Source organism: Anoplopoma fimbria, chromosome 10, assembly GCF_027596085.1.
Source record: "Anoplopoma fimbria isolate UVic2021 breed Golden Eagle Sablefish chromosome 10, Afim_UVic_2022, whole genome shotgun sequence".
NCBI classification, from domain to species: domain Eukaryota; kingdom Metazoa; phylum Chordata; class Actinopteri; order Perciformes; family Anoplopomatidae; genus Anoplopoma; species Anoplopoma fimbria.
In genome coordinates this window covers 16918618-16990706 of record NC_072458.1, presented here as the reverse complement: position 1 = coordinate 16990706, position 72089 = coordinate 16918618, and the positions used below count along the sequence as shown (strand labels likewise).

Sequence of the window (72089 nt, the reverse complement as noted above, 5' to 3'; positions counted from 1 at the left end):
TCCAGTTTCATTGCCATCTATATTTTTAAGGTTTTTAAAGAGGGGTTTGTTCACATTCATAACCTGATTAATAGAACATTTTATTTTTAAAAAGACAACCAATATAGATTTGCATTGCTGTTGACGTTACTATGTCAACAAAATAAAACAAGAACTTTATACCTAGCTTTATTCAATGTTCAGGATTTTGTTGCACAAAATTAGCCCATATTTAAATAGATAATGCCTCATTTCCATATTTAAACATAACTTTTCAGAAAACTTATAGCATAAAAAAGATCCTCAATTTTTACCCCATTGACCTGCTGTGTGTCGCCTTAAATTCCAAAGTGAATGACTATTTTATTTTCTATATGATTCACTTATTGTTTCATGATAAATCATTCTTTCTACAGCCCTCTACAAACAACTGTGCCAGTGTCTCCACAGCTACAGGAACAACAACGGCCAAAGACTCCCTTGAAATAGTGTGTCATTGTCACAATGATATGATTAAAGCCAATTATTAACTCAACACTATGCAATTGCCAAAGGGGGAGTGCTTTGATAAGGTTCACTGGAAGAGGAGATGCCGACAATATCATAATCATGAGCGTAAACACAGAGGGATTTCTTCATCATGCTTTTTGCCTTGCTTCTCAACTCTCCTGTCATTAAAGATCCCACCAATCACCTCATTCCCCTCACCTGAGCTTCCCTCCACATGTTCACACCAGGATCTCATTGTCCTCATCAGCACCTCATTCTTATACCAAACCAAATTCACTTACCCTCGGCCAGATTGGCTAGAGTCATGCCCAGATATCCAGAGACTCTCTACCTGTTTAACTTTCTCTAACTAATACTGGTTTGAAGACTTTGCTTATCCCCCCTTTGTTTTATTACTCCTGCTTTGTGTTTTTTTTTTTTTTACTTTGATTTAAGGATTTAGACAGCTTCTGCCTCTGAATTTGTGCTTTTGGGTTCTGTGATTTCTAAATAGTTACAGCTGTCAACATTGTTCCTAATTGGGTTGGGCATGCAGGAATCGGATGAGGCTGGAGGCGGCAGAGGAAGAGATGAGCAGCGGCAGTTGGAACAGACAGAGGGCTTGCATGAGCCACAACTCCCCTTGAGTTGTGCAATGACAACAAATGGTCCTTGAACCATATTGTCTTCTTGATAGTAAAATAAATACAGTATTTAAGGACATAAGCTCAAAGATGACATTTTATTTAAAATAACTAATATATTACACTAAAAAGAAGAAAAACACTAGAGACCATCTTGTGATTGATCCCCCATTTCCTACCTCTGGACTTCTAGTGAAATTGCTCATACCACACTCATTTTCGAACTTGACTTTCATTTTGATCTTAACTACACAGCTGTTAAGCTTTGTGACTGTGTCTGTGGCCATTCCCGCTACAGTCGGTGTCTCCAGGAGCGCTTTTTGCCATGATGACTCACTCACACACATTGACTTCCAAAGTAAAAACCACCGGTAGATAAAGAGGATAATCATAAACATGATTTCCATAAGTGGAGATCATAAACAAACTCTACTTTGAAAACAACTGGGTCAGTTTCAATTTCTCCACTTATTTTCCCCTGACATGTTTTGAAGTAAGCATGACTACAGTAAATTATACAGTAAAAGATCAAGTTACATTTGCAATAATGATATTAAGTCCCAAGCAGACATTTGAACATTATGTGAGTCAGCTGGAGTTCATGGAAATAGTAAAGCTGTTACAGTGATATTTTGAAATAGAGGCTGATGTCTCCTAGAGGTTTGTCTTGATTTGTTCAATTAATGTTCTTTTTGAATATTATTTATTAAGGTTCTTTTTTTATTTTATTTTACTGAAAAAGTAAGTATTTTCTGTTAAAGACACATCGATGTCTGTAAATATGGCAATTCAAAATTGTCGGGGTCTACAAATATGGAAATATCTGACTAGATATATGAAATTTTAATACCTTTAGCTCCAAAATGTCCTCTTGTAAAATTCATAAGTACTTAACTTATTACTTAAATTGTTCTGCTGATAAAATATTGAAGGCCAGTAAAAGTATTAAATTATCTTGATTCTTAAATTAGTTTTTTTTGTCAACACCACTGGTTATATAGAGAAGTAAGAGATTATATTGTCTCATGTTGTTAAGTGTATGAAATATTATACAATAAACTTTTTCCTGAGCTTATGACTGTTACCATAGTCTTCAATCAGTGGATGGAACCCGCACAGTGGTCATCACAACACTGAAACTCCACATTTAGGTCACATGGTGGTCATATATGAAGGAGGTCATAACCCCCGACACATGAGTTAGCTCCATCCATCGAAGAAGGCCATGGAAATGAACTGAAAGCTAGTAAATGGACCTTTTAATTTAGAATATTTTATCACGGATATTGTTCCAAAGGTAAAAAATATGCTCATCTACAATGTCTCATTCAACCTGAGGATGTCACTGCTAGTTGGATTATTATAGAACGTGAATGGTACAATTATTAGTCAGCTCTTTGAAGAAACATGTCACATGACTCAACGATTCAGTCGGCTATGTTCGTCTTTTAATTGGTCTCACTGGTATCAGTGAGACTGGTTGTTGCAGACAGGTGTTGCAGACACCCTCATGTCACTTACACTGAAAGCTCCTCATTGTGGTTTAGATACGTTTTGTAGTTTCAGTCTTTATAAGGGATCTGCTATCAAAGCCCTCCATCTACTCATATATGGGTACATATTCTTCACCTCACTCATATCAGGGCTGTGTCTCTGTGTGTGTGTGTGTGTGTGTGTGTGTGTGTGTGTGTGTGTGTGTGTGTGTGTGTGTGTGTGTGTGTGTGTGTGTGTGTGTGTGTGTGTGTGAGTCACTGCTCCCTGCTCTTCTTTTACCTCAGACGCCATCCACAGTTGCCTAATTGCTTCCTGTCTTTTTACACAGTTTTTTTAAGAAGGGGGGGTGACATGTCTGCGTTCTTCTCTCATGTGGTGTCACATTCCTGATGGTAGTAGTGATTTGAATTAGAGCCAAGACGAGGAGTGAACTCTGCCGATGTCATATAGAAAGTGTGTTGAAAGTTAAATCAGCCATTCAATCCGCCGTTTTATGTTAGAAGGCTACCTTTTATTACCGGTATTGATCTTTGCATCTCAAGTTGCATCCGTTACAAAGCCCTGATAAACTCTATGACGAGTTATTTAATCATCAGCTGCAGCAGAGGGGAAGCTGCTGGTGTGTGAACGTCAACAACCCCTGTGTTGCCAAGCAACGTAGCATTGAGTTTCACCCTATATGGTGTGCAAAAACTGTGCCGGTTCTCCTTTTGCTTTTATATTTGGTGCTGTAGATGTTGTGGATTTATATTGTTTAAAATAAAAGTTTTTTCCGTCTTTGTATTGTTTTATTCTACACTTGATGGTGTCTATAGAATTCTTTTTGGTTATTTTGTTTAATTGAGTTTTGTCTCTTTTCTGGTTAATTCACCTGAAGCTAAACTGAGGCCGCTGAATATTTCTTTTTTTTTTTTTTTTACTTGGTTGTTATGGCGGTCTAAGCTTTATAACATGAATATGGTATTATTTTGTCTTAGCACACATTTCAAGCTTTTCTTTCTTGCACAACACATAGCCAGTTTAGACCAACAATAGTGTCACATTTGCTTCTCAAAAGTCTTTGTAATTTTGGGCCCCCATTTTTATATCTGGGTGGAAAACAGCAGGCTTCTCAATCTAGTCTGTAACCAGTGGGTTTGGAGGCCGAAATGATGAATGAAGCTGTCAGATATTAGCTGTAGCTAGCTAACCAAGCACATTTTGTATAATAAGCACATAAAGTGTAAACTAACCCACAAATGTAGCCTAGCTATCTAATGATATGTTAACTCTTAGCCTTTGAAGTAATGCTGGGTGGCAGTAGGCTGGTTAGCTAGACATGCTAAGCAGCTAACATAAGAACACATAAACAAAATGCTCTTTACTGGAATTAAGAGCTGATATCATGCTGTTTTCTGCCCTCGTTTCTGCTCAATGGCCTCAGATGTGTTATTGTGTCACAGCCCACACGTTTAACCTCATACTGTAGGAATTTTGAAGCATTCAGCAATCCCGATCCCGCTATTTGTTTATCATCGCGCCGCCTCACATTCCTCAGCAGCAGCCGGAAGTTGGAAACAGATAAGGGCACATTTTTTTAACACTGTGACTGCATTGGTGACATTTTCCTTTGCTGCCTTGTCTGGTGAAAGCAGCAGGGGAACGGGACCAGGGGGTTCCTTTCAGATTGTGCCCAGTCCTCCAGTCTGCACCGCTGGACAAATATTTGCTCTAGATCAGTATTGTTCTTCTTCACTGTAACAAATAGTTGGCCAAATGCCAGTCCTTCTGTGTTGTGACATCCTTTTGCCATTTCCCCCGACCACTTAACCCCTATAAACTATGACCACACACAAATATCTAGGTTTCAGCATGTGTTTTTTCCTGTTTCTGTAGGTGTATCTTTCTATCTTCCACATTCCTGCTGGAGATATGATGTAAAATCCTTTTGCAAGATTTTCCATCTTTGAGATGACTGACCGAAACAATTGGGTTCCTTCCTGTTTCTTATTGCCTTTTTTGGGTCTACTTTGGTTGGACTTTAAACCATGTATGGTAAAGAGTGTGTGAAACATATCTATTCTTGTATATACCTGAAAAATGACCAATAGAAAACTTCCAGAATCTCCTGGACTGCCTGAGAAATTAATGAATTGACTTTGACTTGCATGAAACTGATTGCTCTTTCTTCTTTTATTTCCCAATTTTTTTTTTTTATGAATGAATACAATTAAAACTCAAACTGTGCATGCTTTTGTGTTTATTTATAGTAGTAGAAGTGAAATATTTGAGAAAGATACATTTCATCAAAAATATATTTAAGAAAGATGCATTTGTGTTAATAAAATTAAATTTGTCAGTGGCCAAAAAATATGTGGTGTAAACTGACAGAGAATGTGTGTGTGTGTGTGTGTGTGTGTGTGTGTGTGTGTGTGTGTGTGTGTGTGTGTGTGTGTGTGTGTGTGTGTGTGTGTGTGTGTGTGTGTGTGTGTGTGTGTGTGTTTGTTTGTGTACTATATCCATTGTGGTATGTGTGTGGGTTACAGAAAGCTGATGTGGCAGGCGGTCACGTATCTCTTTACGAAGGTCAAAGCATGTTACACGCTTTGATATTGTTTGTGTGATAGTAAAAGGGCGAGTGGGACGATTGTGCCAGCCATGACCTCAACTTCATTTCCTGCGTGGGGATGCCAACAGCTCTCCTTGACTTCATCATCCTCATATCAGGCTGTGTGGCTCATGCAAGCCCTCTGTCTGTTCCAACTGCCGCTGCTCATCTCTTCCTCTGCCGCCTCCAGCCTCATCCGATTCCTTCATGCCCAACGCCTCTGGAAAAAATAAAGGAAAGCCTGAAATCTTGATAAAAGTATTCTTATTATTCTCCATGACAGACTCCAGCCTGCTGCTACAACAAACATTAGTATTAATCAAGAGAGGTTTACTGATTTCTTCATTTACCATTTAGAATTCACAAGCTGTCTATTGCTGTTTTTATTACAGTATCATGTAGTTGCAAGCAGATACTTTAAGGACATTTTCTTGTATTAAATGTTAATTTAGTTTCTTGAAGCTTCCATTGCTGGTGGACAGACAACTCAGTACAGCACAGTTGTAAGCATATGAAATATGTCTTCATATTTTCTTTGAATATGAAATAAAAAAAGAAATTGCACAATTGCTCAAGAACGATACGATCAAGCTCAACATGTCATCTCAAGGTTCAAACACATTTATAAAAAAGATGCCTGAGCTTGCAACTAAATCAAAAATAATGTATTTTGGCAAATTTGTCCGCTTATTAGCAAAACATCTGGTTGGTCATTAAAGACACACTGCCAGGAAGGGTGTCTGTGTGAGAAATTTAAACTTTGGGGTTTTTTTTTTTACTTAGCAGTCTGAATCTCGAACAACTTGTCACACCAGAGTGACACAAAAAAAGTGTTTTCAAACTACTTCCAAAGTGTCAGTTAGCAATCTATTTTTAGCTCGGTCGCTATGACAATACGTTCTCATTAAATTAATTGATTTTGCTGTTAAATGTTGTTGTTTTTAAATGCCGGTGTTACCAGACTTCTAGTCTTCGCCCTCTTAATTTCTATCCTCTTTTTTTCATATAACCTCTTTTGTTTTTTTCCTTCCCACATTTAGTCTCACATTCTTTTGTTTGCCTCTCTTCACCCTCACACGTATCTACATACTGTCCGTTTGAAACTCACACTGACACTAAACCCAACTTTGACATCATACTTACGTAACTAATGTTTTTACTGCACTCAAATTCAGCAGTTAATTGTCTTGGATTTTGTTTTAGTTTGTCATCTTATCCTCTATGTACAAATCAATGGTGCAATGCAACTAAGCACATTTATCCAAGTACTCCTGAATATTTCCATTTTTGTGCTAGTTTATACTTCTAATTTACAACGCTTTGGAAGCCAATATTGTATTTTTTCACTCAACACTTATTTGAATTAAAATCAATTCATAAATTAAGATATACTGTAGCAGCGGTATTCTTGACTTGTTGAAATTAGCTCCACCTTTATATGATGAAACATTATAGATCCTTACACATGAATGCTTTTCTAACTGTGATATTGGCAGAAATGGAATATAATATATACTTTTTTTTAAAGCAAAACACTCAATACTACAATTAAATTGAAAAATACTGAACACTAGCATACAACAAAGTCTTCTGGCTCTTTAGTCTACAATCACCTGTTAATCCAACATGTTCTCATTGCCCTCTTTGGCCTGGTGGGGGCGCTGACAGGACTGTTTGTTGAGGTCACTTCTGGAATGTGAAGGGCAGGTGGAGTGTGTGTGTTGTGTAACAACATTGCTCTAAGTGACACAGAGGTAGGAGGGGCCATCATGATATCGGCCAAAGGGGGGTGGGGGGTATGTATAAGTAGATGCACTGGCAAGCAAGTGAACACAAAGCACCTGTTGCAGCTCCTCAGCCTCAACACACTCATCTGCAAAGACTTGTCTGCACCTCTTGAAGTGTGACAACTTACTGCTGCTGCATTAACATCTCAGAACATCAGACACAGGATGAGGACGATGGCTTCTTTCATGTGCAAGACGCTGACTTTATTCATCATCTGCATGGCTCTGCAAGAGAGTAAGTACCTTTTATTTGGTTTCTTGGAATTCTAGATTTTTTTTTGTTAACTACTATTGTAGATTTTAAATTGTAATGTATACATTTTATTTCATTATAAATCCTATTCAGGCCGCATGCAATTAATTAATTATCAGTTCTTTCTTGGCTGGTTTAGATGAAGGTTTCAGGGTTTGAGGATTACTAAAATAAGATATTTTACAAAAATAGTAAAAAAAAAAAAGCACAGATTAGTTGAGCAAAACAAGACGATGCTGTTATGACATTAACTACAGCCTTTGCAAGTAAACACAGGAAGTACAATACAAGAGCTGTGTTCCAGGGAACATTTACCTTCGATTATACACCCACCTTTCATTAATAAATCATCACATTGCTGCCACAGGATTATTGATACCACCACTGCATGCAGGAATGTTTGACTTGGCATAAGTTCCTTGTTTTTATAATACAATACATATGTTCCACCATTAATCACAAGCTTATTTGTGGGTGTTAACCTGCCGAGTGGATTTCTTTGTGTTTACATGCGATTGTCACAAACTGCCCAGTCACACTGCAAAGGATTAGTCTGCGCTTTTTTAATCTCGGGATCCTTTGTGCTTTCTTCTAGGTTGTGGACTCCCCTTATCAGACCAGGCAGAGCTGCCACCTCAGGCTCCACGCCAACACAGAGTCAGGACCAAACGCTGCTCCTGTAACAGCTGGGATGATAAAGAATGCATCTACTTCTGCCACCTGGATATTATCTGGGTCAACACGCCAAGGTGAGGCATCAGACCACTTCAGACTCAGGGAGCTACATTTGTTACTAGACTGGGAGATGAAGTAAACCCTTCTACCCCAACAGCCCTAAATTACGATTTTGAAACTCATTCCAGATACCAAATGCTTTCTCCAACACTGTCCTAACATGTTTCGTTTTCCTTCACAGTAAGCTCATTCCTTATGGCCTTGGAAGTCCCCTGTCTCGCCGCCGCCGCCGTTCAGCTGAGCGATGCGAATGCCACAACACAGCCGATAAAACCTGCTCCGGCTTCTGCCATGAAAGGTAACCGCCCTCTCCCTACATTCTTTGAATCTACCTAGACCTACAACAAAACAAGAATGTCCGATCATGTGTCCTCTCCTTTGGATGCTCGATAGTATCAAAGATGACTCTGTGTCTTCCATTGTCAGCCATGTGTGAAAAACCGTGAAGTATGTTGATGTAGAAAATGAATCAGAGCGGAGGCAAAATGATTAAGCGTGTGATAATGTTACCACAGTCTATGGGTAGTAGTCATACTGCAAATAATGGAATATTTGAGGCCTTGAAATAAGCCACAAATGTTTATAAGAAATGCTGCAATTTTAGAAAGTTTAGATTCCTGCTTTTGCTCAAGGAAATGTTTGTGGCCTCTTTCAGTTATTGCGTTCATGAAACCACCAGTATAGATTAGTCACCGTCTCTAGACGTTATTCTAGGTGGTTATGGACGGCGCGCCCTGCATTCCTGGCCATAAGGCATCTAGAGATATATTAGTTCAGAATTCCAAGGAAATTGCTTACTAGACCTTGAACTTCTTTTGCTTCAATTAAGCTAATAATGCCAGACAAAAATCCTCAGTTTGTAGAGGTTTAATTCCCAAAAGCATTGGGAGGGTTACATGTCCTCATATTAATGCTGTTGTTGTATTTCTCAACAGCTCAAAGAATCCAAGGACGGATGTCGTGGGCCCATTGGTGGAGTCTGCAGGCACAAGCAGCAACAAATTGCTGGAATCTTTTAGGTACGTGAACAAGAACTTAAGGATCAACCTTTAGATCCATACTGTGCCGTGGTAGATGGTCCTTTCAAAGACATATGAAGCTCACCTGTTGTATCTTGTTCTTCCCTACAGATCTGTGGTCAAGTCTAACGTTGCGATCGTAAACAGAGTAAACAGACTGAGCAGCAGAACAAGGACGTAGTGGACTGTGCAAACACCAGAAGCAGTTCAACCTCCATGGATTCAAACCTCCATGGGCTGGAGTCTCGTCCAGCTACCTTCAATGCCAGCATCAGGGTTTTGGAAGGTGTTAAGAGTCTTACCAACTCTGGGGATGTGGAGCTGGAAGGATAAAAGAAGCAGTGGATCCACCATTTGATCAACATGGCAGAGCTTCGAAGGACTGGCAGCCCACAGAGACAGAAGCCCCACAGCAGGAACAATGCTGGGTGGAGACGTCTAGAGTTATTTATTCAACTCTCTTTGAACATTTCTTGAAACATGGAAGCCTGGTAGCTGTCCTTTTTGGGAACCACATCAAGAAAGTTTACACCGACAGATCAGTCACTTATCCAGGGTTTTTGGTTTTAAGAGCACTCCTGCGACTCGTCTGAATGGACAGTTTATAATCCACAACTCACCTGCACTGAAGAGTATAGCTTCATTACATATTCCAGAGTCATATCAGCTCTGTATGTAGTTGGGAATTGTTTGTCAATGTTTACTCTAGTGTTCTTCATATTAATCTTTTATATTCCTCTGTATCAGAGCTGGAATCTGCTGCTCTACCTAGTCTTTAGGGCAAATAAGCAAATTGCTTTTTAATTATCAGGCAGTACTTGAACGTGGCAACTTGTTCACTCTTGGCACATTTGGCCTCAGAGAAATGAAGGTCATCTCTTTGGGATTTATCTCACACACAATTAGCTTTTATACAAGGTCTATTGTCAGCTCCTCTACACACACACACATATTCAGTTAACTTTCTGCTAGCATAACAACAACATTAGGTCTATTGTGTTGGACCAAGTGTTTATTACATAGCTCCAGTTTAATGTTTTGATTTTAAGATAAGCGAGAAGGTTTCAATGGCATGCAGTTTGCCAAAAAATGCAACAATTGTTATTCTCCCCTGACAAATGTTCACTTAATTCCTCTGTAATTAGCCACTGGGGAACAATGACTCTCGACTTGTGTTATGCACTTCAAAAGCTATTTGTCCTGCACTTTTTCCTGTTCCATGAATCAATTCGCTCCATTTGATTGTAGTCAACTCACAGACACATGGAAATATAAACCTTCGTTGTACATGAAAATATTCATCCAGTTTACCGCCTTAAACATGTACTGTTAAATGCTGAATTGTATATAGAATTTATTTATTCTCTAACTTATTCAGAGATGTATTTATATTTGTATGAATGATGCACTGAATTTTTGTATATGAAAATAAAAATGCAAGAAAGAAATCTGTACGAGAATGTTGATTTTATTATTTGACTCTGATAATGAATTGTTCTGTCACTCACTTGATCTTCAGCTACAAACTGCATGTTGCAGAAAACACAGAAAACAAATATTTGAACTATCGTTTGCACAAATTCAATACTGCAACTACAGTTTGAACTAACACTGATTCATGTTTACTTTTCTTTTCTTTTTGGAGGTAATACTTTTCTTCTTCTAGGAACACTGACACCTTAGACTGAATATTATGTCAATTTATTTACATCTGTTCGATGAACTTTGACCCTTATTGTTAAGAACTTAATTCTTGCTGGACTTAAACACAAGTCTCTGGGTGTAACACCATTGCACATTAAGTGTATAGTCCAAAAGGAAACTGATTGGATTTTAAAAAAGGCCCAATATTGTCATGACCTGCAGCAGAAGATTTCAGTATAGAAATTATGTCCAAACCTTTTCCTCTTCTTTCATCCAGTAGGAAATTGAAATTGAAAGAAATTAGCTTTTCAGTTCATTGAAGAACAGTTGTTTAAAAATACCAAAGAATATTTCAGCAAGGCCAGCTAATCCTATCATCTAGTTGCATCAAGAGCCAGTTAAAAGCTGTCTACCTTTATTTAACGTTGGTTGAGTTTATTTTCCTGATGGACACCAAATAGCCCCACGCTATAAAAGATTCACATCTAATGTGTTTGGTTCACTTAAAACACACTCTAGAGCGGACTACACAACCGCACCAAGACCTCTTGAAAACTAGCGTCTAGGACTTGGTGTGGTGCGTTTGTGGTCTGAAAGTATTAAATCCATATTAAATCCATGAGTGTGGGTATTGTCCCCGATCAATCAGAAAGTGAACATCAGCTCAAACGGCAGTGTGTTGTATCCTACTTTCACAGTGCATTTAAAATAATTTTCCCTTAAAGGATTACGATTACGGTTGAAACATTATGAATAACACTGACATTTCAGTGTCATTGAAAATGTTTCAACTTGAGCAAATTTACTATTACTATTGCACGTATCAGGGAGCTTTCTGAATCTGTTTCATAATTATACAGATATGAGAGGGAAAAGGAGATAATGGAGGAAAAAACAGAAAGAACTGGAGTTTCTGGTGAGCTTTGATTTCAGAGGCTGAGCTGTCACAAAAACTCGCTGCCAGCTAGCTTTCAGCTAATGTACATTTGGTAAATCGGCATTTTGGGGTGAATTAACACAAATGGTCCAGCTGTCAAATTCTCCCAAATGACCAGAGATGAATATGTGCTTCTCTATCTGTGTGAATGCACCTTCAAAGGCTGTCACCAAAATTCGATGTCCCCCCATGTGGGTCCTGATGATGCAGGGTGACAGTAGTCCAAGTCCAATCACTCTGCATGGCTTCATGTTTACAGTTTGACCAAATGAGCCAACTATAGGTGTGACAGCACCTTATCCTACAGTGTTGCTTCATTGAAGTAGTTATGTCGTCAAATAGCACTGGGAACTGACTAACGGCATATATATTTTTTGATTGAATGGAACAGGCTGAAACAGAAACATGTCATTGTTCGACCGAATTAATGGAGTGCTAAAAAAAGCGAGATAGGGCAGCTCAACTTTGATTTGTAGCGTGTCAGCGGCAGCTGTCTGCCGTCAGTTTGTAGCTTTGTGTAAAATGACTTGTAGCCTGTTAATGTGTTGCTCATAGTGTGAACCCAGCACTAGGCTATTCATCTGTTTTTCCTCCACTTTCTTTGTCATTGCTCAAAGTTTATAATAAAACCATTGCCAAAAAAAAGAACAGAACGTTGACGTTATAATTGGTCATTTCTTAATACATTGTGCTTTTTAAAAGACTACGGTGTAAAATGGGTTGAAAGATAAATCTATGGGTCTACTTGGGTGAACTTGAGAACAAAAAACATCTTGCTCAATAAAAGTTTAACTTCAATATTGGCACATGCAGAATTCAGTTGATGGATAACCCTACATATACATGAATTAGGATTAATTCAAAAAAGGTTTCATGGCCATGGCCACCTCATTCATGTTGCTGTCAATAAAACACTTTGAGTAGGCTCTGTTCCAGCCTTCTCTTCAGCCTGAATGTGCAGAAAAACAACAGGTGTGTCTACTTTGAAGTCATGCTCAACGTTCAACAACAGAACAGGGAGACACATGCTGTTCTGAAAAGTATGTGGTTAACATGCACAGCATTTATTTGTCCATCATGTAAGGTGCTGTGGTTATCTCTTCCTGGTGTTGAGTCTGTCCCCTTGTTGCTCCATATGCTGATGTTTACTTTAGATAGGCTGTTCTGCAAGACGGACATGAGCGCAGAGAGTGTTTATTATGGAGGATGTCGGAGACTTCCATTTATCTACAGGACATCCCAGGTTACAGGTCAGGTGTTTAAGGAATGATAGATAATAACAATAAATGGGGAATAAGCACCATTCAAAGTCAATTACAGGTTAATGTGATGCTCTTTGCTCGTATTTTATGTGCAGTGCAATTGGATTGTGTTTTTGTGAGACTAGGAGTGGAGGTATTTTGGGATAAAAAAAAAAGGACCAATAATTCCACCTGTGTCTCCATTACGCCGTGTAGTGACATCCTAGTTATTCACCCTGACGTCAGTAAGAACTCGGACCCCCCCAGCGGCCACCACAGAGTGTCAATAGCTGACTAAGTGTGAAAACAGGATGCTTTTTCTGCATTCCATCCAAATTCCTTGAGCGCAGGAGAGAACCGGGAGCGGAAAAGAAACAAAGGAAAAACAGGAGCATGTCTGCTGTTTGAGAAGGGAACTGATACGGGCTGGATGTGGGATTGAGATTGCAACCTTAATCACGCTGTTACCATAACACTAGTTGCATTGTTTTGGTCTGTGTAAGTTCTTATTCCATGTTGTTGCCCTCGTTGTTTTCCTCCCTGACATGCTGGCTGATAGTAAATCATGATTGTGTGATTATAATTGTTTGTGAAAGTCTCGCTGTGCTCCAGCCTGTTGTTCTTTTGCATCCACACATTTAAGGCGAGGGCATTGTACTTAATGTACATTTAGCAATTAAATAACTTGATTTAGGGACTGTATGGAAATGACTATATGGTGGGGAGCGAGATCTTTATCTATAAATCTATAAGCTTTAATTAGTTGTGAAAACAAAGCACAGCTGAGGCTGATGGGAATGTAATTAGTACATTAGTGTAGATATTCAGTCTGCAATAAACTATATTCCCGAATAGATTCATGAAAATAATAAATTAGATGCCAGTGTGCATAATTAAACTGCAAACTTTTTGAGTGTGGTGTTGATGGACACTGATTATATACTGCATGATTTAAGTGAAGTATGGTCTGAGCTGTAAGAAAAAGTTTGTGAGCTCTTGTTCTACTTTTCTTGAGTAGTCGAAGGTGAAATTAAGGTAGACATCAGTCATTGTGGAATAACAGCACACAATACCAACTGAGTGTAATGACTATCAATGGCCTCAGCTGAAAAACCCATTCTATGTTTATTTTTGGGGAGAACTGTGACAGCTCACACTGACTTGCAGCTTCCTCAGCCTTTATGATAAAGTCAGTTATGCACAATTTGTGAAACAGCGACTGCTTTTCTTTGGACGACTTCACAGAACATTGAAATTCACACCAAGAACACTCTTCCCAGTCAGGCAAGGCCATGGCCGTCTGTTTTGTTTTACACTTACACACTTTTAGATAGTCTAAAGGTGAGTTGAGTGTGGCCTTACACATTGTCTTCCTGTTCAGAAGGGACCAAACTCCTCTCTGAATGCAGGTCAGGAATGGGAGCGGCTGCATTACCAAGTGCAGAAGGTTGATTAATATTTAATTCTCAACGTCATACAATTGTGTTTGGTATCGAAAACAACACGACATCGACTGACTCATCAATTGGTAATTTACGCAGGCAATCTCCAAAAAAGGAAACTCTTCTGTTGTTCCACCTGCAAATGCAGACAAACACGTGGAAGTCATCGAAGGATTTTTACCCCCATTCCTTTCTACATGGGGTATCCACTCCACATACATGGGGTATCCACTAGGTATATATATATATATATATATATATATATATAATTTACGGTATCATCACCAATGTGAAAAATAAACACAAAAAAACATTTACAATCTCCCAATTAATGGCAAACATAGCATCATAATAAAGGCCAACTTTAAATGACAATCAACCTTAAAAAAAACAGAAAATCTTTTGGTTGTAATGCAGACAAGAAGGAGCAAATTACTTCTGCTGAAGATAAGATCTAGTGTGATGGTAAAACTGAAACTGTGACAGGATTGTGGTCGTCTGCATGTAGCAAAGCACACCTTTACAATCCACTGTGCACACTAGAACAATAATTTGCTACCATTCAAATTATTTTTTAATTAAATCCTGCAGGGGAATGCTGAAATATATGAATTTGAGGTGTTAAAAAGTGAAACAGACTCCCCATCCTTCAGAAACAAGGGGAGGTCAGATCACAGTCATCATCATTTGGTGTTAGAAGTACTGCAAATTATATATATATATAATTTTTTTTATAGAACAAGGTTAGGACATTATCTGCACAATATGAAACATTGTGACACATCAACTGTTTTTGTGTTTTCACTTGTAGTTGTACAGTTCCAGTCCAAACTGGTTGCGATTACAGTAAAAGCCAGCCTCGGTACATTCCTGCTCTTCCTGGTTTTGTTTGCTGGGACCACAGTGGCTTGGGGACAGACTGGGGACAGACTGGCCTATCAGCACCGCCGGTCCGAACATGCCCGCTGATACCAAAACATGAAGTCTAGTCATAACCAAATAGCCAGGACCAGCAGGAAGGAAGTAGACCTGGTTCAGGGACAGAAGGAGACTTGGTTTCACTGCATAAATGCCTAACTTTTGTGTCAAGTGTCATGACTTCAAAGAACTTGCTCACAGCCTAGAGAATACACAGTGAAGTAGATGTTTTGAATTGCTGGCATTCCTGGATGTTTCCTCACCAAGCTCAAAGGTGAGTCTCATTAAGGAACACCAGTCCAATCATTCAAAGACAAACACTGTTGCAACAGTATAAGCAGCAGTGGGAAATATCCTGTCTGTCATTTATCTTGCAGAAATGGCCCCAGACCGCCAGACATTCCTCCTCCTGCTTTAAACAGGCAACTGTAATTCTTAATAAGAGTCCCTGGCATGCCTGTACTGGAGAAGATTCTTCACATTATTGTCTAGATTGTCATCTTCATCTGTATGCGGGCACACGTAGGCCAGATATAGTTTCTCTGTAAACAGCCGCTGTCCTCCGTGCGACAACGCAGATCAAAATCTTAATTTGCCATTCAGACACCTGACGATGTTCATCTTCAACCAGAGATTGTAAATGTGTAGCAGGTCAATACGTGATAAATGGTGGCAGCTCAGAGTCAAAGAGGACAGAGGGACGGTGTCACTATGCACGTCCACTGGGACCAGGTATAATAGGAAGTTTAAGTAAATCAAGACATAAGAGGAAGAAGGTTAAGAACCAAAACACTCTCCCAAGTTAGCTAACATTTTCAGGACATTTTGTCCAGATTGAAAACATCATCAGTTGCTGCTAGGCCTCTAAGTCAAACTGACCAAGGTGACGGAAGATGAAATTGCTACATGAAAAAGAGGCTATATGACAATGCATTGGTTTCAATCATTCTGATTTACGGCTAGGGGGAAATTATTAGCCAATAACCATATGCAATAGCAGTGTATCCTTTAGCCTCTAACCTGCAGCAGAGATGAAGAGTGAGCTACAGACGTCTGGAAACCTAACTGCACTTCCAGTTTGTTTGTTTTTCAAACTGATAATCTTCAACCCCAACCAATGCTGAGTCAAGTGACATCCCTTATGGACATTTATCAGACATCACACAGCTTCCTCCTTAATGATATCTATAATACACTAATCCAATCATAGTGGAGACATGAACAAATTATACCAACATGCATAAAGGACAATTTCCATATACTGTACAATTAAAGGTGAAGTATAGTCAGAGTTGTAAAAAAAACTTTTAAAACTTCTATTATACTTTTCTTGAATAGTTGACAGTAGAAGGAAGCAACATAATAGACATGTCAGTCATGATGGAACAGAAATAGGAGAATAATGACTAGCAATTGCCTCAGCTGAACACCCATTCCATGCATGATTGAATGTCTGTGAGTTTCACACTGACTTGCAGCTTCCTCAGCCTTCATGATAAAGCCAGTTATGAACAATTTGTGAAACAGCGACTGCTTTTCTTTGGAAGACTTTGGAAGAACACTCTTCACAGTCAGGCAAGGCCACAGCTGTCTGTTTTGTTTTACACTTACACACTTTTAGGTGGGTTGAGTGTGGCCTTACACACTGTCTTCCTGTTCAGAAGGGACCAAACTCCTCTCTGAATGCAGGTCAGGAACTGGAGAGGCCGCATTACCAAATCTAGAGGGGGGATTAATATTTAATACTCGACACCACCGTCGTCATGCATTTGTGTTCTGTATTCAGAACAACAGGACATCGCTTGACTCATGAATTGGTAATGTCATCTACATGGACAATCTCCAAAAAGGAAAAAGGAAACTGTTTTGCATTTCCACCTGCAGACAAAAACGCGGAAGTCATGCTTTAATAATTCCTACCCCCATCCCTCTCCACGTGGGGGATCCACTCAGTTGCTTATTAAGTGCTTCCTCACCTATTTAACATTACGAGGGCCATACATCTTCTGCAAACTCCTGGACTTTCCAGAGAGTGAGCAGTGGATCAATGTGATGCAGTGTATCTATTCATTAATCATACTGAAACGGGCAACAGGCATGCAGTGCTTGTTTGATTTTCTGGAGAAGCTCACACTCCTGCAGAGCTAAACCTCCGCAGACTTCGGCTCACAGCTCATCCAACAAAGCAGTGTTTGTTTGCCTACTGGCAGAGATTAACCTTCTTACCTTTCCCCAGAAAGACGTACTATTTGTCATCTGATACTAAAGTACAGAGCCTCACCTTCTCTGAAGGTCAAATAGAAGTGACGGTTATGTATGGTGTGACAAAAGTTGTTTTTACTTCAAGACAACAGTTTTGCATATTTTGAATCTTATCATCCTGGCAGCTCCACTTAAGGTGTAACCAAATACGAATGGGACTTTTTCCGTGTATGCCATCTCTGCTTTGAAACAAGTTATCACCACCATCTTTGAGGAATGATGTTTAAAATGCGCTGAACCAGGATGTCAGGGTGACGTCAATGGACTAAAATATACTAATACTCTAATGATGAAAAAGGCTCAGTACTCTAGTGAAACCGCTGGTCAGGGTAGAATTAAGCAAAAAAGAAAAAAGGTGTAAAAAGTGCATTTGTTAGGAAATATTTCAGCTGCAAAATTATTCACATTTGGTGCTCTTTTGAGTATTTGGGGAAGCAGGAAGGTGCGTGTGTGTGTTCATGGTGAATAGATTTTGGACAACAATGGATAACATAGATAAACATCAGATTTGAGTACTGATTTAGTACATTACTTTAATGTAGATAAGAATTATACACCTGTTTCCGCCACACATTTTGAGCATTACAATGAGACATTATGCACAATAGCTGCTCCTGGAACAGGCTCATCTAAATGGAATGCAGCCATCATTAGTGTTACTAGTTACACCTGTGCTTTCCCTGCAATGACTTATCAAAATGTCTGTTGTGAAAAAGGTCTATTAAAGTCACTCAAAGTTCCATTGTTATATAAATCTAATTTTCTATTTTCGTTAATGATCATTACAACAGTTTTTTGTTTTTTTTGCCAAACACATTAGCCCTCATTGAAGTTATTTTTTCTAAAATAATTAAATAATTAAATATCTAATTATGTTTGTTATAATAATTTATCACCACTGAATCTGGAAGACAATTGCATTTTGTGAAACTGCATAAAAACACTACCATGACTGTATCAGGCAAAATAGACACTTTTACATTTTCAAGGAACTTCTCGTCATAGTTTGTTTTTTATGTTGTTTTCTGGGAAGCTGACAAGAGCCGAGACATAACATATAGGCATGACATAAGTTTTCAGTTTCACTTTCAGTTGCAAACCTTTCAAGGCAACTGCCAAACTAAAACAAATCAACAATCAAAAACAAAAAGGCTGTTGAAGGAAATGAGAAAAAAGAAAAAAAAAAAAGTTACTGCATTTGCATGTCCAGTCTTGATGGTTGCCTGGATAAATATGGTTTAAAAAATAGGTGGGGGCAGTAAAGCAGCAACACTTTTAAAAATATATCTTTTGTTTTAACAGAACATTTTTGAAATATTAAATTATACAGTTACTTTACTAGACTGAAACGGGATGATTAATCTGAATAGAGTCCGTATACTTTAAGTAGGAATCTGGAGCCATGATGGATACTACAAGTAGGGTTTTGTTAGTAAGTCTGGCTTATGGATATCTTAATATTTTGTTCTACGATACAAAATCTGCCAGTAGACAGTGGTTAGTTGCTAAATGAGACTACGAAATGTCATCACATCCAACTCTAATCAGCCTTTGGTTAGTGGTGGTGAGGGGAAGTCATGTGACTGTGGTGTAGGTCGTTTATAGCCATCAACTTTTTACTACTGGCGACTGCATTTAGGCTTCAAAAATCATAAAAACTGTGTTCATTTGTGAAGATTGTATTGCTGAACAAATTGTGTAAATATCATAAACTTGTGTTTGCCAAGTTTATTTTCTGCAATCCAAAATCCAATGAAAAATCCCATTTAGCTTTAAGTCAAAGGAACCAGTGTGATGTTAACTTCCAGGGTAGTTCTTAGGTCTATCTATTTATCTATACAAGTTTATTTAAAAATTTCTGTTGAAAAAGGTTAAAGCTCAACCCACAGTAAACACAATAAGGCAGCTAATCTTCAAACATTAACATAACCTTATATGTACAATGATCTCCAGTACAATATTATCTGTTCTTATTTTAGATGTGTCTGGTATTCTTCCTTTTTTTCTCAGCCTCCCTCCTGATCAGATTTGTTTCTCAGTTTCAACATGTTCTTGATCCAAACATATGGGGGGTAAAACCATTACAATGACCTTGTTCACAAAGGAATGTTAATTCCAATGAGTGAATTCCATCTTGGTCCTAGACAATACTAACATGTCATTATTGTACATGTGGGGGAAAACTGAACTTAAGCCCTGCTAGGAATGTTTATCCTCTTATAAACATCACAGACACTGGCTCAAACCTCCATCTTATCAATCCATGCTCTCACAAATTCCATAACTTCGGACACCTTTGTTTAATTTTCTAGCCTAAATATATCTGACACTCTGCAGATCTTTGGGTAACTAATTATAGTCTGAGGAATCTCCCCTCAAAACAAAGACCCTTTTCCTGGAGCAACCGTGTTATCTAGGTTTCCGTGATGCTCCAGCTCCTCTGGGTGAACTCCCATCCTTAGCTGTATCAAGCGTAGACGCCCAAGGGGATGACCTTTATTCATGATGACAGGAGAGGGCAGGGTGGCACAAGATCCAGCCATGGATTGCACACAATTTTCCAAACCAATCAGAGCACATCAGTGAAAACCTGGATGCTGATAATGTTGGGGGGAATTTCGAGACCTTAAAATTGTAAGCCTATTAGCTGATTGGTGTTTTAAAGGGACAGTATTGAGGATTTGGTGGCATCTAGCATTGTGGTTGCAGAATGCAAACAACAGAATAGCCCTTTGCTCATTCCTCCCTTTCCAAGACTTTTTCACAAGCGTGTCAAAGGACTACTGTGGTCTTCAGGTAACGTAAAAATGTAAAAGGCTCTCACTAAAGATATAGATTTGTCTGTTCTGGGCTAGGCTGCACGGTGGGCTGGACAACCTTCTGTGTGGAGTTTGCATGTTCTCCCTGTGTCAGCGTGGGTTCTCTCCGGGTTCTCCGGCTTCCTCCCACAGTCCAAAGACAAGCAGCTTAGGTGCATTGAAGACTCTAAATTGCCCGTAGGTGTGGATGTGAGTGTGACTGGTTGTCTGTCTCTATATGTCTGCCCTGTGACAGGCTGGCGACCTGTCCAGGGTGTACCCTGCCTTCGCCTATTGACAGCTGAGATCGGCTCCAGCACCCCTGCGACCCTTAACTGGATAAGCAGGTTACGGAAAATGGATGGATGGATGTTCTGGGCTACTGTAGAAACATACAAAATAATGTCTCTCTGAATGGGTGACAACCACAAAGCTAGTGGACGGTACCTTAACTCAGTTAATTAACCTTTGACCGATAATGTAAATCCTTTCGACACTAACATTATTCATTGGGTTTGTAATCAATTATGTGCTGGACTGGAAACAAGTTCAGGAAGTCTCCCTGACCCCTATCCATCCCATTAATCTAAATAGGGACAAGGAGAGGAGAGGTAATCAATCAATTAATCAATTAACATTTATATTAGCCTACAGTAAGTTATGTGAGGTCTGGTTCTTAAACACTTAATACAGGTTGTTCTGCCGCTGATGCTCCATTAATAACTGTAACTGTGTCTTCTCCAGATCTTTCTTCTGGCATCACAGCAATAGCAGCCCTTGAATGGTATGTGTGCCACTGTAATTCTCCTTGTGACACGGGGAAACTGTTAAGCACAAACCTTCATAAAACTGTGTTTGTTCCTCACAGCCACATTGTTGGCTCTTGGGTCTGTGAGTCCATGTACAGACGATGTGTCATCACCGATAGACAGACATTGTTGAGTCCATTGTTGAGTCCCAGCAGACAATTTCTCCTGTGGGTTGTGACCTTTTTGGTTGAGTTTGTTCAGATAAGGCTTTTGTACTTTTCTGAAACCTTTTTAAAAGTCATGGAAATGTTTCTTACAAGTATTGATCTCTTGGAAACTTTCCTTATTGTCTTCTTTTTGAGCAGCCAGTTTTTTTCAAGTTTTTACAGTTGGTGTAATGGGACTGTCTCTTTACAGGAGTGATGCGTGTTCAATTGAAGTGTTTTTTACAGGACTTAACTATTGATGTGGTTACACTGTGTATCTCAGGGATCAGACAATCCTTTTGTCATCAAAGGATCTCCGTAAAGTTACATTATAACGCATCTGTGACTACCTGCTAACAGGACAAAAGATTAAACTGACAAGAAAAGTGTGGGAAGTCACAGTTTGAATGAAATTGCATCATGTGAGATTGGCTTCATTCTTTTGATCTCTTAAAGATTGTAAGCCCTCAAGCTCAAAAATCTATTTCTGAGCCACATCTTAACTGATCTCATTCCCGACTTCTTTAGCGTGGTTCAGTATTCTCAGTATCTGGTTCCTATTGCGTTTTCAGTGGCTTGGTTAAGAACAAGAACGTTTCAGTATACAACCCACTTGTTACCACAAATTCCTCTCCTGTTTCATGTCTTGCTTTTATTTCACAGTATATTTCGGCGGCTAATCTTCATCTGTTTTTGTTTTATTGTCATATCACACATATTTCCCTTTGTAGTCTTTTCCCTCAGCATGCTTTTGTTTTAGCCACGTACACTTACTACGTCTTTGATTGGAATTACAGGCCTGAAATCCTGAATATATTACATTTGAGGATGTATTCAGACCCTTTACTTTAGTAGAAGGTCATACTCTAAAAACACTAACTGTTGCATTGAAAATGACCAACCCAAAGAGTTGTGTAGCAGATCAAGAAATAACTAATTGTAACTGCTTTATATAGAAACGCATCATATTTTATAGGATCATTATATGTATTTCTGCTGCAACAATCCAATTATGCTATTGGAACTATGCAAGCTATCTTATTAGTTTCCACTTAATTTGTCATGACACTTCGACCAAACATCCCATTTAGGCAGTAACATTAAGAGTACTTTATGGCCTAATTTGCAGAGGACTGATTTGAAATTTGCTATATTGGATAATAGCAATAAAGTTAATTTGGTGCAAGTTCTAATGAACCTGTGTGGTGATTGATAGGCAAGTATTACTTATTGGAAGCTGTGGGATTGGTGCTTGGGTGCAAGTTTCTAAAGGCCAGCAATGAGGGTTATAATCATGAGAATGTAATGTAATGAGTCACCAACGATCTGTTTGTCAGTATTGCTTGGCATTGGCTTATCTAATGTTTGAGTGAAACCATGATACAGCAGTGTATAATCAGCCTCTGTGCCCACTGTGATGAGCTTATTGTTTTCTTGTCTGTTTCCTGCAGGGTGACAGGAGGAAAGCGTAGGTGGATCTATAACCAGGACTGTGGTTCCATTCTTGCCACTAAATATAACCCACGTTTGTGTTGTCACTTTATCACTTTTCCCACCTTTATATCAGGTTTATGAGTGGTTAGTCGTTCTTGAGAGAGAGAGTCTCTGACAACAGGAGTACCATGAAAGGATGTATAGCCTCAGTTTACTTTTATATACAAGAATGTAAATTAAACATCACTATCATTTGGGCTGTAATTAATTACACTCAAATGTCTTATATTATGCACTGTTCTAAAGGGCCAATGTGTGCCTGTTACATAATGATAAATAAGTGTAAAGTAGATGTGCATCTGTGACAATTCTGCAGAATGGATGGAAATACATTTAAAAAAGAAAAAATATTGTTCAGAATTCATCAACAGTTCTAGGTTTTGCCAACAGGGGGTGCAAAATCTTTTAAAAGAGTATTTTAGCATCTACTACAGGCTACTACTATAGTGCTACTAAGGAAAAACTAGATAGAACAAATATTGTAGGAGACAGCTGGGCATGTCTAAAACAAAGCCACAAACAAAATCTTAGTTTAGATACAATAAACACATTTACAAGTACATTTAACCAAGTACTGAGCTTTGGTATAATTTTGAGGTACTTGCACTTTGCTTGAGTTTTTTTTCTGTATAAGCTACTTTATCTTGAAGGACATATTGTACTTTTTACCACACTGCATTGATCTGCCTGCTTTTGAGGATTGAGATTTTAGATCATATCCATCATACATCAGTACTACATAAATATTGCTTGCATTTATATATTATAATATATAATACTGTATATTATATAATAATATAAAGTAATAATAAAATATGTGTATATCTATTTCATTACACTCTGGAAGGGTCCCTCTGCATAATTAGTACTCTTACTCTTGATACTTTAAGTACATTTTGCATACATTTTTACACAAGTGCAGTATTTCAAATCTTTATGATGCAATATATGATAGAATGTTTTTAGTATTGATACTCTAACTTTTGTATGGATGTGAGTACTTCTTTCACCAATGACAATAGCTTAGCATAAAACAATTAGGATTAAAGTTTCAATTGTCTAATGTCGAGCTTAATGCCCTAAAAAACTGCCAATTTGGGTTGACTTTATTTTAGTTATACAAAGATGTATACAAAGAAAGAAAGAACAAGAGCAAACAAAGGACGACTGTAACTGTTTCATAAAATGCCAGCTTGCCAAAATATGCTATTTATTAAAGGTTAGCTGTTAGCGTCTTAGCTGACCTTCAAAAAAGCCGATAGCCAGCCAGAGCTATTTAGGTGAGCTGTTTACCATAGTTAGCCTGCTCTCTTTCCTAGATAAGGCACGCCAATTGTGAATTAAAGTCATCACAAGTTAATATTTGAAATGTATTCAATGTGTAATGGCCCTCCAAAATGCCAAAATGTCAATAAGGAAATAAGATTTTTAGCTCTGTGGTTCCTACATGCCATTATTAGTCTCCACACTGAATACCATGAAGCCTATTAAGCACAGCTATTGTTTCCAGACCTGCTTGTAACTAGGGTAAAAAATGCAGACTTTACTTTAATTGCAAACGTTTCATTTAGATCTGATTCATTACTTTTTGTGGAGAGCAGCATAAAACTCCTATCAGATATCTATTAAACTGTATCAAGTAGTTGAGTGAATTTAGCAAATATTAATCAGCACCTTTTCTGTCTTATTCATCTATAGGTCAGACCACATTTTTCAAACAGGAAATGGGCAGCTAAAAAAAAGACACGACAAAAGTTGTAATATAACTCTGTTGACTAATTATAGATTTGAAGACATGGGTGTAGCTAATCAGACAGCACATCTATTGTTTTGACTCTATTCACCATGAAATGGTCAGACTAGCCAGCATATTTATAGTTTGGCTTTTCAGGGTTCAGTAATGCAGGTTTCCTCTGTTTGTTCACTGTTTTCAAGTTTAATATAAGCATTTTCCATGCAAGATCTCAGACTGATTGGCAAATAATCATTTTTAAAATAAAAATACCCATAATGGGATGAATCTGTCTCATGGAAAAACACAAGTAAAAAGGAAGACATGTACAACATGTTCAAGAACATAATGTTTCTGTGACTACTACCATATCCACAGGGAATTATACTGTGTGGTCAGTCAATAGCAGGGTTGGGGCTATGATCCTAATCATTGAAATGTTATGTTATACTGTAAATCTTGTGTTGTTTAAATTGTGTTTTCACAGCTTGGGTCCGTATTGGTCTATTTTTAAATGTGCGTGGCTGCATTCCTTGAATTTTAGTCACTAAAAAGAAAAGGAAGTTCATTTTAGCTGAGGATTGATAAGACAATCCAAGGAAAGAAAAAGCATTACTGGAGCACACTGATAGAGTTGCAACCTTTAATAGTGCAAACATACAAACATTCCACTTATTCTTCATCAGAGTCAACATGGACAAAGACAATAGTCAAACACAAATAAAGTCAACCCAAAGCAGAAGTACACATGTCATTGGATAATGAGTTTTCCTGGATTTCAAATCTATCAGATAATTCACCAAAGGGTAAAAGTTGTTTGAACAGTGTCCAAGTGCCACAGCCAATATACTACAATCACATCAGAAACAAAAACAAAACAGGTATATCTTAAAGTTATAAAGATAAAGTACGAAGAGTACAAGTACTGCATTCATAATAACTTAGAGGAATCATGACTCACAGTTTAAGATGAACTGTGTTAAGAGTATGAATGTAATATGCCTCTCTGCAGAGCAGCAAATTGATAATGTCACCACCTCAAAGAAGATTGCTTCTTTTCCTCAGATTTTTTAATGACATTGCAGCATGTGTTAACATGTGCATAATGTCACGCAATATCATAATCCATGTTTTGTGTGCGGATATGTGACTTTTTAAATCTTTTTTAGTTTGTCCAACATATGCATTTCCTTTTATTCATTTAGACTATTGTTGTAATTGTTTGTGTCTGTTGTTTTTCTGTCAATAACAATTTAAGACATCTGTTAGGAAGGGCTTTATAGAGTGTCAACACCTGGGGAAAGTAACAATCATATCATGAAACTTTAAGAAAATGATATGCAAACAAATATGAAGGCTTTACTGTTATATAAAGGTTCAACAGTTCAGCCAGAACATTGCATGCTTTGTAGGTGACAAGTAGCATCTTAAAATGAGTTCTGAACTCTTTTGGAAGCGTGTGATAGAGGTTTTAGGATATTTGGTAGAAAATACATTGCTGGGTTGTAATAAGTTCATTACATTTGATGTATAACTGCCAATTTTAATGGATAAACCTAACAATATAGGCCTGTACATGTTTAGTATGTTTCTGTCAGAACTGTATCACCTCCTCTTTCACTTGAATGTTATTATCCAAGCATTTAAACAATAAAAGATCTGCCCTAATGCGGTAAACCTCCAGCCTCAGCCAGTGAATATTAAAAGAGTTACTATATATAAATACAGTAAGAGGGTGGGGAACCCTGTCTGGGGCAGTAAGACTAGACCGGGTCCAAATAAAGGTCACTGGTTTTTCTTTTGTGTGACTTTTCTTTCATACCCAACCGTTCCTCTAATGTAGAACTGTTCAGCAGAGTATTCAGTAGAAAGAAAAACAACAACTCCACACTGGGAATGGCTATGGCAGATTTTCTCACAGCAGGCAGCGTTGTGTGGTGTGTTTACTTTCTAATACCAGGCAAACAAAGGGCACCTACATTTTAGCGGAATTACATGAATTGAACTGCTTCAGTATCAGCTCCGGCATCGATGCCTTGTTATTGGATTACTGCAAACATTAGAGGAGTGTCTGGAAAAGGATCGGAAAATGTTCTTATTTCTTCTTTGTCTGATTTGATTAAGGAATGTCAATTTAACAGTAAACATTGAAAAATAAATCTCTGGATGTAATTATTCCTAGAAATAGGTTCATGGCTTTGTTAAGATGATCTATGCTTCTAGTTCAGTGACTGTATGTCTAAACTCAGTGGAAAATACTTTGCCAGCCCAGTAGATGGCAGACAAATCTCTGCCTCTGATCTTTGGTCTTCAAAAACATGCGCTGTACTCACAGCACGTACTTCAATAAGTGGCCACAAGAGATCACAGTACTCATACTTTTGATTGCTGTACCTTCTGCAGAGCAAAAGAGGTATGACTACCCAAGCTTTAAGAGAGCTGAGTTCAATCAGAACGATTTCAGTTGAATGCAACTCAAAATGTAGATAGCGGTGCATTTGAACACTGACCAAAACAATTTTACAAGAAGACAAAAGCGTTGTTCATGTTCTCTGTTCAGTATCTTACAAGGCAAATTGATACTTCTAACACATCTGGCCATTTCTTCTAAATAATGTCCATATTCCCTGAGGATTTGCAACTTTCAAATGCACAAGCAAGCAAGCCTTTTTGAGAAATCACCCTGGATAACTGGCAGGTTAAAGTTTGTTGTTTTGGTGTAACAGGGTTATTGATAGTGTATGACTGATTTAACTTATTTGTCATACATAATTACCAGGTGAGTTTGTCCCCTCTCACTTGATTGTGTCTCACATTGTAGAACTGCCTGACTTTAACCATGACAACTGTGTTTTCTTACCTCTAACCAAAGTATTTTAGCTTCCAAACCATAACTATAGGTTTTTGTTGCTGTGGACATCATTTTTTACTAAACTTTTACAAAGAAATCATGCAACAAAACCCTCCGTTCACCCCTCCCTTTCCAAGCATGTCAGAGAACTAGGGTGGCCATCTGGTAGGGATAAATATATTTAGGATTTTATGACTTCAAGGAGCTACTGTTATCAATAATGTGTGTTTTTTCATGACTACATAACTGCTTTTAAAAACACATATATCCTGGTTGGCTGGGGGAGTGCCCGGCGAGCCAGATGCGTCTATTGTGTATGTCTCTAGATTTATCTAATGTATTTCAGAACAATGTATACTGAAATCATGAAAGCCTTTTTAACTTGGTTTAAACAAAGAGCAAGCTATAGTCATACTGTGTGAAACATAAAAAATCTAAAAAAGTAAAGTTTTCCGACTTGAACCCGGCATCATTCTGTACCAAACTTGGTGATGATTGCTCAAAATTTAGAGGAGAAGCAGCAACAAATTGAAAAGAAAAAAAGACAGATTTGAACACAGACTTAATGGAATGCAATCAATCCCAAAGCAAATGTGAGGCTTATATGCATAGATTCAACTGGACCCGAGGAATCAAAGAAAAATATATATTTTTGTTCTCCGACAAGGTTCACAAATTACAGGCCAAAACTTAAAGTTATGATTACAACAGCAAAAAAATTATGCAAGGTAATCATGCATTTGCAGTTCTTCCCAAACGAAGCCTACACCATTTGAATGATTAATATTGGGTTTATTTCTTTAAAAAAGGAACACGAAAAGGCTTGCAAAACCCAGGGAGTGCAGACTCACAGTAAGGGTGCTGGTGTTCTCTTAACTGAATACTCCTGTGAGTCTCATGCTGAAAGAAAGAGAGAGGGAGAGAGGGAGAAAAAAACAAAAGAGAAAGGGTTAGACACACCCATAAAGGCTTGGACAGGAAATTGCTTCGGGAAATTAGGATGAGTTATTGAACTTTTAGTTGTGAGCATCAATAGTTTTTACATCACCAGTTTAGTTATTTACATCACTGCAGAACTCCTGACATGCAGAAAATTCAAGAAATATTTAAACCTCAAGTCTCAAATATGCACTTTTAATCCATACCTGGAGCGATATCATAAAACTGTCTCTTGTGTACCGTTAACTTTATTATAATGGCTTGTACTCCAAAATGGATATGCTCATAGCATCACCAACATCCACAACTCTACGTCTCAATCTTAAATTTAGTGAATAAAATATGGAATTTAATATGAATATATATATATGAATAAGCTGTTCTTGCCATGTTTACTGTCATGTTTTGCTGATTTTATGGTTCATTAGATTAATCTGTAATCTGTAAACATTCTCTTAATCTGCTAATTAAAAAGTGGAAAATCCCCTAACATGTATATTTTTAATCAGTTTTTTTTGGTAATATACAATATCTTTCTTTAAAAGTCTTACTTTTTAACCCCTAAATCAAAAGTTTGGACACACCTTCTCATTCAACTACTTTGAAGAATCTAAAATATAAAACATATTCTGGTTTGTTGAGCATTTGTTTGTTTACCACATAATTCCATATGTGTTCCTTCATAGTTTGGATGTCTTCAATATTAATCTACAATGTAGAAAAAAATAAAAATAAAAATAAAGAAAAACCATTGAATGAGAAGGTGTCCAAACTTTTGACTGGTACTGTATATATACACCATCTTGTCACTACTAGTGTACAAACAAGTCCTGTCTATCCTTTGTTGTACTTGTCCATAGCTGTTATTTCTATTTCTGTGTAAGTATATTAAGAGAGATGTGGGGGAAAAAGTGGTCATATCCTTGTTTTTAATCACATACTTGGACAATGGGGTGATTCTGAGCTGTCAGACAAATGCAATGGAGTAAAAAGTACAATATTTCACTCTGATGTGTGATATACAAGTGTAAAGCATGGTATGATTGAAATACTCTAGTAAAGTAGATCAAAACTGGAATCAAGCACAATAAGTAAAAAGATAAAGAAAGAGCTGTTGTATTTTAAACTGCATTGGTTCTTGGTGTATCCACAGTACCAGTCAAAAGTTTGGACACACCTTCTCATTCAACTACTTTGAAGAATCTAAAATATAAAACATATTCTGGTTTGTTGAGCATTTGTTTGTTTACCACATAATTCCATATGTGTTCCTTCATAGTTTGGATGTCTTCAATATTAATCTACAATGTAGAAAAAAAAATAAATAAAATAAAAAAAAACCATTGAATGAAAAGGTGTGTCCAAACTTTTGACTGGGTACTGTATATATATATATATATATATATATATATATATATATATATATATATATATATATATATATATATATATATATATCTACAGTACCAGTCAAAAGTTTGGACACACCTTCTCATTCAACTACTTTGAAGAATCTAAAATATAAAACATATTCTGGTTTGTTGAGCATTTGTTTGTTTACCACATAATTCCATATGTGTTCCTTCATAGTTTGGATGTCTTCAATATTAATCTACAATGTAGAAAAAAATAAAAATAAAAATAAAGAAAAACCATTGAATGAAAAGGTGTGTCTGGGTACTGTACGCGACTTACATCCGGGAACTCTTAACAACGTGACTCTAACTAAACCGCTCTGGTTCTAACTCTGCTGAGCAGTGCGCATGCGCGACGGCACTTAATCTTCCTACAGAGTTACCCGTGCAACACCTTTTGACAGCAAAAGTACAAACAAACATTGAAACACCTGCACCAGGCGGTCCTCTCGGCATTCTGTGTTCAACTCAATCGATGTGTGGTGGCGTTGTCGTCTCTACCGGCCACACAAAGTGACTTTTTGCGACTTTATTTGGGGGTGAAAAAGGTAAAGTTAGTGGAGCTAGTTCCGCTTTCCTCTCCCTGTGATGGACAAGTGTCAAAAGTAACCAAGGCACGATATCCAGGACAAAACACGTGGACACACTTCAACACAAGTTAAGCTGTTACACAGGGGAAGGTGAGTAGCCTCTATGTGACGTAACACACCTGTCTCTTTGAAGCTAGTTCAGGTTAGCTAACAGAGCTAATGCTAAAGGGAGCTACCTGTTGCTGGCTGTGGCTAACTTGAGCTAGCTGAGGATTAGCATTGTGGCTGTGCTAGTCTCTATCTTTAGCACACAAATCTAGTGCTGGAGGGAGGTGTGGACAGGGACAGGGACTGTGTTCACACTGTGTATAGTACAGTTATTACTCAATATTTCATGCTCTACCTGTAATGTCACCTGTCTGATGCTTTGTGTTGACAGGTGTGTGAACATTAGGCCTTATTTTTATTATATTCCTTTATTGATCCCCATGGGGGAAATTCAAGTGTTGCAGCAGCTCAACTACACAGACACAGACAATAAATACACATACTATACAACTACACAGACAATAAATACACATACTATACAACTACACAGACAATAAATACACATACTATACAACTACACAGACAATAAATACACATACTATACAACTACACAGACAATAAATACACATACTATACAACTACACAGACAATAAATACACATACTATACAACTACACAGACAATAAATACACATACTATACAACTACACAGACACAGACAATAAATACACATACTATACAACTACACAGACAATAAATACACATACTATACAACTACACAGACAATAAATACACATACTATACAACAAATTTTATTCATTTATTTCAATTCTTGTCATGTTATTCTTTTAATAATAATAATAATAATGGATTTTATTTATATAGCACACTTTAAAATACAATGAAATCTCAAGGTGCTGTCAAACAATCACAATAATCAAATATAATAATAGTAAAACGCTAAAAACAAATAAAATAAATGAATTCATTCAATCGTAATAAAATCTAAGAGTTTATATATTAAAACTGAACAACTAACCCCAAGAAACGCAATCTAAACAACACAAAGATAAGGTAAACTAAGATAATCCTTTATTAGTCCCGCAGCGGGGAAATTTAAAGGATTACAGCAGCAGTCTCTTGTTTAGTGCAAACAAGAGACGTAGTGAAAAAACAAGATCAAAATAAGTATTAGAAATAAGCAAATGAGCAATAAAAAAAAAAAACAGTAAAGAATCCACAGTAACTGAAATATTATATATACAGACAGAAACTTTTATAACTATTATTGCAAAGTGTATTTATATTGCACAGAATTGTTTTGGTATTAGATAAGATGATATTTATTGATGTGGCAGGAAAAGTAAGCAGCAAAGGTAAATACAAGAACAGCATGTAACAGTAAAAACTGAGCACAGAGACGATATAAAATAAGATAATCCTTTATTAGTCTTTTTACTTTTTAATTTACAGGATTACAGCAGCATAGAGGATAGTGCAAACAAGAGACATAGTAAAAAAAAACAAGATCAAAATAAGTATTATAAATGAGCAAATGAGGAATAAAAAAACCCCAGTAAAGAATCCACAGTAACTGAAATATTATATATATACAGACAGAAACTATTATAATTATTGTATTGCACAGTGTATTAGTGTCGTGTGGTCTAATGGGAGCAGAGCTGGTTGTGCTGGTATATGTCCATTTATAGTGGCAGATGTTTGGCTGACTTGTTTTCTCCAATACCCTTAACAGCTGTGTGAACATTAGGCCCCATTTTATTCATTTATTTAAATTCTTGTTATGTTATTCTTTTAATAATAATAATAATAATAATAATAATGGATTTTATTTATATAGCACACTTTAAAATACAATGAAATCTCAAGGTGCTGTACAACCACAATAATCAAATATAATAATAGTAATAATAAAATGCTAAAAACAAATAAAAAATGAAAATAAATGAATTCATTTAATTATGATAAAATCTAAGAATATATATTAAAACTGAACAACTACCCAAGAAACGCAATCTAAACTACAGTACCAGTCAAAAGTTTGGACACACCTTCTCATTCAACTACTTTGAAGAATCTAAAATATTAAAACATATTCTGGTTTGTTGAGCATTTGTTTGTTTACCGCATAATTCCATATGTGTTCCTTCATAGTTGGGATGTCTTCAATATTAATCTACAATGTAGAAAAAAATAAAAATAAAGAAAAACCATTGAATGAGAAGGTGTGTCCACACTTCTGACTGGTACTGTACACAAAGCCAAGACCTTAGGGGAAGGCAGAGACGAACAGGTGAGTTTTAAGATTTGTTCTAAAAGAGGCGTTCGGGAGTCTAAGGCCCTGATCTTCTCCGGGAGCTTATTCCATAGGCGTGGCCCCAGCGAAGAGAAAGCACGATCTGCCATGGTTGCCAGCTTTGTCCGGGGAACCGCAAGGATGTTGGAGTTGCCTGACCTAAGTGTCTTGGATGTGGATTGAGGGGTGAGGAGGTCCAGGAGGTAGGTTGGACCGGTACAGTTTTTACCTTTAGTACGTCACTGAGTCCTCAGACCCCTTTTTGCATGATGGCTGCAGCCCTTTATTACACTACAATGGCTTCAGGTGTGAACTGTTTTGGCTGCAAGGGAAGCAACTTGCCTCTTTTGTGAAACATTCCTCTGCATTCCATTCACAGGCCCGTCTACTTGTTCCAACAAGCATCAAGAGCTTTTAGTACTGACTGAAAGCTGCAGTACGCCCTATAGGACACCACAGACTTAAAAAGAGGGAAGACAAAGGGAGCTGCTGCGCATTGTATTTGTTCTAGATGGGCGGCATTGTAATCAGGTCAGCCGTGTTATTGGGCTTTGTATACAGATAGTGGATTGTCGCATCTGAGAGGGATAACACCTCGCTAATCAGGCAGAGGATGTGTTAGTAAATTTCGTCCCCCATCTAGATGCAAAAAAGGTGGGTAACAATTTTTGAAAGGGGTTGAGAGATTGATGGTGATGGGGCATGTTGCAGCCAGGGGATTGGCATTGATTTTTTTAGAGGAGTCAGCTGGTGTGAAATGAACACCAACCATGGCTCACATAAGTGTAGTCTTGTTTGCAATAACACAGTTTATGGCAGCTATCCAACCTGTTGGAGGTCATTTGTACTGCAGCAGAATAGGTAAATGCTTCCATTCCATTTATCTGACGGTGAGGATATGTCTCAAAAACCTTTTTTACCATTTCTATGCGGAATGTTTTGGAAAGGCATTTTTGCCAAGATATAAGTTCCTAGTGCATATACAGGAATGAATTCTTAACGTTGTATGATAGGAATAGTTTGTCATTTGTGCTATTTTCTCTTGTGCTACTGCACATGAAGGGAAAAAAAAGTCTGGAAGATGTGGGCTCGATCAAAACTTTTCCATGTTAAACTATAACTAAATGTATTGTGCAGCCTCAGAAGAAGTATGGCCTGATTTCTAGGACATTTGTGAGATAGGGAACAAATTATGAAAGTGATTGAATTTGGAAAAACAAGCTACCATGGCGTGTACAGTGGGAGCATTTCAAACTTGCGGATCTGTGTCGGACTTATATAATCAGACGCCATTATCAGCAAGCTGTCCACAGTTGGTCATTAACATACAAGCAGCTCAGTTCCAAACAAACTCCAGCTCGGTGCTTCATTGAGCGATTGCCAAGTTGGCAGAATGAACTTGGCTCACTGGCTGATTGTACTCCACTAAGCTCTGCAGTGCTCCATTCTTTTATCCAATGAACTGGGAGAACTTAATGAGCTAATTGGGAGCTCACAGTGAACAAGCAGGATTGTGTAAAAAATGATGAACTACCAGGTCAGTGCAAACGGAGCACATCTGAGTATGAAATGCCTCATTCAACATTGAGCAATCTAAAGTTATCATTGCTTTGCTAAGGCAACATGATTGGTTATCATAAAACAGCTTTTTGATTTCATTAAAATCTACTCTATCGGAGTTTGTTTACCGATTTAATTGCTACTATCATTACAAAAAGTCTTGGACTTGGTTTTATATTGTTGAACACTTTGAATTTAGAGGCAGTGGTGACTGTCTTAGATGATGTGCATTGTATTTGTGTTTTCTTTTGATGGCAAGAAGCTAGTCTGGCAGTTGGCTTATCCAATAAGTATGATGCCTGTTGATATTGGGGGTCAAACCTGTGGCTTTGATTTATGAGTGTGAATTACTCCTTGGTTACCAATTTATTTTTTATTTTCAAAGATTTCTTTGAAGAAATATGCTCTTATGTTTGGAAAAAATATCAAAAGAAAATCCTACCTTTTCCCACAAGCCTCAGATTATTGCCTTTTAGTAAAAATGTGGGTTCTTAGATATGTGAACTACAGGAAACAAGAGGTTGAATTTTATGATGAAGACAAAATCTGAGGCATAAAATAGAAAACACAGCATCTGATCAGGTTTGTATTGTCTTGCTTCTTGCATGATTAATAAATATGCAAAATAAAGGAAAAGGTTAGTGCGCAAATTGATTTGGACGATCGCCAAAAGATCCTGATAATTTCTTCCTGGTAGTCAAACTCTTTTTGCTTTATGTGCCACTAAACAACTTGCATAGGAAAAACAGGAGCACGCCTCCAACGCTGTTTCCAGTTCTCTTTATTCATCCTCAAGGACGTGCACTTACACTTACTGAAATACCGCTGTTCCTTATCCTGTTACCAAACCTGAAAATCTGGAAGCCATTCTGCCTCCTGTTCTTTAAATTGTACTCCGTGTTCTCTAATTCTGAGAAATTTCATGTGAGCTTGTCTGATTCACAGACGCAAGGAAGCAATCACTTGAAACGGGACCTAAGATAACAGGCTATCTCCTCCTCGACCTTTGGATTCTGTGTAAAATAATGACAAAGCTAGGTGTGAGCCTGTGGGTTTGTACATGTTCACACGGTATTCTGAGGGCTTACATTATTACAATGCGGGGACTGAGAGCCCTGGCTCAGCTGCTCCAGTTTACCGGCGTTTGTGCACACAAAGCGGTGCACATTAACTCACCTCTGTGTTTGCTTTGCTGCCAGCCTGTACCAGATAGTTGTCACGTGGGCCCAGTGCACCGGGAGGACATTTGAGAACAGAATTGGGTTGCAGTGGTGCTGAACTTTATCTAGTGAATTATTTGTGAGTCTTAGTATGTATCAACTTCTCACTCTTTACTGGAAGGTTGCTAGCAATCAATAATGAATGGAGAATGTTTTATTTGAAGTGGTAATGAACTGAATCTTATAGGGCTACCATTGTTAATTAGATTGTGTATTAGAGTAAGTTATGCCATAGAAATCCAGACAAAATAATACAAAAAAAATTGTGTTCCAACAGATTTTCTCTTTCATGTGCCCTGTTGGCTACATGTGTGTATTGTTTTTGTCTAGATGATCATTCCTGTGGACATTTCAGGGAAAAACCGAGGGGAAATTTAGCAGTGACATACACAAAAGCGTTGTGGACACTAGCCTTTTTAAATAGATCTTTTTGAAGTGGTGTACAGTACTGACACGTAGTCTTGCCTGCAGCTGTTGAGCATATGTTGTGTGTACACTGTACACCAAGACTTGTCAAACCAGTTGGACTGAACCAATGCTGACCAAGCGGAGGGTTGGCTGCTCTTGAGAAAGCTGAAACCAGCTGATTTTAAAAGTTTAAGGCACTGTTGCCTCTTTAGTTTGCACGTAGGGTAATGATCTCATATTTTATGATTTTGTCAATGGTGAGACAATTATCTGTGCTACAATCCAAGAAAATGGCATCCGACAAAACCTTATCTAATAAACTGAGCATGTTTTCAGATTATTTTTTGAAAAAAAATACCCAGCGCAATGAAGGAAGTTGACTACGAGTCCTCCTGATACATGTTCCTGTTTGTTTGTATATTTTACAGCCGTAATCACTTTGCTGTTCTCCTGCTGGAACCAGTAATCACAGCCAGATTTCACGGATAGCTTATGTAGAAGATTTTATCATCGATCAATGATCTTCAGTAGAAGTAAGTAGGTGTAACAAGACAGCATTTTATAGCTTATGAAAGAAGCTGAGCTAATATTGTCTTCTTGCACTACCTCATCCCAACTACCTTTTTTTACAGCTGAATTCACAGAGAAAAAGCACTTTATCAATGCATAAGAACTTGGCCTAGACCAGTTGATAAGAAGGTCAAATACTTGCCTGCCATGCTACACTTTCCCTTTTATGCTGCAGTGTACACATTGTGCAGTCTATTCAGTCACACAGACTGGGTTTTACCAGTTTGCTGTCAAGGGACTTTTGACATTCCAAAGTGCAGCCTGATACTGCCGTTAGGACCATCCCCTGTTTGTGCGTGATGTAACCGCACCTACTGATTTTGACGTCCTCGTCTTGACACTATGATTGTTCCCATCGCCCAGCTGGGAGAGTACATTCAAAGGAAGTGTGGATGTTGCTGTCATCAGTTCCTTGTCAAGTATTTGAATTGCTTCCTACCTGTTAATCTTCTTTATGTCCTGTTTCATCACAGCCTTGAGAGTTTCGACAGTACTGCTCCTCAGTGTGCCATTGGATGTGTGATTGACAGATCATTAAACAGCTAGTTTAATGATTTGCTGACCAATGCTAAAAAAGAAAAAAAAGTACTATTACAAGAGAAAACTGGCTGGAGCTAATTAGGTCGGACTAAGTCAAGGCTGGTTTATGAAGTGCTTCACTTTAAAACTTATACCCCCTTTACGCCTTACCTTTTTAAAATGCGTTTTGATTGATCAGATTGTAAATGGACAGTGCTTTACCCCATGAAAGTAAAGGTGTAAATTAACCCAAAATTCATTGCGGAGTGTTTTTGATGTGATCAGCCAAACCACCGCCATAGGTGGTCAGGGATGCGTGTTGACCACACTGAAATGCATATCAATGCCAGGTGTAAATGTAATAAGGTTAAATCAGATCTAGATATAATTTGGATGAGAGGCAAATTTGTTAAGGGGTTTACAGCCCTGATACATTAAGCGCCATCGTGTTTTCACGATAAGTTATCAAATCCCTATAGCAACCTTCTTTATGAAACAGATTTTCCTGAAAATAAGCCTGGTTTACTGAAGTAAACCTGACTTAAGTGGTAACAACCCTCAGATGAGCTTTTCAAATTAACTAATTTAGCAACGAGACTTGTAAGCAACACATATTTGACTTTTATAGTGGTAGCTGTGGGCTATGAAATTTCACATAGCTTGTTAGCGTCACTTAATTAGCAGGTGTCGCTGCTTCAAACACACACAGTCATAGTAAAACACTGAGCTCGTTTTGCTATTCATTGGATTTTTGTGTTGAATTGTTGAGGTAATTTGCATCATTTAGTTCCAACAAGCATCCTGGTGTCTGGACTTTAATAAAAGTTATTTCTAATTTCAATTATTCAGAACTTTGGTGTATTTCAAGGGGTTATTGGATGTTTTCTTTCCTTTTTTAAATGCCTTGCACAGTAAATCACAATGGAAAAAAATCACATAATTTAATTCATACAGATGAGATTCGTGTTTTTGTACATGATTGTGAAATTAGTTTGCCTAATAGTCTGGCAAAATATTTAAGGTTAGTGTGTGAGCTAATCAGTGCACTATTTTGTCTCAGCTAACACAACAGAGCTTTGTTCAGCTTCAATTTGCTCCCAATTAACTGCAGAGAACATCCAATCTATTGAAGTGCCTTGAGAGTCATTCATTGATTTACTGACTAATAATGGAAATCTGGAGTCTTCAATGATTGGAATAACTTTTGTTAATTTCTGTAAAGGTAAACTTTAATATTGGCTGCTCTTGAATGGCGTAGTCCCCCAACCACTACACTTTTAGATTTGATGAAATGATCTTTTATTTCAGTGCATTCTTGTTTTGTACCAGCTGTTAATTAGGTCAGATTGTTTTCAGAGTGATGACAATTGAGATGAATTCATGAAATGAAACACTTGTTGATACTGTGTCCCCAAAAAATCTTGTAGTTATACACACCAACATATTCTAACGAAGTAATCTGTTGTGTTGTGTCACAGTATTGTTATTCTTGTAAATATCATAATGATCCCATTTATTCATTTGTTTCAGAAGCTACTGACTGCTGAGTTTTGGACACTGTGATGGAAAATCCTGGTAAGATTTTATTTATTTATTATTTATTTATATGTAAATTTGTAGTTTTAATACTATAAGCATGTCATACTTTTTAAATTGTGCTGGAAAGGATAAATACGGCAGTAGATTAAAGACAAACAAATCTGAAGAACCTTTTGGATACCTTTTTTGTATAAAAGATATAAAACAAACCTCATTATCATTTTAGGATGAATCATTCCAGCTGATTTTGATTTAGTGTGTACATGTGGGCTGTAGTGAGACTGGTGTTATCAAAAAAGATAGTATCATGATGACAGAAAGTGGTGAGTCAACAAACAGAGTGTTGGGTTATGAAGCTATCCATTAAGGGGTTGGCTGTGTGACGCATTGTTCTGTTGACACTGGAGCTATCTGATTGGCCCTCACCCAGAGGACACACCTGTAGGTTAGCAGAGCAGACGGCTTCTCTCGGTGTCACTCGTGGCCTTGTGTCTATTTCACCGCTGTCCTCGGTCATTGACGGACCTCAACAAACCCCGTATACACTTCTGTAGCCCAGAGGATCTTGTTTTTTCTCCATAGGCTGAACAGATACAGTGTATTTTTTCTAGTGGGAATATACCAAAGGATGGCTGTTCAGTCTGAATGTATTCGTGAGTAAACTTTCTGATATTGGATGTTAAATGCTGAAGATTTATATTTCAGTTCAGTCAAACTATAATGTTCTTTTTTAGACTGACAAAATAGCCTTTGTTTATATATAGAGAAGAAAAAAGGAGAAAATACTAGTTATACAATCATTGGGACAGTATTGAAATGAAATGATCAGGTATTGCTTTGGTCCATTGAAATGCCAAGACAGCTCCATGATCCCTTTATAGGCAACTGGGCCATGGCAGGAACAGATTAGTGAGGCTCGATCTACTCATCCCTGCCTGGTCTTGTGTTCAGGCATTAAAAATAAACTGCACGTCCTCCATGGCCTTTTTCTTAAAGACATGCGTTTCGGACTAGAACGCAGGGCTGTTGGGCAACAACAACACTTCACATGTTCTTGTAATTTGATCTAAGAGGGCAGAGTCATATAACGCGTTGGCTTGTGTCACGTCATCTTAGTATTTGAATGTTTTGGGGTTGTCATGATGACACATTGCGATAGTATTTGTGTGAGTCATGGTTTTGTTCAGCTGGGCTTCATGTTCCCATGTCGAGAGTGGATTGCTTACAAGCCTGAAGGAAAGAAAAAAAAGTTTGGTTTGTCTCCATCTGCTGCTGCTCTTTGGAAAGAGTGAAAATGATTTCAGTGTCAGGATGAGTCGTAATTTAGAAGTTGGCATAGTTTGTGTTCCCTCTCTTGTTTTACTAATGATTTCCTGGATGATTGTCCTTATTTTAGAGTCCTTTTACCAAAAGGCTGGCTTGGGGTCCTGCATTCCTGTCATTCCTGAGTCAAGGGTCGCGCTCTCATGCTGTAGCTTTGATTGAACTGCAGAGGGAGCAACTGTGGTGTAGCTTTTTATGAAATCAGCTTCTTATGATGGATTTAATTTCTTTAAGCTCAGTCTAGCTCACTCCTTACCTAACCTTTTCCTATTTCAACCTTTTTTAACTAAATCGCTAACATCCCAATATAGTAGCTGTAGCGTACTTTTTGTTAAGCAAATATACTAATCTTATCTCACTGTCAGCAACAGGTTACTACTCTGGCTTGTCCTTTTGAGTAAACTTGGATCGTTTTCTATAAACCAAGTTCTCTCTTATTAGCAGTTGATTAGAAGGTTAACATCCTTTTTTTCCATGTTTCCATTTGTATCTCTAACACGCAGGGAGGGCCTCCTCTTCCTCCCACACACTGATTACATATAACCTTATCACACAGTGCTCTGATAGAAATGTTCAGACTGCCACGTTTCTCTCCTGCATGGTGGATTTGTTTGTGATATTAAGGCCTCTAGACAAGTTCTGGCCTTGTGTCTGCTCAGGTTGTTTTTTTCAGGATGTGTTTGGCACTTTATTTAAAGATATTGTTAGTTTTGTTTCAAAAACATTAAGAGAGACATGGTATGTAAAAGGAAGACACAGCTCCAAATTTGTATTTCTAAAACCAATGGGTAAAAAAAGTTCTAATCAAAAGATTCCCATATCGTGAAATAAATCTGGTGTAGTTGTAAAACCGAGTCGTTAATATCTAATCATAGTGTTATCAGTTATCGGACATGCATTTCTAAGTTTAAAATGACAAACCCTGGAGAGTCATTTGACACCGCCGCTGTGTCACTTCCTCCTCTCTGGCTTTGAGCTCCACCTTGGATCGGCTCACCTTCCACTTCTCCAGTAACCTCACCCGGGCAGAGTCCGCCCCTCGCCCTTCAGGGAGTAGTGTTTTGTCAGTCTGTGGAGTGGTGCTTGCAGGGGGGGCCCCCACTGCATTGCAAATCCCGTTAAAGCTTGACGGCTCGGCTGACCAAACCTCAAAGCTCGCCTGCTGTGAACTTTGCCCCTGAAAAAAAAATCTGCTCTCTGGAATGAAAGGCATCTGCCGGATTACCTTATTGGCGTACCTTATTTATGAAGTCAGAGGCTCCAAGAAGGGAGGGACCTAGGAACTTAGCGAGTGTGTTTGTGTTTTAAAGGGAAAAGAAGGAGGGAGGAAGCGGGGGAGAGACCAAATCACGCAGGCTGAAGGGTGTGGGGTGGGGGGGAGCAAGACTGTAGAGACAAGGGAGACTTAACGACACAAGCGAGGAGTCAAGACAGTCTTGAGTTACAGGAGATATATATATGTATATATGTCTGGTTGGAGAAGAGCGTGGTGGCGTTAGGTTTTCTTCTCCTGCCGCGGGGCCACAGGAGAGGCAGGGCCCGGCAGGCCAGCTGGGACAGGAGCCTTAGCATGGGACACAGTGCTAGCAGTGAGACTGTGGCCCAGCAACCAGCCCAGCACAACACCGGTGAGTTCAAGACCAGAGGCTGTGGTTGCTGTGAACATGTTGACTGGGTTTTTTTTTTTAAATGGGGTAAACAACCCTGGCTGGCTTGTTTGCATTTGTGCATAATGGAAAAGCCAACGAGGGGATACTGTATTCAGGTGTTTCTGAAAGCAGAGAGAAACTGGAGGGCGGCAGGCTCAGACGGGTATAGAAGAATGCACGCAGATGGAATGTGGTGATTGTGAAATGTGCAAACCACACAAACATCTCTCTGTCTGCACTCTGCGCTTCATCTCCCTGTGGATGCTTTTACTAAAAAAAAGTACAAGGCACCACCTGACACCAGATCTCCCTCATGTGGATCTGGTTGTTTTTCTAAATGTTTTAATCAAATGACTTGGCTTCTCAAGTCATATTGTAGTCCATAGGTGTAAAGGGGAACCCTAAAGCCCATGTCTCTCTGGTTACGATAGTAACAGTTCAAACTTTCAGAACCAGTTTTTCTGTCAAAGGGAGTATCCTCTCTCTCTCTCTCTATGAATCCTCTTTTAATAATACAGTTTGGAGCTATTGGAATCCACCAACTATGTAACACAGGCCACCTCCTGTCCGTCACCTCTATTCTGCATAGTATCATAGCATTAAATGTGCTGACACTAAGCTGTGGATCCTGGCCTACTGTTGGTTAAACGGAGCTGTTGACTTGTAATCCGTTGGACCAATATTTGCTTTACATTTCGCTGTGGGGCTTCTGCTAACAGCACTTCTCAACACTCTTGCCAGAATGCAACAAGTAACATGATAACATCCTCTCCGCTGAATATTTGCTCTCTATGCAGAATTTATTTCTGCCTCTGGTGTACTATTCTGTCATCATGTCATGTGTTTGGCATGAGTCACAGGGACGACTTAACAAAAGGACTTCAAGGTATTGCATAAGTGCTGGGTGGTGGTTAGTGCACGTTTCATGCTTTTGATTAGTAGTCCTTTGAGTTTGATTGGCTGAACATTTACATGATGTTACTGCTGTCTTAGGTTTGGATGAAACAACCTTTCCCTGTTTAGAGTCACGTGATAGATGCATACCTGAAGCCTGGGTGTTAGTGTTTGGTCTAAACATTGTAGGATTGTAAGGGTTTGTTGCCTTTTTAATTCTCTGGCGGTTCAGTGAAAAGCAGCCATATCAGCTGGTCATGCTTTATTGTACAAGGTCACCACATCACGCTTTGTTTCTGTTGCAGCCAAGCAGTTTTTCTCCCAGTTCGCTGCCAAACCACCTCTCCCAGTTCACACTTGCTGGTGTCTGGGTCAGGAATAGCTGCGAGGGCCAGTACACTGCACTGAGTTCAATGACCTCTGTATGATCCCTGCATTTCAGCATGGGGTTTACACAGGCATGCAGTGGCCTGCTTTACTTCATATCTAATAGTGTAGAGTTTTTCATGAACAAACATTGCTGCAATAGTTGGTCATATATGGTCCAATGCCAGTTAACCAGCACTTAGATATGTGACTAATTTGTGGGTGTATCATGGCAAAAAAAAACCCTTTTATTTAACATCTGGCAGGAAAGTCTCAGTAGAAGACTCATTAAAATACATGTATGCTAAACAGACTTGGACTAAAGAATATCTAACCAACGATTGACACGCAACCTAATCTGACCAGCTTTTATCGGTGGTGTGAAAACAAAGGGCCAATTTAAAAAGGAGGTCAAGGCTGAAGAGTACGCATCTCTCTGTCCTACCATGTGATAAAAGATGCAGTGTAGCAATGCAATAGTTTGGCAATGCCTCATCTCGTGTTTGTACAACAAGTTGTAACCAGTCTGCCTGTTGATTGCTGTGTTGTGCTGTAGCCATGCACGCATTGCTGTTGTATCAGAGTCAACCTGAACAAGTTTACACTTACGGGGGAAAAAGGTACAGATGTTTTGGATGATCATGGTCAGCAGTTGCCCCCTCTATCTGGTAATCTAGATATCACATTCAGTTAGAGCGATACATCTGTCAGGGAGATACTGGACCAGATTAGGTTATGACCACCGCCAAGGAGAATATTTTTGCGGTTACGATTTAATTTGTTTGCCAGCAGGAATATGAAAAAACTACTGGACAGATTTCTATGAAATTGGTTGAGGCATGGGCCATGAAAGAACCCATAACATTTGGTACATATCCCAATCACGTAGTTGAGACGTGGTTTGGGATGCCTCCTCCTGCTCTGTATTTACAACTTCACTCTCCTCCTCCATCTCTGCCCAAATCACATTACATTGGGATGCAGCTGAATTTTGAGATCCTGCGAGAATTACAAGATACCGACATATCGCCCAACCCTACCATCTGTCAATATGTCTTGATGACATGGATTTGATGGGACTTAACATAATAGCCACTAACCTAACAGAGCCTAACCCAGACATTTGTTGATGAAAGAGCAAGTTTAAACTAAAATATGTTTCCCCATTCTCTTGAAAACAAGCTAAAGTCTTGGTTGGTTAAAATTTGTCAGATCTGATTTCTCTGAGAGATAACAAGAAGGAATGGTAAAAGAAGCCGTAGCAACAATGAGCTGGTTAGGTGAAGAGCTACAACTTCTAGTAAGTAATAAATCTGTCCCTTAGCTTTCCTCCCTGACTCATGATTGTGGCTAAATTGATCTCTGACCTTGAAAAACTCATCTGCAGGATTTGAGTTGTTATAGTGATTGTAAAAGCTAACAATTCATTTGTGTGACAACCCTGTAGCATATAACATCAGTGAGTTACCCGATTCTCTGTCGGATGTTTGTTTCAGCTGAAATCACTTAGTTACGGTGTTGCTGGAAGGACACCAGGGATCCCATTCTTATTTTTCATCGTTTCTCATATCTTGCGTCTACCAGTCAAATTAGTTTCTTTTACATTCTATTAACTACAACTTACACGCCTGACTGATTTTAATTATTACAGCTTACTATCCACTACAAGAAAGATGAGTTAATATTGGCTGCCAAACACTTACTGACCTTTTGTGCATTTACAATTAATTTTGCCTTCAAATTTTTTTATTATCCTCATCCTGAAAATGGACAGAGTTGTGTCATATGACCTTGAGTATGCGTATATGGAAGTCATCGCCTGCCAATATTAAAAGTAAATAATTCAGTTAGTGTTATGTCACTCCATAGCACACATTTCTTTTTTTTTTTTTTATCAGAACTGGATGTGAGTATTTCACCTTCACACTGTCATAAAATGCCGACTGAAACGGCTCTAATGAGAGAAATAAGCTCATCTGTCCTACTGTACATTCAATTGTGAAAATGTGGCTAAGTACCCCGTCCCTCCTGCCTGCACATAAACCATCTGCCTTCTGTCGGCTCTATGTTTGCTGCCACGCTGCAGTGCGACTCATCACCTAAGAATTTTCAATAGTGACTTCACACCCAGTTATTGCTATCTAGTCAATAGCATAAAACCAACTTGGGAATTTTTTTTTGTCATGGTTTCTGTCCTGTCACAGCTGTGTACTTATTTGTCTATCGTCGACATTGCTCAGAAAATACGCTAGTTAAAACCCAAAATATCTAAACTTTTTGATATCAGTGATGAACCTGACAAATACAGAGGATGTTCCATTGGCCTTTTTTAATAAAACTATCACTACTATGGCAGAAGTCACATTAATTCCCACTACCCTGTAAATAATACCAGAAGAAGCCGTGCCCACATTTCACCGTCTGACTCTCATCTGACAGCTGAGGCAGCCAAGTCAGTGAGTGGAATTTGGACCAGCCTTGTTGTGACGTTTGGTCCTTTTTATTGTGACAGATGAATGAAGCGGTCACTTAGAGCTGAACCCTGAGCCCTGCCCCATGTCTGGACATGCATACCTGATCAGGAATCTAAACGCGTGTCTGTTGCAGCCACAGAAAAAGGGACTATTTAAATTTTTTTTGTTAAGGATTGTCTCAAAATTAGGGAGGCAACTCCTATATTGAATTTCTGATAAATCCGGTTTGGCCTGTTTATCCGCCGGTCATGATGGCATCATATCTGGCTGATGTTTTGGAAATTGAATTCACACATGATTATTTGCTAGTCTATAGAAAGCGCTTCAATAAATATTGTCATTTTAAATGTAGGCCTTTTAAAAACACTTCTGAACTGTAGTGTTTGCTTTGGTCACAACAGGCCACCAGCAATTACTGGTAATCCGGATGTGGGCATTTAGTGAGACCAAAGAATGAATTCCACTGTGCCCAATTTGTGATAGAGGCTTGCCAAGAATCCGGTGGTAAGCCTAAATAATATCTTGGTTTCTCAACATAGCTGGGACTTATCGGTTACATTAAACACGAACACAATGACCTGTTCTGTTCTGTTAAAGAAAATAGGACTATATTAAATGTGGTGAAGCGTATTATTATTGCAATGTTGTTCAGGGATAGCTTATTGAACGTGTAACTGATGTGCGACTTTCGAAGGGTGCATATCATTCTTTTTATGTGTTACATTGTCTGCTCTGGCCTTTCGGCAAGTTAAGAAACCAATACATTATGGAAAAAATGAGCCTTAACATTTGTGAAATACCGCAGTCAATCTCTGACTCATCTGTTGTTTTTTTTGTCATGTTCACGCAGACGATGAGGTCGACCTGCAACACAGCACAACAGGGGGTGAAGAAGGAAACTCCGGAGGGGGAACGCCTCCGAGCAAACGTAAAGGCAAGTTCTCCAAAATGGGGAGGATCTTCAAGCCCTGGAAATGGAGAAAGAAGAAGCCAAGTGATAAGTTCACTGAAACGTCGATAGGTATGCTGGATACAAGGTCTTGTTATTTTACATCTCTTCTGTAATTACTTTATGCTGACTTATTTTCATATTTTTTATTTCTTTGTTTTCAGTCTTGGAAAGAAGAATTTCTGTAAGAAAAAGTCGCCAAGAGCTGGTTGCCAGAGGGGTTTTAAAGGATCTCCAAGAAAATGGTAGGTCGAGCTTTAGTTGTGTTTGTTGAAGAATATTCTATTGACTCCATTTTTGGATAACACTATTTGTTCTTCTCTTCTTGTGTCTTCATGGGACAGAGAGCAACGATGTTAATCACTCCAAAGCTCCACCAGTGAAAAATGGGCACCTTGTGCCAATGGACATGGACAGGATGTCTGAGCCAGGGGTGCGAGTGTCTCGAGGGGAATCTGAACTCAAGGTATATCCCCTCTGGCAGCCACAAGTAGACGAACGTCGGGCCAGAGCGCCGTCCGACGCCTCCCGTAGTAACCGGGCACCTCTGGATGTGGACTCTCACGCACGACTTTCCGAGGACGTGGACAAACGAAACCGTCTTCCCTCAGATGTTGATAAGAGAGGATCGTTACCCCGAGGACCTCCACAGGACGATCGAAACCGCAGAGAAGAGAGGCGAGACGGCAAAGACGACAGGGAGAACAGAGGGAGGAAGAACAGGGACGACATAGAAAGAAGGGACTTGCGAGAGGAAAAGGAGAAGGATGGGGGAGTTGACCGCAGGGAAAGGCGCGAATGGAAAGACGACAGAGAGAGGAAAGACGACAGAGAGAGGAAAGACGACAGAGAGAGGAAAGACGACAGAGAGAGGAAAGATGAAAGAACAGAGCGAGACAACAGGGAAAGGAGAGATCGCGAGGAGAGGGAAAGGAAGGATCGGGACGAGAAGGAGCGCAGAGATCGCGACGAGAAGGAGCGCAGAGATCGCGACGAGAGAGAACGGAGAGACCGGGACGAGAGAGAACGGAGAGACCGGGACGAGAGAGAACGGAGAGACCGGGACGAGAAGGAGCACAGGGAGCGCGATGATAGAGATAGGAGGGACGACAGGGACAAAGATAAGGATCGACGGCCCGAGAGGGAAAGGAGAGAGAACAGAGATGACAGAAAAGATGACAGAGAACCCGAAGACAGGGAGAGGAAAGACGTGCGAGGCGAAAGAGATGACCGGGATAGGAGAGAGGACCGAGACAACAGGCGAGACGACAGAGAGAGGAGAGACGATAAGGACAGACACGATGACTGGGCCAAGAGGAATGAAAGAGAGCGACGAGACGAGCGGGAAAAGAGGGAGGAGAAGGAGAGGAGAGAAAAGCCAGAGCCTCAGCGGCCCGTGGATGACCCGCGGGCCATCGCTAGGCCCGTCTCTGAGATGGACTTGCGGCCTCCTCTACAGAAGACCTCCTCAGAGGACAACAAGCGGGGTCGCCTAGCCTCAGAGGCCGACAAGAGGACCACCCTGCCCAGATACAACCCGGCGACAGAGTTCAGGGAACGCTCAGGTAAGATAACCTTGCCTGTGTTTTTCTACGCTTAAAGAAATACTTTACAGACAGTACATGGTTATTTTGTCATTTCTCAGAGCCTCCCAGTCAAAGTGTTGCAAAAAGGAAGTTGAGGAAAATCAAGGAGTCCCATTATCTCGGCACACTTTGTGACTAGATGAGGCACACAAACTTGACCCTGTTGTTTTCAAGCTCTTATCATGCAGATAGAACTATTTCTGCTGGAATAGAAACAAAACAATCTTTTTTTTTTTCCTTAATATATGCGTTTCTGTTGGCCCTGGTAAAGTGTTTTAGGATATACAGATTACATCTTCAATATGCTTTTCAGAGTTCTAAAATGACTTTTTTTTACAGAATATAATATAGGACTTCTTTGTTAGTCAGATTAAGCAGTGATGCACAGTGCAAACCTTTAATCTAGACTCGTAGTGTAGGCTCTGTAACTAAAGCTACCACCAGAACTAATTCACCAGTTTACGAAGAACAGTTTTTGCCCTGAATACACTGTACTTGTTTGAGATTTATCTTTTATATAACACCACACTGTTCATCTGTCAGCAGAGGAAGCGTTTCTGTTATCTTTGTACTTGTTTTTATTGTGTCTGGTTGACATGCAAGCAGAAATACTGACTTACTTTTTCTCTGGTACGGCAAACAAATTTCCCAGGAAACAGTCCTGGGAAACAATGTTTTGCTATGATGAAATACCAACGTGTTTGCTAACCAAAGTCTCCTGGCGGTGCAGTAACGGCATTTTGGGTAAATGATTGAGCTGTATTTCTGACGGTGTACCTGAAGCCAACAAGCCTAATCTGACAGGCTCAACAAACTGAAACACGATCTGTCAAGCTCCGATACTGCAGAATCAGCAGATACTGCCTGGATTTAGATCACGATCCCCGTGTGTGAGCTTTCGATCGTCTGATTTATGTTACCTCTCACCCTCTATATAACATCTGCTTATTTACAAGGCTCACTAACAGCACATATTCTTCCTCAGTATTTTGCTGTATATGTTAACTTTTTTGTGTTTAATGTAGAGAATGAACTTTGTTGTTGTGAAGTTTCCTCTAATTCCGCGTTTTGTGTTTCTGCCCCGTCTGCAGAGTCCGCTGGCGTCCGCTTTGCCCCCGACCCTCGGCCACAAAAAGACTCTCAGCATGAACCGCCACCGGGCAAACACGCTCTGCTACCCCCTAAATTTCTCACTGCACCTTCCACTGAGTCTGGCAAGAGTCCAGCCTCCTCTTCTTCGTCTTCATCCTCCTCCTCCTCCTCTTCCTCCGTTACTGTTGCTGTAGCTGTAGCTGTGGTCAAGCCCCCAAGGACAGTCTCCCTCATAGCTGAGGACCAACCTCGACCCCCCATCGCTGCTCCTTCCTCCGCTGAGACTGACACGCCGCCGCCGGTCCCTCCCCACGCCAAGCAGCCTCCCGTCCCTCCACCCAAACCCAGCAACCGCAACAGCAGCCCTGCACTTTTTGGTGAGTTCATTGGCGTCTGCAGTTTTTGACACTTGAGAGTTGGCGGCCTGTTGAACCAGCAACGTATAAGATCAAACATGCTGTAGCAGTTTGAATGTAGAGGAGGAGATGAGCTTAGAAAAAACAGGTCCCTAAAAACAGGTTTCACCGCACAAGTTAGTTAATGAACTCCTTTGTATGATGAGGTGTGTAGTAAGTCAATTTCTTATTAGTCATTTTCATGGTAATAGAGATTGAAGAGAAAAATGACAAAAAGTTTTTCTTCAAACGGTTACAAATGTCTCAAAAATCTTCTCCCTCCATATGTTACATAACGTTATTCCATATTCCTGTATTATTCAATTTTTTCTTATTTTTCCTTCATTTATTTTCTTAAAATAACATTATCCCAAATTACTTTTTAATTAAGTAGAGATGGTGCAACTGAACATTGTGGTTGATTCAGAAATGAGTTGACTTTACACTCGAAACGTAAGATCTCAGCCAGAAATGTTCTTCATTCATTCATTCATTCATTCATTCATTCATTCATTTTTTCAGCCATTTTATTCTTTCAAACAGAAAAACAGTTGTGAGGCGTCAAGTAAGCGTTGGGATTTACACGGTTTTCTGGGTGTGTATGTTTTGTGCCCGCACCTATTTCAAAGTTGCATCACCTTTGAGTATAGTAGCCCTGACAGACTTAATCATCTTTGGTTAGTGTCTGAATTTAAGGAAGTGAGGAAGACACTGTAGGTGGAGCGAGATACTCTCAAAGTAAAGTATGTCATGAAGCAGATGCAGAAAATAACCATTCATCTTTGAGAGAGAAAAGTCCTTGTCCCTGCTTTTAGGGGACGCTGTTGAGAATTATTTATTTTTGGGACTAAAGGTTGTGAATATGCTGCTGTCAACAACATCAAGGCAGTATATTTTCAAGGCTCTTTTAAGTATTAACCGGAAATCTATCGAGAGACTCACAGTGAAGCTGCGGCTCGTTGCTTTGTACGTGTTTTTCCCCCATTTGCTGCCAGTATCCAGTTTCTGTGTGTAACAACCACCAGCGTCTGAAGAGAAGACACGCACCGGCTTGTCCTGGCATCATTCATATGCTAAGCCAGCAGCACTTCCCTGGAGGTTAGGTTGACACTGATTGTGATTTAGCAGCAGCCAAAATTGAATCCCCCCTGAGCAGACTGTGCAGAGTCCACCCATTGAGAAGAGTTACAAATATTTTCAGCACATAATGAAACTTTGGCGAGCTGAATTTGAACATTCCTTCTGCCCTGAAAACTCAAGCCAATAGATTTACAGATAGCCAGATAGTCCATATGAGAAAAAGTAATGAAAAGTTGAATTCTCACCAATTCGGATCTTTGTCATTGGAGAGTGTTTCAATCTACTGTTTTAAATTAATTCTTTAGGATGTGTTAAAATATTGAGTGTACTTAACATATTGTAATATTAGTATCGATACTAATATTTGGGAGTTAGAAAAACTCTGATAATGATATATTTAGTTCATTAATTAGATTTCTTACTTGCATACTGAACGAAAAAAATTAGAAATGAACTCGTCAGTGCTACCTGGTGGAGAAACACTGTACAAGGGAGCCTGTATTTTAATTACTTCAACAGAGTTTGGCATTTCTTTACTGCAACTTTCCTCTTACTTGTCGACTGACATGTTCACTGATAGGAATTTCTGCAAATAGCTGATATCAGCTGATCTCTAACAGGGATAAACATTGTGATTCATTCCCTTAGAGGGAACCGTTTTACCATAATGAATGAGCAGGAATTTCAGAGAACCGTAATTATGTGTCAAAGGGAAAAAATATCACACTGCAGTGGTACTTTATGTAACCAGGATAATGAACATAATAAGTCTTATCTTGTGCTCCGAGTTATTTGTCCACAGAGGCGGTTTGACATCTAGGGAGGGATGGACTTCTGTACAGTGTCAAACCAAGACGAGCGTTATCGGAAACCGCCCTCTTGAATTTCTCTCCCAGCGTGGAATGTAAAACCAGCCCTATCCCTGACATCTCCGCTCATTTTTTTTTGTTGTTGTTGCCAGCCTCCTCTTTGAAAAGGGGCTCTAAGGTCAGGCAGCCCTGTTACTGGACCAGCTGGAGACGCCAGAGTGAGCTTGGCCTCTACCTTTCTCTACCTGTGTACATGCGGCACAGAGCTGTCCAGACCTGCTCAGGTACCCAGCGTGGTGCCTGATCTCAATCCATCCTAACAGAGCCTGCAGAGTGGTTGCACTCCCACCCCCCCCACCCCAATAGCACATGGCGTACCTCACCTCAGTTTTAACACCAAATACTGCGAGCATGTGTATTGCAGTTCTTATTTAACTCTAAATGCTGCAAGAAAACATTGCATGGAATTGGATGGACATTTAATGGAGTGCATTGAATGTGTTTGTTACTTACAGACTGATGATTTAGTTGTGTGTTAATGTGTGTGTGTGTGTGTCATCCTCCACTGACTCAGCAACCAACTCGGCAGTAACATCTTTTCTCCACAACTAAAGCCGTTATTGACATATTTTCTTTTTGCTTGTTTTTTTTTTTAAATAATGCATAACTTCACCCTTCTACAGACTGAATGTGCGTCTTCATGTTCTGACTGCAGGTTGTGTTTGTGAGCGTCATTCTCTAGAGCATGTATTGATTTCTGCTGTTTTTTTGTTTTTTCCTCTTTAACAGCTGAGCTCTCACAGCCTGGCAGTGCTATCATCATAGTGCCAGCACACGCTAAGCGCTCGCCACCGACGCCACCAAGGAGGATGACCCCGGTCACCAAGCGCCACTCTGTGGACCCTTTACCTCCCAGTCAGGACCCAGAGCCTCCCACCGCTGTCCCAGCCTCCGCCCCTGTAACGGTGCCCCCTGCTGTCCATAAAGGAGATAACAACGAGGACAAGGCAAATGCAGCAGCGCCTCAAACCTCCGCTGAGTCTCTGCCTTCACCTCCGGCCCACATACCTCCATCTCCTCCCAGGGTTCAGTCACTCCTGCCGCCCAGCGCCTCTGGTCCCGTGCCCACTGTGAAAACTGACCCCCCCAGTCCGACCACCGAGCCTCCCAGCCAGCTTCCTGCCATCCCACTACACATCCTCATCCAGAGAGCTCTGGCCAGCCCCTGTCCAGCTCAGCCCAACCCGGACGGCTCCCAGAGGGCCCACTCACTACTGTTTGAGTCTCCTCCAGATTTCCTCATCGAGGCGGGGGGTAACTCGCGGCACTCTCTCCCCGTCACCATCGAACCTCTAAGGCTGTAAGTGAACCGCATACTGTTCTTCACATTCTCGTATAAGAACATATCATTGATTTGAAGGCTGAGGATGAGCTTGCTTAAGCTTTGCCAATCGTTCAGATGATCACTTTGTAGATTTCTTTAACTTGATTTGGTTAAATTCATATAGCCTTAATGAGAGTAAATGCATGGCTTGTCACCATGGCAACAAGGGAGATAGCGATTGACAAATGCAGTTTTTTAGTAGTTAGTTTTAATCAGCAAGTGAGATGAAAAAAAAAATGGTTCCAGTTTCCCTGAAACTTAGTCAATTAATCAACCATTTTGATTATCAATCAGTCGTCTCAGTCCTTTTTCAAGAAATTATAAAAAAATAATTTTACAGTCTAAGAAAAAAGAAAATTTTCTGTTTTTCTTTGCCTTTTGTTATAGCTAACCAAATATTATTGGGTTTTGCTCTGTTGATTTGACGAAATTGATAATTAAGAAACAATTTTACAGCTATTGAATATGCTGCATATTCCCATTTTCAGGATGTACTCTTACTTGTACTGTGTGTGCCGATTTAAGCAAATCGGTCTTGCAAAGATTATATAGTCATTCAAGGGGGTTAGGGGTTATGGTTTATTGTATCAAACTAGACCAGTGCCAGCTGCATTTGGATTGCCCTCTCCATAAATTTATTTATTTATTTGATATGTTCAATAAAAAAAAGTTTTTGATTATAAAATGTAATTTGCATTTTGCACCATTACTTTGACATTGAATGTATTATAATTGGATTTGTTATAATTCTACTCAGAATTGCTCTGCCCCATTTCAAGTACATCTCTCTAATTAAAAAAGACAGGTTTTGTGGGCTCTTGACCTGAAGGTGGTCTTTCACCCCACAGCGCTGCTCTTCAGTCAGCCAAACAAGAATTATGTAAAATTGTATCTTGTTAATCTGTTCAGCAAACAATTGAACTTTATCCCCTCAGTGCCTGTCACTGTACTTGTCTGCATACCAATTGAACATTGTGGTTTCAAGAAGCCTAAAATGAATGCAGTTTTTTCCCACATTTAGATATAACAGAAAAGATGAATCTAAGTATCTTATGCGCTTGTTTACAGGCCAGAAGACGATGACTTCGACATGGAGGAGGAGATGCGGAAGCTCTATCCTCATAGGCCTCCTCGCCAGCCTGAGCTGGAGCCCCGCAGCAGGAGGGGTTTGGTAGACCTCCGAGTGAGTGTCATCCATGAGGGTGGGGGCCCCGGGGACAGCGAGGAGGAGTCTGACTCTGACGGCCCCATCCTGTACAGAGATGACGACGATGATGATGACGATGAGGATGGCCCTCCAAGTAAGTTGGTCTTTCTTCTATTGCTACATTTAAACCATGTTTGAGAGACTGTAGATGCATGTGCCCTGGTAAACTTGAACATAACTTTACAAGTAGTAAGTCTTTAAATATACTTTATCATTTATCTCTTGCTATACTTGAGATTCCCTGAATAACCCTTTTTTTTTTTTTTTTGTTCTTGCATGTTAAGTATAACGGTTTCAACCTTCAAAACAGTTTGATTTCATCTGTTTTGGTATTTGGTTATTCATTGCACACTTCCCTGTTGTAGCTTGTTAAAATGTTAAACCCCCTATGAATTTTTCAGTCATTTTGACATCAAATGAAGTACCTTTTGCTTTTGGACCGCTGGTCAGACAAAGCAAGCTATTTGAGGATTGGACTCTTACTTTAGAAGGCCTATCAAATTGTTCTGGGATCCATTTCCCTCAAGTATCTGAAGGCTGAGAGGTTTAATAAAATCCAACCTTCGTATACTTAAGAGTTGTCTCCCAAAAGCAACTGAAGACACTCATGGAAATGATGGAAGATTTCTAAGATGCTCTCGAACCGGCAGGAGCTTTTTTATATTTTTTGCTCATTCTTAAGTCACTTTTTCTTAAGTCAACACTGACGTTCTATGTTGAAGTGACGCTTGATTTGAAATGAGGGACAGTGTTTACATTTTTTAAATATGTATGCATGTATAAATAAATGTTTCATATGTGTTTCAGGTGGCCTGGCGAGTCGTGTGAAGAGGAAGGACACGTTAGCCTTGAGGCTGGAGAGGCAAGAGAGAGAGGAAAGGGAATCTCAGGAGAACCAGGACAGCGTGAGTTGGCAGAACAAGGAGCAGTGGATGGAAATAAAGAACAAGATCAGCACAGCACTGACAAGGTAAAGGACCCTCATCATATCAGCGTCAGCTAACGGATGCACATATGAATGATTTATATCGTCATCGCAAAAAATTGTATGTGGGGAGTCACTGTCATCCATCTGGTAAAATGGCTGATGCTGTTTTGAAAGCTTTCATTCATTATTTATAGTGTTATTAATATTTGAGGTGAACCACTCACTCTCATGCCGTTAATTTGTCATGGAACTCCCTTCTCAAGACAAAAATATGTTCCTTTACGTATATAGCCATGTCATCTTTTAAAATGTTTTGTAGTCAACCGTGTTTTGTTCCTTCAGGCGGCTGAGTCAGAGACCGTCAGCAGATGAGCTGGAGCAGAGGAACATCCTTCCATGTAAGACCCTCCCTTCATTACTCGTTTTTTCATTCAGGTGTGGTTATTTGCATTCTCTGCACCACAAGGTCTAAAAGCTACCTCTTCCATTTTCTCTCCTCTGCTGAAATCAATAGTCTTCATTAATCATCCGTCGACTGGCTAATGTGTTTTTTTTAATCTTCTTCCTGCCTCAGGCATATTGATAGTCACTAAACACACAGCGCTTTGTACTATATTGCTGGTGATTTCACTTTATTAAGATAATGTATTCCATTTGAATAATTGTGCTCAAGGGGCCAGCTATATAAACTATGCATACGCACCAAAACCCCCACACGTAAACAGGTGTTTCTAAATTACAGTTCGTAATTAGTAGAAAGAAAACATCCAAAATACATATTTGGGTGTATATTTTACTACTTTTGTCTATTTGCATCTGTAGATTTCTCCGAAATTCACCATAACTAAGCATTGGATAATGCCTTAATTAAATACATAATAACAGTTAAGAAAACTTGTAGTACAAAAAAGAATAGTTAATGTAAGTAATCCACTGTGGAAGTTTCATGGTGATGTCTATTAGTTCTTTTTTTCACGCTATTCTCCCTGCAGTGTCTGGCAAAACATATGGAATTTTACTTTACATATCTTTAAAAGGCCATTTTCTCAAAGTGAGTTTTTTCTCAGACTCTGAGCCTTAAATGTCCACCTAAGTAGCACTTCAGTTTTATTGCTTTTTATATTCTGAAGGTTTTTACAGAGAGGTTGTTCATATATCATTCATATATGAAGAATGAATTTTGTATGCCTGGGGTGTCTCCCCTCAATATGAGATGGTGATGGAAAAATAATTTGAATTTCAAATATTCTTCCAGGCTGTTTCACTGAGCGTCTATGAAGTCTACACACTCTGCATTTATAATCATAGTTGCACATTGTGAGGACTCTTATATATCGCTTTCCAGTTCTGATCTTTTCATCTGATCCTTTTAATTTGAAGCACTTGGTAACATCTGTTTTGATATTAATGCTATAAACTAAATAGTTACTGTAATGATGATAACTGCGTATCATTCAGGTCCGGATGGCCGTGCATTAGAGGTATGCCTGAACCGATTCATTAGCACTTTAACTGATCCAATAAGGCTCTGTTCATTTGCTGTGGTGAGCTAACGATGTGCAAAGCTACCGTCTGTCACATTCACAGTTAGCTTTAATCCACATGGTTTTGCTAGCAGTAGATTTAGACATTCTGCATAACGGTTAGAATGCATTAGAATGGGCAATTTCCATAAATCACATTAACTCTCACAAGATTTCTGTCGGTAGACGAGGGAGAGAAATTTGCAGGTGTTACAGAATGCAAGCTTCATATGTTCTTGTGTGATTGCTGCATCTCTAACATTTACACCTGGCTTTAAAAGCTAAGTTTACACACATGCAAAAATATACCTATGCCCTCTTTTACAACACAGTAAACACATGGACATTATGAGCAGTGCACTTCACCAGCAGAGAGTAAAGTGAAAACCAGCCTACACTGAATCATCATCCTTGCAGCATCACTGTGATGCCAAGTTGGTTCCAAGAACGGAGCATTAACATAAAACTCCTCAGAATCTGTCAACACGTTTCGATCCAGGACTCGTACCGCCACACCGTGGCTGGCCTGTCCTCAAACGACTCGGCCAAGACGACGCTTCGCACCCGCGTTAAAATAAAAGCAGCGCCTTGTCCGGAGCATGGCGATGATTAAAACATTTTGTTACCACGGCGGCGTGCCGACGGCAGCTCGGGTGAAAATCTACCTGACTGGCTGTCAGTGTGTCCCTCTCTCATGGAATGTCTTTTCTTCCTGCAGCCAAGAATGAAGACGATCGGCGATTAGAGAGAAGTGAGATCAAACGGAGGCTAACGAGAAAGGTCAGGATGCAACAAATTTACTGCCTTATACATTCGCCGGTTATCATTATGAACTATGACACCTTAAAAACAGATCTCACTATACATGCTCCTCTTCACTCTGCCTTCAGCTGTCCCAGAGACCCACAGTGGCCGAGCTCCAGGAGAGGAAGATCCTGCGTTTCCACGAGTACGTCGAGAGCACCCACGCCCACGACTACGACCGGCGAGCGGATAAACCGTGGACCAAGCTCACTCCTGCTGACAAGGTGAAACTCTACACATCCCCGACCTACACACAAACGCACACTCGACACCTCTCTTTGTGCTAACAGGGCTCTTGTGGCCCTAGAGCTGCATAGCAAAAGCGAGCCTAAGCCCTGTGCGGTTTTTTTAAACGCAGAGGATTTGCATTCCAAGCAGATTCAGTATCCAGGAGGAATCCCAGGAATGCAATACAGATGCTGCTTAATGGCTTGGCTGTATACTACCAAGTGCATTACCTGGTCCGGTGAAGCTCAGAAAAATATTTAGGAACAGGAATAATAAGTGACATTATTTTACATGCATGTTTTATTTGTACTAAAAGCAAAAACATTACTGTTTTTTTAGTTTGTCCGGAACATTCACGGACAGAAATAATCTAAATATACGTAGCTTTGATCCCGGCTTTGTGCCTCGCTATAAACGGATGTAAGCTCGCCCAGCTGAATTGCGGTTTCTTTCATGTCTCTTCTCAGGCTGCCATCCGCAAGGAGCTCAATGAATTTAAGAGCTCAGAGATGGAGGTTCACGAAGAAAGCAGGATCTACACCAGGTCAGGCTTGTATACAGCGCCCATCAATAATTCACCTCAACTGTTCTGCAAGTTTATTCAGCCGAGGCATCAATTCTTTATAAATTCTGTTTTTCTCTTTTGAAGTTTTTTCTGAAGACGTTTTCAGCTGGGAAGAGGTCTCGAATAACCTCTGTACCTTTTTCTCTCTTTTTCTACCAGGTTCCATCGGCCTTAGCTTGTCCCTGCTGACCAGTAAAGCACTTAGACTGCGACCAGCGAGGAGAAACAAGTCTCTTTCTCCTCGCTGTGAACCTGAACATTTGTGGCCCATTTGGTCCGTTTTTTACCGACTGCCTGCTAATCTGCTTCAGCTGAAGACACTAATGTCGCTGATAACTGGAACCAAAGCGAAAAAAGAAGCCACAAAACAGGTCAACCTCCAGGGTGTGATTCTCAGAGAGACTCCACTTCTTAAGACTGTGGAATGCAGGACCAGGAGGAGTTTGTTGGTGCGTCCATGATGGAGGTACCCTGTGCCAACACTAAAAAAAAAAAGTGAGAGCTTCGCATCCTCTGCTGTGGGACTCAGAAAAGAGTTGGATTGAACTGAAAGGAAAAACTGTCAGAGGGTTATGACACTGTGTCCCTCAGGGGAAACCACTCTCCCCATGCCTTCACCTGCCTTTATCTTCTATTTCCCTTATTTCTCTCAAAACAGGAAGACTATGCACATTAAATAAATCACTGTACTTCCTTTAAACACTGTTGATGGTACCACCAAACCGGTCTGAACTCTCGTTTATAGGTACGCGTTAGGTACTACAGAATACTACCAAGCACAAGCCTGACACAATCTCAAACACTCATGTGATTTAAGGTCCAGACAAAATGTGAAAGACTTCCGTACAGCAGTGTGCTTTCTATTTAAAACTCAGTTGTAGCTCTATTTGAATCAACAGTTTGAGCCTCGTGTTTAGACCTCCACAGCGCTGATTCCGACCTAATATCTGAAAGTGTGCATTTTACTGTATTTTGTTGATCATTTAAATGATTCTCATGGAGCATGTATCACCAGAATTTTTCTTCTTCTAATAAGGCACTTTATGTTCCTTAATTGGGTGTGTAGAGAGAGATTTAAAAGTTCCGAACCTATAATTGTGTGTATAATTGAAATATTTCAGCAGGAAAATGTACATATTTTTATTTTCCTGGCTGTTTTTATGGTACTTTATATATGCTAGTCCATAGTTGGCTGCAATTGTATAAATCAATGATGTAGATGTGATTGACTTTATATTGTACATCCACAGTAATGCTGACATGTTTTAATTGTAAAGTATTTCTCAAATGTATTTTCAAGTAGTAATGGTACAAAATGTTTCTTTTCTTTTTTTGATACAGAGATCTTTAAAACGTTTTTTTTTGCAAAGCACACTGGATAAATGAACAATCCACTACGAAATTAAAATAACCTGTGATTTTCATTTCAATATGGTGTGATTCTTCCAGTCTGCCTGCTCTTCATCATCTTCTATCTGCACTTTATGAACCCTTACTGTAAGTTTGTACTCCTGCAGACTTTGCCCATGGGAATTACCCACAATTCATTGCAATGTGACGTTTAACATGAGGTTACCAGTGGGAGCATGGAGATGTAAAAAAAAGGTAAACAAACAGATGCCATTTGTTTGTTCAGCCTGGTAAATTACATTTACTAAGAAATACAAAGGATCATAGATGGAACATAAAAACACATGAAAGCAGAGGAATGAAGAAGAGATTATATTACACAGATTTAATCTTCAGATCTTTAATTTTGTTATTGAAGCTGTTTTGACAATAAGGAGTGAATGGATTATTTGAAATTACATCTCATCTTGTGAAGCAAAAGCCTGGAAGATTTTCAAATCGGGGAGTAAAAGTATAAAATAAATACCAACAATTGTACATAATATTTTTTGATATCATTATAACGTGATATGCTGCGGCAAAGTGCTGTCCCATTTGTATTTACACTATTTCAAGCCCTTCCAGTCTCTCGCTCAACCATTTAACAGGTGACCTCAGTTAAGTCCCTGAGGATTCAGGGTTTAAGGCCTTAGGGGGGACTTTGGCATTGAGCCTAAGTGAATAATAAGCACATGGCCTCTTTAAATGACCAGAGGAGGGCAGTGTTTTATAAAATGTGCAGATTAATTCACTGACCAATCTCTGCCGTCTCAGTGCCAAAATCTAATAAAGTGCTCCAAGAAGAAGAAGCCCTCTATAACACTCAGTTCTTCCCCCACAGAATAGTGGACCTGTGTGATAAGTGCAACTGACATACGATTGTGTTTGTCCCTTTTAGTTCCCCTGTGATGCTAATTAGCTACATAGACATGGAGTCAGTCAACAGGAACAAGGCTATCCTCCACTTAGTGTTCAGACACTAACTGAATGTCAAATGATTATCAAAGCGATTAGAGTCATTCACCTTTAATCTGATAAATAGTTTTCCTAAATCCTGATGAGCAACAGCAGGTGTTCAGATACAAAAAGTACATTATTGATACGTTTTTAACTAGCGATGCGAAATAAATATGTTCACAAGGTATCCAACAGTATATAAAGTAATATATAAAATATATATAAATTAATTAAAATTAGTTCCACAATTACCAGCTGCAACATTAAAGTGATGAATACATTAATAATTATAATCCAGTAATATACATTTAACTCATTTGTTAAACAAAACAAGATGTTTTCTTTTTGTATTCAAATCGAGCAAATGCTCTAAAAGGCTTCATTTGCTTATTCACTTCAATTATCTTTCGTGGAATATTTCATTAATTTATGTTTCTCTCTCTCTCTCACACAAACAGCTGTACACAAATTACCTATTGACATAATACAAATTACATATTGACATACAAGGCCTAGTTTTGTTCTAGATATGGTCATTTCTTTTACACTTTTAAAACCTCTCAGGCTAAAAGTTAATTTTTAGAGTCAGCTGTTGTTACCTTGGAAACAGCAGTTGATAAAACCGTTTCCCCTCAAAGTCCATTAAGTAGCAGTTGTGGAGCTTTTGGTCATATGATCTTCATCAGCTCTATTTATCATGTCAATCTTTAATGTCATAATATAACAGCAGTATTTTAATGTACTATTAAAACTAAAATGTCTATATAAATCATACTTTACTTCTCTTTCAACATGCTATTGCCTACTTGACTAAAAAAAGGAATACCTCAGTGACTGAATGTAATGTGAGAAGATTAAAAAAAAGCCTCAGTGACTTGATAAACCATGTCATCTCTGAACGCTCCATGAATCTCACTGTCAGTAATCGTTAATAGTAGATGTCAAGCCAGCAATGATGATTGAATGCGAATCCATGCGGCCCCCATTTCATTCATTTTCTTCCATGCTGCTGCTGTCTTTCTCCATTCATGGCCCGTCCTCCACTTTAATCAATCTGCTTTATTTTGAAAGCTGCAGCTTCAATGATGGACGTAATCTTGAACAAGACGGAGTCATCATGCGCTTTAAAATTAGTCTCTGTGTGCCAGGTCAAACTGCTGGTCTGATAAGGTGTCTCCGGTCCTTCACAGCATGGCTTAAATGCATCCTGTAATCACATTAACGCTGAGCATGTGCATCCTCCTCATCATGAGATTGTCAGACCATTTCATCTCTAAATTGGTTAGCCTGTTATCACCCTGTCAAACCGTTTGCATGATGGAACGTGTGTCCAACTAATTAGAGCCGCTGATATCTTGGCCAGAAGCCTAAATGCAGCCAGAGAAGAAGAGCAGCTGGATACCTCATCATTATGATGTTAGCCACGCTAGCAGCATGACATTAGCTGGCCAGTGCAGATATTCTCGGTCCCCTGAGGATGAATCCTAATGACTTTGGGGATCCCTGTCCATCTCTTTTTCAGCAGGTTGAGCATTTTAGTTTATGCTGACATGTCTTTACAACTATTACTATACAATGGATTGCCTTGAACTCAAGGCAATCCATTGGCAACAACCCCCCCCGACTTTTCATTGATCACAACCAGCTACGTGTCACCAACCACGATGGATATCTCAACATGTTGGAACAAGATGGAATGTCACAGATATTCATTGTTACCAGATGGCGTCTCTTAATAACTTTCAGTTTTCCTCCACCATGAGGTTTACATTTGTTGTTTTGAGCGAAACATCTCAAAAACTATTGGATGGATTGCTTTGAAATGTGCTTCTCACATCAACCCCTCCTTCAAGATGAGGGGATAATCTTTGGTTAATGACCAAATACCTGAAGAACTAATGACATTCCCATCAGAATCAGATACTTTGTGTTTAGTAATTAGCTAATGTTAGCATGCTACAACACAAAACCAAGATGGTGAACATGGTAAACATTATACTTGCTAAACATCAGCATATTAGTATAATCACATTGTGCACATGGGAGAAGAAAGAGGGTTTATTTGAACCCAAACCTTGATATTTTCCTAAACCGCACCAAGTAGGTTCGTTGCCTAATTCTAAGGAGATTTCTGTGATGCCAAACTTCTCCCATGTGCTGTCAGCCCGATCATGTTAGCCTGCCATCTTTAACCTTTAACCTTTAAAGGAATAATTAGCATTGTCGATTGCTGTTTGTAAACACACAGCAGTCAAAGTTGGCCCCTCCTCCCCGGCTCAACAAGCCAGAGAGAGAGAGAGAGAGAGAGAGAGACTATTGGTTGTTGAGCGAGCTGGAGTGTGAATGAAGAGAGGGGCAGCGTTGGCAATAAAGAATACTCTGTGAATTAGATAAATAAAACCTTATATTCTTTTCTAAAATACAATAAAACACACGTCGGCACAACCCTGCAGCAAGGTGCCTTATTGCCAGAATGAATTAATGCAGCATCCGGTTTCTGTGGCCTGTCTGCTGTGTGTGTGTGTGTGTGTGTGTGTGTGTGTGTGTGTGTGTGTGTGTGTGTGTGTGTGTGTGTGTGTGTGTGTGTGGGGGGGGGGGGATTTTGCTCGGTCAAACTGAAACATCGATAGTGTCACACTGCACACAGCAGAGGAGAAGGACGAAGACCAAGGGGAAACACTGCAGCACATAAAAACACACATCGATGAAACACCCAGATGGTCATCAAATAGATTAACTTTTATCATAGACGCTAAAAGGGTCGGGACAGCAGCGGGATTTGATGACCTGGGAAAGAGAATGGATCACATTAGCAAATGTTTTTTTGGGAAAATGCTACATATTATACCTTTAAGCTCAAAGCACAGCACCAAACTATAAATCTATAAATCTGCTGGCATGTCTGTAGATTTGTGTTACATTCATTTTCTCTTGTTTTTAGTGGAACAAACTCTGTAGAGAGACGAGACAAGCAGCCATTAATAAAAGCAGAACTTTTCCCTTTTTGCAAATACACGGACATTCTTACGGAGTCTTATGCATTCATGAATAAGTAATAAACAACTCACTTTTGAGAGTGAATACGATATATATCCTTAGTTTTAAATCAGGAAGGCGAGTCAACCTCACTACTTCGAAAAATTATCAAGACGCATCGTGACACAAAATAAAAGCTGAATAATTTGACTACAATCTGCATCCGTAAACCTCATCAGAATTTACACGGCAAGAAAAACAAATTGAGAAAGTAGGCTGTTGGTGTTCTCAGAAAGCAGCCCTGCGTGAATGTATAATTAGCTATGAATTCCAAATGTTGACAGTGAGTGTTAGTGGTGAGTTATTATGTTCTTGCAAGAAAAGAGAAGAAATCGTGAGCTGAACTCGACTTCGTCTCTCATATGAGCATTGAATATTTATGACTGCATCGGCGCAATTTGTTTTCCTGGGACTAATGGATGCCTCGAGTTTTGGTGGCAGGCGGCTACATTTAGGTAACAAAACTCCATTTGGGGCAATTTATCTATCTAGTGGCACATCCCTATCAACTAGCAGCGGTGCAAAGAAAGATTTATGGATTTTAAACATGGAAGAGATTATCTTCATCTTTAATGTGTGTAACATAAAAGTTTAATGGTTATAATAATTAAAACTTGGGTTATCACATCAAAACCAAATGCTTCACCCTGACCAGCTTCTGCTTCTCCTGACAAGGCAGAAATAAAGACATTGCTGTAAAGGCAGTAGCCGAGAGGAAGGCTGTTAAGGAACATGAGATGGATTGTAAAAAAAGGCTTTGGGTGTGGGGCCGTCGTCACAGAATCATTAGAAAACCCTGGAAGTCTCCAAACAGCTGCTCCCCAAGGGAATGTTGAGATGGGGGTGGGGGTTGCTGATTCAAGACTGTAATTACATTTAGTCAATATAACAAAGCAGGCTGTCATCCTCCGTCGCCATGGTGGCGAGCCGGGGAATGCATGGCTGGTCTGTGATGCTCATGGACGTGGATGCTGCGCAGCCTTAGATTAGGAGAAACTGTTCTGCAGGATAACGAGATGCTTTGTGGTGAAGGTAGATGGAGGAAGACAGAGAATGGAACACCCAGAGGTAACATCAAACCACACCAATTTAAAATCGTCCTCTCTAGCAGGGGCTCAGTGTTATCCAGGTAGGCGGCGCGGTTCTCTTAACATCTTCCACAGCGCCTGGGATGTCATTTGCGAGTTCGCTTTGGGGTTTCATTGGATCCATGGCACCATTACAACTTCCTCTGTGATCGCACTGCACTGATTTAACTGCAGTGAATAATGACCCAAAGTGCTCTCTGGCGGAAGGTGAATGGTTATCCATTTTGACCAGTAACATTTGACCCAATAGTTAGTTCATTTAGCTTCTGAGATGTTTGACGTTAAAGCAAGGAGACAAGAGCGGGAACATATCAACGCTAGAGGGTAACGGGATAGCTAATGTTATTGTGGTTTCCTGTTCTTGAAAGGTCAAATTACTTACTTAACCAGAAATCAGGAAACATAATACCAGCAAAGTGAACACTCCTCTGACCTAATTGTCCAGGAAGGGCTGATGGCAGTTACTGCTGAAGAGTCCAGCTTTCTATGGACTTAACAGAACAGTCCACCTCAGAATCAAAAATACTTTCCTCTAACCTGTAGTATTATTTATCAGTAGTGAGAGTTAGCTGGTTTTGGAGATACAGTATCAGCCCTAAAAATGTCTGCCTTCTCTCAAATATAATGGACTATATGGCACTCTGCTTTTGGTGCCAAAAACAATACATTTGAAAAACTCAACAGCTTCATGAAAACCACTCACGACAAGGTCTGTTGATTATTAAACCAAATCATAATATCTAGAAAGAGACATTTGAAACATGAAATGGAAATAGTGCAGTAAAGTAGCTCATAAATGTATTGAAGTTAATCATGAGTAAATGTAATTTGTTGCGTTCCACAACTGGAACTTATGCACCACGGTGCTTCTAGCTAAATGCTACATGCTGATAGCAGGAATAATGTTTGCAGTTTTCTTAGTCTAATAACTGTGCAACATTTGATAACTAGCACTTGGACCAATGTAACCCACCGACTGTAAGTATCATCCCTCACGTGCAACTGCTAGTATGGCCAAAACCTGAGGTCTTATAGATCCTGAAAATATAGCTAGCATTGTTAACTTTACTTAAAATAAGTTATAACCTTGGAATCAGTTTGCTGAATTGTGGTGATCCCGCAGCGCCATGAGCCACATGTGTCATGAATATTGAACCCCCCCCCCTTATAACAGATTTCAATCACAGTCATTGACTCTGGATCATTCTCTTTGGAATTCTGATCACAGTTATATGCAAAATGAAACTCAAATGATTGCGGAAATTAAGCCACTCACTAAAAATATCGTTTGCTGTTAATATTTAATGATCTAAGGCTTAAAATCAGACCTGTCAATGGAAGCTTTTTATTTTCTATGCGCCCAGTCTGAACCCATATCTTCTTCTACATGCATGGCATCTCTATTGTGAGGCTTTCATTTGCCTCAGCTTTCATCTGGCTGCTGGAAACCTGCCTCCCTTATGCATCAGGAGACACTCAAGACACTCTGCCCTGATAGCCCTTGTGAAAAACGACTGTTACAAAAGGAATGAGCACTATACAGGAAAGAGAAAAGCAATGGCGGTCAGAGAGAGGGAATTGGAAAGCAAGAAATGAAGGAGTGAAAGGGGGCTGGATAACTGAAAGTTCGGGTGTTAATATAGACCTTCTCTCCATAAGGGCTGTGCTGCTTCCATATAATATGGATCTCCAATGACAACCTCTCAGCTCTCTCATTAGGCGAGGAACTCTTTGCTGCCCTACAGCACAGAATGAATACATTTCACAGAGGTGCAAAAAAACTAAATACTTTCCATCTGCTTCATTCCAGCCAAGTTTTTCACACCACAGCCTCCAATTTCATGCTCATATTTTGTTGATTACTTTTCTTTTACAAAAACCTTTACCCACGAGCCACAGTGTGTGCTAACTGCCTGTGTTTTAGTGCTGTTGATGGGCCCCCCTGTCCCCACTTTAAAACACCAGGGGAGCCGCAGGAAGAAAGCTGAGCTCTGCTCCAACAAGCGTGATGCTAACTGTGGTGTAATTAAAGGAATGCCACCGCACGCCTGGCAATCTAGAACAATTAGCAAAGCTTTGCTGAGTTTACAGTCCGCAAGGACCCCACATAAAGCAAACAAAGAATATGCTAAACTCACTAAGGGGTAAACAGATGTAGAAATATTCTTGATTTGCAACCTTTCTTGTGACTGAGACTTGTCTTTCCTCTGAAGGGTGGAGGCTGAAACAACATGGCATTGTTCAGCAAAGGAGGGGTTCATTTTAGCATCCACAAACACACTGCAAGATTATGTGACATAACACAACATAAGTTAAGCAACAAAGTACCACAGCAGCGTAATGCAACAATGTGATGTGATATGATGGTTTAGGAAATGAGCGTGGTTGATGTCAACTTGACTTACTGATGATTCATGTGATTCATGAGAGTGACTCAGAAGTAGAGCGGTTGTCTTCCAATCTGAAGATCTTCTCCTCCAGTCCATGTCGATGTTACCTTTGCACTGTCCTTGGCACTTAATCCCAAGTTGCTCCCCAAAGCTGTGCCGTATGAATGGGGTGTGCTTGTGCCATGGTGTGAAAGTGATAGTCGCGATAGGCAGGTGGGACCTCACATGGTAGGCCCCGTATGAATGGGTGTGAATGGGGTGAATGACATGTAGAGTAAAAGTGCTTTGAAATAAAATACATTATTTTTACTTCAGTACGTTTTATCACAAGTATCATACTTTTCAAGTGGCCTACGTTACATAATAAAAACAAAACATGAAAAAGTCCTGATAAACTGCGCTGAGGGGAGTAAAGAAGCTTCTGGTGTGTCTGCGGTCGCAGGAGAAAGCTCCAGAGAGAAGTGACTAGACACTCAGCTAATGGTCCAGTTCTGTTGGGTTGCATTAGGAATCAGGAAGATGGATGAGAATTTGTGTGGTCTTTTGACGAGGTAAGAAATCTGGCAGGACGTCAGGGCTTCCATCCTTATCTTCTATAGCCTGGGACAGCTTTAATCTTTTAAGAGAAAAAACAAAGTTGTTGCAATGTGAATATTATCAAATATGAATAGATAAAGAAAAGAAAAAAATAAGGGAGATATAAATTTAAGTTTACATATAAATATACCAATACACTGTAATTTCTTAAACACAAAGTGGATCAAAGGCTTAAAAAAAGGGGTATGAATCAAATAATAAAAATGTAGTCCTGCTTTTTCCCTACAGACTATTCAATTACAAACCAAATGAATAAGAGCTTACTTTTCCTCCATTAACTGTAGTAAATATGATATTTACCCATGCAAATTATATTAACCTTGTCAGACACAGACAAATTATCCCCACAAAAAGCATTTTTGATATCATATTTTGGTATCATAGGGAAGAAGCATAAAGTTGAAATTTGAGCTTTTGGGCTTTAACTGCTTCCATAACATGTTGTTTTTTAGACTAGTGGAAATAATTTTTATATTTACAAAACATAAAATCTCAAAAACTTTTTTTTTTGGTTTGTTCATACAGCATTCATAGTCTGATTTACAAAGCATTACTTTGGTAATCTTTCACATTACCAAAGTCCCATGGGTCCACTTCAAATTTGGACTCTTCTTTAAGAAATTCTGCAACCGAGTATTTTTGTGAATTATTATGAAATTAGTTTCAATATCTCTAAATCTATTGGCAAAACATAATGTACAGACATTCATGTTTACCTATATCTACAAAACGAATGACATTCCCATCAGCTCAAAGAACGTAGCTCAAGAACAGCCACTTAGTCCACTGGATACGGTGGAGGTGGTGGGAGACAGGAGGATGATGGCCAAGCTATCATCCCTGATGAACAACACCTCTCACCCCATGCAGGACACCCTGGCAGCTCTGTGCAGCTCCTTCAGCCACCGGCTGCTTCACCCCCGGTGTGTGAAGGAGAGGTACCGCAGGTCCTTCCTTCCTGCTGCTGTCAGGCTGCACAACCAGCTCTGCTCCCAGCAGACCACATGACACATGACAATAAAAACACTGTGCAATAATAGTTAAAATAGTTTTTTTCTGTCTGTAAATATTATATTTCAGTTATTGTGTTTTTCTACTGTTTTTATTGCTTATTTATAATACTTGTTTTTTTTATTTTTCATTTTTTTATTTTTATCTTGTCTTTCTTTACTATGTCTCTTGTGTGCACTTTACTCTATGCTGCTGTAAGCCTGCAAATTTCCCTGCGGGACTAATAAAGGATTATCTTATCTTATCTTATCTTATCTCTTAGTCTTGTTTTTCTATCAGCTTATGAATGCTGCTGCACATCTTTATTTCACCATTTAGTATTTTCCAAATAGGCCAAAGCAATGTGTTCAGGAAAAAATAAAGGATGTAACCCACTCCCTCCCATCGTTTGTCTCTGTTTAATAGATCATACAGGGTCAAAGCTTAAAGCGGATGGTTGCCTCCCTCTCTAATCAAGTCTCTGCAGATAAAATGCCAGCAGCACGTTTTTCACTCAGTATCGCTTTTCATAAAACCCATTAGCTTTTTTATCACTTCCACCCTGCATGTCACATCTTTAAAACTTATCAATGAAGTAATCTACAAAGTGCCAATAAATAATCAGCAGCCTTGTATAATTCACCGAGGAATTTTTATAAACTTAAAGGTTTTTAACTGTACGGATTGCACAGAGCAAAGTGAAAGTGGAATTTCAGTTATTGCTAACACCAATTGTACAAGTGACAGATTTCATCTAAAAAAGACAGTATTGGAAAATGTGTTAATTTATTTTTTTTTGCAATGGGAAATGTCACTCACTGTTTTTTCTTTTCTTTATAGATATATAAAAAGTAGCTGACAGAGCTCCCTACTTGCACATAAGAATATACTGATCTAAAAAAATATAGCCTGGTAAATTCAACACAAATTAACGTATAGTTATTAGCCAAAATTCTAAATTTCTTACATAGTTTCTTTGGCTAAAGATATGGTCCCAAAAAAAGAATCCCAGAAATAAATATACAGTCATAATTCTTATATATTTATTCAGAATTCTGAACTAGGTTTAAAAGAGCAGATTATGTATAGTGTCTAGTTATCTCATAACTTTGATTTAGCACTTTTTAAACATATTCTCACCTCAGTGCGTCAAATATAGCAGCTTGGTCAGTGCCGCTAAGCTTTTAACCATGACCCTCTATGTGTGTTTCTGTATGGACGACTTATTACTCTTTATACTTCATCAGTTGCTCAAAGATGATAATAAGGATGCAGGTGTGTTTACATTGGAGTTAGTTGCATAACCAGCGCATATGCAAGGACCAATCTGCGGTATTTGATGCATGGAGAGTGAAAACAGGTTTTTGTAGTTTTTAGTAGCTCATAATTTTGACTAAGTATCTCATTATATTGAATTTTCACAATTATCACATCATTTGCAGGTGTCAAATATAAAAATATAAAAGTTAACCTATAATATTTGTATCACTGCATTTAACTGGAATTTAACTCACAGCAGCGTCTCTATTTGTCTTCTGAGTGTGTGCTTTACTCGGTCTTCTCCAGCTAAAATGTGAGCACTTAGTGTTTTATGTGAAATTGTGGCAAGTAAGAAAAAAATATCACCATTTAGAAGCACTCAGGCATTAAGAGAAAGAGGCTTGCAGATTTACCAATTACCTTTTAGAAAATTAGCTTCCAAGAAAAATGTCCTCGTCTTGCTACATAGTGATTAATGGAATTCTGCTACACTCCTAAATATAAAAAGCCCTCAAAGCACCACGTTTATGGATTAGAAGCTGCTTCTTTAATGCTGTCTATTTTCTTTTATTTTACTCGGTGGGAATTTAGATAAATTCACAGTCAGAGTTTCTAAGTATGTGTGAAGAGTACTGTATTTGGTTGATTAAAAGAGTGGGTCTTACATTGTTCTTATAACCGTCAGTTTACTGCACTGTAATTTAAATCTACTTATTGTAGAAAATGGCCTTCATTTAAGTGAATTACACACAAAAAGTAGACAAACCTTAACTTATTGATCATTTAAATGAAAGTTGCAGTTACTTCGATAAGTGACAGGGTTTTTATATAGGTGTCCTTATTGATCTGGGGCTGTTTTTCATGGTTTCGTTAAAAGGAAATGTCAACGCTACACAGAGCCGGTCCCTAGGCAGTGTAGGGGAATGCTAGGGGTCGCATCCATCCATGATATAGATTTATAACTTTTACTATTTTAACACAATTTTCTTCTGAAATATTGCAAGAAAAACTATGTAGCCTATTAACAAGCCCCTATTTCCTGGGTTGCCCACAGCATCACCCCAGTGTATCACCCTAATAGTTATGAAATAGCTAGAGTTAAGGTCACTTACTCCCACGTTAAATTCATGATTGAAAGTTGAAATGACTTTTCAGGTGTTTGGGGAAAGACTTTCAACATAATTTTGAGAAATGCACCTTTTTTTTTTAAGTGTGGTTTTTATTTACTCTGTTCCAATATGATAGTAAAGTGGGAGGTGCCATGGGAAGTAAGCCATGAGTAGCACCATGAGTGTTGGAAGGCAGCAGTGTTGTAACTATCAAAAACCCAATTTTCTCTCTTATTTCAAAGTCTGGTCCAAACAGAAATCTATTTGTTTCCAATTTGATGTCGAATAAACCTCACTAGCCAACACTTTTTTTCAATTTCAATTTATTTGTATCACCCAAAATCTTTACAATCTTTAGTATATACGGTACCCTCTGTCCTTGGACCCTCCCATCAGATACGGAAAAAAAGTTTAGATGTGAAGAAGAAAAAGTAGACTAGGGACTAAACGAAAAGATAGGGAAAATATTAGATCTATTCCCTTCCATCTTCTCTTATTTGCTCTTAAAGAAATACAATTTAAGAAAACAGATGCCAGGAAAATAAGCTCCCTCCCAAATGGAATCCTGAGAAGCAAATAACTCCTATTCAATTAGCCATTAATGAAGCATTCATTTCCACTGGGGATTCGTCATCGTCTGCCTGTTTCTGAAGTGTGCTGCCGGTGCAGCTGGAGAATCACGACAGAGACAGACCATAATGAAGGAGCGTGGCATTAACGGGATTGGAGAGACAAGAGACCAGCCAGAGACAAGATTGGTGTTACTAGTTGTCTCCTCTCAGCTGAGTGCCATCAAGGCTGATGATCAGTTACTGCAACGCCTTGCACTCCTCAGCTCTCAGAGTCTTACAAAAGAGCTGGCTCAAATCCCCCTGGTGCTCTTTTATCAGCTTGCTTTATGCTGTCATCAATGCTCCTCCCAAAGTTGTTATTTTCAAGCTGTGTGGCACCATATTGATACTATAGATTATTGCAACATTGATCAGGTACACTGCAAAGTTTTGCAGCTTGAATGCTATCGACTTTGAGTCTCTGGAGCCAGTCCAAGTGAAACCAAACTCCAGGTACTGTTCTTCCTGTCTTGGTTAAAATCCTGTATTTTCAGGCTGTGATGCTTGTGGTGTCAATACGCCTCATTTGAAGAACCTTAATTGCCTCCATGAGCTGTGTGAAGCAATTATTGCAGCTGCTACTGTTGATCAATTTGGTAAGCAGGCAGGCGGGCCAAGTAAAAGATCTATGAATTTCAAGTCTAAATAAATGAGCCAAACACTACACAGTGGTTTACATTCTAATAGGCACATTACAACTTGACAGGGACAGCGCGTCAGTTTCTACTTGTATAACATGTATAGTGTCTTTTCAAAATAAACTTCCGTGTTGACTGAAAACGTATAGTTTCCCCTCATTACATGAATTCGGCCTCTTTTCAAAATAAACTTCCAATGTAGCTTTACTTAGTTTTTGGTTTGCCTATACTACAAAACAATTTGGTTAGTTGAGTAAGGAAGTCAAGTTACAAAACTAATGTAAAATAAGTCAATGTTGACTTGGTTTCACACGTGACACAAACAGCGGTCTCCTGGGTGAAAGTCCTGTGTTTGTTTGACCCATCCAGCCTGCCCTCCCACCTGCCTAAGCAGATATTCTCACTTGTCATAAGCCATCAGTTGCGCTGTTCGTCTAATAATGA

General features: G+C 39.2%; 2 protein-coding genes across 6 annotated transcripts; both read left to right on the top strand.

Annotated features, from left to right (window-relative positions):
• The first annotated feature begins 7060 nt into the window (after window positions 1-7060).
• On the top strand, window positions 7061-10388 carry edn2 (endothelin 2). The gene is made up of 5 exons (XM_054606460.1): window positions 7061-7215; window positions 7829-7982; window positions 8150-8266; window positions 8904-8987; window positions 9099-10388. The coding sequence occupies exons 1-5, from the start codon at window positions 7146-7148 to the stop codon at window positions 9166-9168; spliced, it is 495 nt and encodes a 164-aa protein (XP_054462435.1). The 5' UTR covers window positions 7061-7145; the 3' UTR covers window positions 9169-10388.
• Window positions 10389-30006: 19618 nt separating this feature from the next.
• LOC129097231 (phosphatase and actin regulator 4A-like) lies at window positions 30007-59000 on the top strand. Of its 5 annotated transcripts, XM_054606011.1 has the most exons (16): window positions 30007-30295; window positions 36125-36229; window positions 38316-38360; window positions 45881-46051; window positions 46144-46224; window positions 46324-47544; window positions 48657-49034; window positions 51094-51225; window positions 51731-52301; window positions 53394-53626; window positions 54340-54502; window positions 54803-54858; window positions 56702-56763; window positions 56874-57011; window positions 57483-57559; window positions 57740-59000. In XM_054606011.1, the coding sequence occupies exons 3-16, from the start codon at window positions 38348-38350 to the stop codon at window positions 57753-57755; spliced, it is 3312 nt and encodes a 1103-aa protein (XP_054461986.1). In that variant the 5' UTR covers window positions 30007-30295; window positions 36125-36229; window positions 38316-38347; the 3' UTR covers window positions 57756-59000. The 5 variants fall into 5 exon arrangements, with proteins under 5 accessions (XP_054461986.1, XP_054461985.1, XP_054461984.1 ...); XM_054606010.1 differs by lacking the exon at window positions 36125-36229; XM_054606009.1 differs by lacking the exons at window positions 30007-30295; window positions 36125-36229; window positions 38316-38360 and adding an exon at window positions 38829-38977.
• Window positions 59001-72089: the final 13089 nt, after the last annotated feature.

Bases quoted from the DNA above. Each gene is read 5' to 3' on its own strand.
- edn2 (XM_054606460.1), top strand. From the start codon at position 7,146: ATGAGGACGATGGCTTCTTTCATGTGCAAGACGCTGACTTTATTCATC. The intron at 7,983-8,149 runs GTGAGGCATCAG...TTTCCTTCACAG, and splicing joins ATCTGGGTCAACACGCCAAG to TAAGCTCATTCCTTATGGCC. The intron at 8,988-9,098 runs GTACGTGAACAA...TCTTCCCTACAG, and splicing joins AAATTGCTGGAATCTTTTAG to ATCTGTGGTCAAGTCTAACG.
- LOC129097231 (XM_054606008.1), top strand. From the start codon at position 41,218: ATGGGACACAGTGCTAGCAGTGAGACTGTGGCCCAGCAACCAGCCCAG. The intron at 41,276-45,880 runs GTGAGTTCAAGA...ATGTTCACGCAG, and splicing joins ACCAGCCCAGCACAACACCG to ACGATGAGGTCGACCTGCAA. The intron at 46,225-46,323 runs GTAGGTCGAGCT...TTCATGGGACAG, and splicing joins AAAGGATCTCCAAGAAAATG to AGAGCAACGATGTTAATCAC.